General features: G+C 43.8%; 1 long non-coding RNA gene across 1 annotated transcript; it reads right to left on the minus strand.

The window, feature by feature from the left end:
• Positions 1–3,239: 3,239 nt before the first annotated feature.
• On the minus strand, positions 3,240–53,241 carry LOC141058750 (uncharacterized). Its single transcript, XR_012222293.1, has 4 exons — positions 53,126–53,241; positions 47,647–47,732; positions 4,185–4,219; positions 3,240–3,884 (listed from the first exon to the last, which is right to left on the minus strand). It is a non-coding gene; the product is annotated as an uncharacterized lncRNA (long non-coding RNA).
• Positions 53,242–72,089: the final 18,848 nt, after the last annotated feature.

Consider the following 72,089-nt stretch of genomic DNA (forward strand, 5'->3'; position numbering starts at 1 on the left):
TGCTATATGTAAGGTAATAGTCTAATCTTTTTTTTATGTTGCTCTTTTTTTTTGCTCATAATTCCACATAGCAGCATACACTCTGGTATACCTAGTCATGCCTCATCTCCTTGTACCCCTTTATGTTTCAAAACAGAGAACCAGTTACTTCTTTGGCAGATCCAGAACATTTCTGGATGACCTGGACTGGCATTTATTTGAATAGCCATCTTTTAATACTGTGAAATGTATTTTCCCTAAGATGACAAAAGATGATCCCCAGAAGAAACCTGGCCAAAGACGATCAATGGTGATGTGAGATTCATTTTAAAAAGGCATTCTCTTCCTGAGACAATCATATTAGGATTATCTTTAGATCTCTTTATTTAACAGTCTAATTCCGCAGCAACAACAAAAATGATGACAATTTTTGGGCCTCTGTGACCCGGCACGCCTCTCCTGGGCCACTACTAGAGAATAGGGATCAGTGTTCCTTCTCAAAGGGAATCTGTCGATAGGATCAACTCTCCTAAGCCGTCTGTATGGGCATGCAAGTCATAGGAAGTTGAATAAAATGATACTTTGATATCTGAGATCCAATGTCTAATTACAAAAAAATCCACATTTTTCTGATATGCAAATGAGCTGTTCAGGACTATGGGCCGGACACTGATCTTCATGAGAATCTGCCTCCATATGGTTGGTCATGTGACCGGATGGAGGTAATTTCCATACTTGCGGTCATATGGCAACTAGACTCACCTGGCTTCGATCAATAGAAAAGAATTGGGAGAAGCTGGGTGAGTCTAGTCAGCACAAATGCTGGCACCATTTATGGTTAGTGGCTTAAACTATTCCTCCGATGCTCGCATACAGAAACTGCAATAGTGTGAACACAACTTTATTAGACTGAAAAAAGAGAATGGAGAGCATCTTCAAAAAATCATACATTGATCTAAAGCCACTAGGCATAAATATATATAACTGAACATGAGGTTGTTAGTTTAACATTCTGATCTGACTGATCTTGGACCAGCACTCCTCCCATTTGGCACAGGTAATTTTAAATTAGCATGAGACTGTAAAAAGGGAATCCAGCCTACTTTTGCTCTGATTTGAGAGCTTGAGGAAGGTGAGTTTCATGACCCCTTTCACTTGGTGTTGGTGCTGTGTGGCCATTGTCGCTGTGGTTTTATGCTTGTGGGATGGTGCAGTCTGGAGTCATGGGGACTCAGTCTTGCAGCATGGGCGCTGTGAGGCCTTGCCGGTGCATTGTCGCTGCTGCGGTCGTTTGCACATGCCGCCGCTCCTTAAAAGCAATAAAAGTTAGGACTCACTGAGAGGTTCGCCGTGACGTGGCAGTGGGCTTCATACAATCTGATCAGACTGTTAAACTAAGAACCTCTTGTTCAACTATATATATTTTTGTAGAAAAAGACAGCAGGATGGCACTCACCATTCTCTTGAAATGATTCACTTTATTTCATATTGACAAAGCATAGGCACCGGCACGGGAGAGATGTAAAAAGACGGACAACAGCCGTTTCGTGCACAATGCACTTCAACAGGTCCTGTGAATCATTTCAAGAGAACGGTGAGTGCCATCCTGCTGTCTTTTTCTACTATGATATTTCATGTTTTTCTCATATGGATAGAGCACCTGTTCAATAAGGGTTATAGGTGTCACACTGATAGCGGTTACAAGCAGCCTTGTGGGTATTTCTTATCCAGGGACAGTGCCGGATGTTTCTTTCTTTCCTTGATGTTATATATATTTTTGCTTAGCGGCATTAGATCAATGTATGATGTTTTGAAGCTGCGGTTCATGTGCTTTTTTCAGCAAACAACTATAATTGAATTCTTCTACTGTGGGAAAACAGTAAGCGATATCTAAGGTGAATTATACTGTTTCTCAGTGATATTGTTATAGCAGAGAATAATAACTTTCTAAATTTGTATTTAGAAATTTGTATTTTTCTGTAATGGAACTTGGAGCATAAAGTATAAAATAGATTTGTAAAGTAGAAACAAATATGTATGAAGAGTCAAGGGGGAGGTGCTGAGGTGCTGATTTCTTTTGGAGCCATTCATCATGGTTTTAGTAGTCACTCCCAGCTTTATGCTGTGAAGCTGTAAACAGAAAACTGTGACCATCCCGTATAACACTACAGTAGTTGATTATGGACAGTAAATTTGATGATAGAGTTCCTTTAAGATCTTTAGCGACATCATCCCCCAATATATACAACATATGTGTTTTCATGTTCTCTTTTTAGAAAAAGAATACTTCAAGGCTGAATCTTTATTTTCATTTCTTGTAGAAATAACAAACCTTCAATCATGAAGTCAGTGGGATATAGAAAAAAAGCAAAATCACTTATGAAAATGGAATTCATTTTGCCACAAAGTTTTTGCTTTGCACCATTCAGAAAGGAACTGCAACAATTGTTGCTTTTATGATAAAGCCTGAATACTTACCATTTAAAATAAAATCTGAAAGTTAACATGTTATGTTTGTCTTTAGAATTGGTAATGTTTTCTTACATTCTCCACTGCAGCAAAATGAATGTAGCAAAAGTAACTTTTTTCTGGTACAGTATTTGGCAATGAGCACAAGGACTCATACAATGATGTATGGATTTACTTTATGGTCCCTTTCATCTTGCAGTAAAATTATAATAATCAGTTTATAATCTATTCTATTATTTCTAAACACTGCTTTTAAATTGCTTTTATTTCTAAACATACTGCACCCACACACACAAATGATACACCATTTGAAAGGTAAATTTACCCCCTTCAGCAAGAAAATAGCCAAACAAACCACACATTCATGATTTTATCACTAAATACTGTTTAAACATTACTTTTCATAAGCCCTGCAGTAAGGAAAAATGACCTGCAGGTGGCACCACAGTACCCCAAAGCACACTACCAACACATTTGTACACATGCACTGCTTTTTCCGGGATTACTTCGCCCCAAACACACACGATACACCATTTGAAAGGTACACTTGCTCCATTCAGCAAGAAAACAGCCAAACAAGCCACACATTCATGATTTTATCACTAAATACACTTTATGTTTTCATGAAAATGAATGTTTAAAGTCCAGTTTCCTAGTACGTAAGAAAGCCAGGTAGGACAGGTTTAAAACCAGGCACGAGACAGAGGGTCTGATTACGTTCAGCATGCTAGCTATGTCTACAGCCAGGCCTTGTGTTCATTTGTTGCAGAAAAAAATCCAGCACTCCCAAATGCAGAAAAAATCAATTTGAATTTATTCACAGTCAGGTAGTTCACAAAGTTTACATTCCAATGTGTAATGTTTCAGTCACTATCCGGACCAAATAAAAAATTAACAACCAGAAAAGGACATAGCTAATTGCCATAGATCTTCCCAATGTAAAGACTGTGACTCTCTCAATTGTGTGGACTAGTTAAAGATCATAAGGCAGCGCTGCTAGAGAAAGACAACAGGTAGAGCCTATGAGAACTGTGTAATAAAATAGAATATAAACACATGGTGACTAGAAGATCAGCAGTCTTACCATTAACAGCCGTGGTTCCTGAAACGGGTGACAGCTATGCGCTGAAAACAGTATGCAAGCAGGCTGTGGAGAAGGCGCTGAATGTGCCCATGCCAGAACGGGTTTAAATAACCGGTAGATGTGCGCGCTAAAGCGCACATGTGCAGACAAGGCAGGAAGTGCGATTGGCAAGATGGACGCCAGCCGGAAACAGAGGGTGGAATGCTCGATGGAATGCAACCGGAAGTGCGTCATATATATGGTCCGACCGGAAGTGGTCAGTGAATCGCAAGGTGGAATCCACAGCAGCGGTGTTGAAAGGACCCATTGTGTACATATAATCACAGGCGGCATGTAGTTCAATGGCAATGCTCTGAAATAAATAATAAAACAGTATTAGCGTATAATTATACTGTACTGTATCCGTGGGACAACTTATAAACAAAAAGAAAAAATGAGAAAAATCGGAAAATAGGACAAATGGAGAGAAAATAAGAAAAAAAAATAAAAATAAGAAAAATAGGAAAAAATTAGAAAAAATATAAAAAATAAGAAAAATGAGGAAAATGAGGGAAAAAAGAGTAAAAATAGGAAAAATAAAATAAGATAAAAATAAAAATTAAAAATATAAATAAATGGAAAAAATGGGTTATATAATATATAGTATCCATACCCCTCCAAGACTATTCTCTATCTCGATTGTTGTTGCTGTAGAAGACAAAAAGATATCTTAGTAAAAGGATATATGTACATACAATTAAAACAAACTAACAATGTCGTATTCTCTATTTAATCCCTTGGGTTCCATACTCTGTAATGAGTGGATTCAAAAAGCCTCCCTGAGTTTCAGAAATTTTACCTGATTACCTCCTCTCCTACTCTTATGGACTTGCTCGAGAACCAGGAACCTTAATTGAGCTATAGTATGTTCTGCATTATGAAAATGGAGTGGGTTGGGTAAGTGATGGCGTCCACATCGTATGTCCGATTTATGATGAGAAATCCTACCCTTGACACTCTGGGTTGATTCTCCTACATAGATCTTGCCACACGGGCATTTGATAACATAGACTACAAATTTTGAATCACAGTTGTAGATCCCCTTGATAGGGATATCTACACCTGTTTGTGGATGTGAAATGGTGGGCCCCTTCAAAACATTGGCACACTGAGCACATTGTAGGCAAGGGAAAGTGCCTCTCTTTTGTGTCTGAAGAAAACTCTGTTTAGGGATCTTTAGTATGGAACCTATGTCTGCTCGGACAATTTTGTCCCTTAGATTGTTCGGTCTCCTAAAATATGGGAGAAAGGGTGCCTAAAATTTGGGAACCTGTGGAAAGCTGCTCTGAAGAATGGACCAGTGTTTACGGATTTTCCTATGTAGTCTATACATAAAGGGGTGTAAGGTGTGGACGAAGGGAATCCTAGGGCTTGAGGATGACCTCTTTTTGGGACGACTACCGTCCCAACAATTTTTGAGTAAATGACGGGGATAACCCCTCTCTGTGAATTTATCTTCCATGGTATCTAGACATTGGGAACATCTTTGGGGATCACTAACAATTCTCTTAAGTCTCTCAAATTGTGAGATGGGAATGAACCTCTTCACTGCAACCGGATGACAGCTCTGGTAATGGAGTAAGTTGTTGCGGTCTGTCTCCTTTGTAAACAGATGTATGGACAGATGGCCTGAAGAGTTCTGAATCACAGTAGTAGCTAGAAAACTAATCACCGTTGGGTGGCTATTCAGGGTAAAAGTAAGTTCAGACCACACTTCATTGAGATACATATGAAATTCCTCCAATGTGTCTAATGTCCCATGCCAAAGACAGAACACATCATCAATGTACCTGTGCCATAATAGGCAATGTGATTGATAACCCCTGTGTGGATAAATTAACTCCCACTCAAAATAAGCCATATAACAGTTGGCATATGGGGGAAGGGGGCATATGTGACCCCATGGCTGTCCCTTGTACCTGTAGGTAGAACGTATCTTCAAATAGAAAAACAAATTTCCGTCGAGACTAACCTAAGTAAATCCATCAGAAAATCAGTAGCCTCAAGATCCAGCCCAGAACCTTCCAATAATAGCTGGTTGCTCTAATCCCCTTTTCATGTTGTATCTAGGTGTATAAGCTATTCACATTGAAGGTCACCAATAAGGTGCCTTCAGGTAATGGACCCATATTTTTGATAATCTCTCTGGTACCTTCTCCAGTAGCTGGGACAATGGGGACAGCACAGAGTCAATGGAAGCAACTATTGGCCTGCCTGGGGGGGTTGGAAAGTCTCTTATGTATTTTTGGTAACGTATAAAAGACAGGAATAGGATCTGTTTTAGTTAGAAATTCCTGTGTCTTTTTGTCAATAATACGATCTCCCAGTGCACATTCAAAAATGACAGCTATCTTATCTTGAATAGATATTGTGGGATTATGGGATAATGGTAAGTAAACCTCTCTATTCATCAGTTGCAAATGAATCTCATTGCGATAAGAGGAGCGGTCCATAATGACGGTTGCACCCCCCCTTATCTGCTGATTTAATAATTATGTCTCAGTCATTAATTTAAGGTATGCTAAGCATCACGTTCCGCTTGGTCTAGATTAGCCCGGAAGATCAACTCTCCCCTAGTGATCTGTCTTGTATACATAGATACTTCCCACTCTATTACAGATGAAGGTCTCTACCGGTGGACATGTTTTTGGGGGTTAAAGGAACTCCGTAATCTGAGACCCAGGTCAGTTATACTGACTGGTATTTTACTACTCTCTAATGCCCTAGGGGGAATAGGTTCCTGCATACTGAAATGAGCCTTAAGTCTTAGGTTCCTATAGAACCGTTGCAGATCTAAATCCAACTGAAAGGTATTAAATTTTTAAGTTGGGCAAAATGATAGACCTTTCTGGAGTAGACGTAGATGTGAAGAATCAAGAGACTTAGATTAAATATTTATTACCAGGTTTGACTGATTACCTGAGATCTTGTGTTCATTGTATGACGATTGGTGTCTACGGCACTGGCCACACCTCCTCGTCCTCTTCTTTTGATGTACCTCTTGTTTGGTCCTAAAAAAGAAGGTCTGCCTGTACCAGCTCTTTCACTGTCCAAGCTTGAAGCAGAGGATCCGTCTGTATATCTGTAGTTTCGATATCTTGAGCGAGAGTAGCCGGTATAACCCTGCCATTTATATACTCTTTTCTGAAGGTAATCTTGTGTGTCTTGTATGAACTTTTGGCGCTTGCGCTTTTCTGTCTCTTGTCTGAAAGTGTCCAAGTTGTCCTTGGTACGTGTTTTGATGGACTCAAATTCTTCTTTGGTTAATGTATCTTTGTTTAAATATTCAAGGGTTAAGGCCATCAAGTCCAATGAACATTTATTTAAAATCTGCTCAAATTTCTCACAGAACTCAGTGTTACCCTGAAACAGGGTGGGTCGTAATGATACCCTTAGGCCCCTTGGAATTTGCTGTGTACGGATGTACTCAGCAATAGTAGCACTATGTAATTCAAGACCTATAAGATGTCGAGACTCTCTTTCCAGATCACATGTCTTAAATTCACTACCAGGAATCTGTAGAAATTCACGCGACGTGGTGACTTGTGAGACTATATTAGCCACTGCTGTCTCATTATATGAGAAACCAATAGTAGACATCTCACATCAAAAATAGATAAATTAGGAAAGCCAGTAAAAAACGGGTGCTCTTGTGTACGATAGGGTACTGCAAGAACAAAAAAACACGTCACTCCGTAATAGTAGTGTGGGGTGCACAGAATAGGATAACCAGTCCTAATCAAATGCAGAAAAAAATCTGGCACTCCCAAATGCAGAAAAAATTCATTTGAATTTATTCACAATCAGGTAGTTCACAAAGTTTACATTTCAATGTGTAACGTTTCGGTCACTATCCGGAACTTCTTCAGACTACACATAAACAATATAACAGAAAAACAAAAAGACAGAAAAATACAGTCATATGTTTTGATTTATATTTTAAACAACTGGTCACATATAAGTTGAAACATTATCGCCCAAGACAGAAACAAAAAAAGGGGGAGGGGGCTAAGTACAGTGACAAGTGCCACTTTTCATATAGTACCCTGAGGATAGGGAATATAAAAGGGACAGCACAGCGCAGGATCTAAGTGCAATATTAAAAATGTTCCAAATAAAAATACAAAGCTGATGCACTCACCAAATTGAGGTTAAAGGAACAGCGTATTGGCCCTGGGGGAATGTCCCAAACCAAGGTCCTAATTATTCAGTTTGCTGCATGGCGCTTGGTCAACGGGGCAATCCTCAGTCGTCCGCAGGTACAAGATAAAAGAAAAAAAATCCAGTCTGATGCCGGCGCTCCCGAAAAAAGTGAAATTTGAGAGATCGGTTCACTTAAAAAAATTTTTTAAAAGATTTTTATTCTGAAGTAAAGCAGTAAAAACAACAACATGTTTTGGCTTAAAAAAAAGTCTCCATCAAGTAGATTATAAATCTGTACCAAAACCTGCTTGCATACTCTTTTCAGCGCATAGCTGTCACCCGTTTCGGGAACCACGGCTGTTAAAGGTAAGACTGCTGATCTTCTAGTCACCATGTGTTTATATTCTATTTTATTACACAGTTCTCATAGGCTCTACCTGTTGTCTTTCTCTAGCAGCGCTGCCTTATGATCATTAACTAATCCACACATTCGAGAGATTCACAGTCTTTACATTGGTAAGATCTATGGCAATTAGCTATGTCCTTTTCTGGTTGTTAATTTTTTTATATTTTAATTTTAATTTTTTCTTTGAGACACTAGAGTATCCATCTGTGGTATGGTACTAATGAATTATTGCTATATTAAGCCCTTTCCATACCCCTCCTACATTCTTACATTTGAGACATCCCTGGCATTGTCTTTTATAGGGATTCTCTTCCAGATCATGATTTAACTATGCAAGCTATCCCGTATGGAATCTTTATACTAGGATAATCAATGTTCTCTAGTCATGTGATATGTTTTCAATGTTATTTAATATTCTTTTTTCTCTCAGATAATTCTGTATATTTTTGATGCATTTATGTTGGGATTTATATCCCTTAACTATGTGTATAACTTATTCACGTGGCACTTGTCACTGTACTTAGCCCCCTCCCCCTTTTTTTGTTTCTGTCTTGGGCGATAATGTTTCAACTGATATGTGACCAGTTGTTTAAAATATAAATCAAAACATATGACTGTATTTTTCTGACTTTTTGTTTTTCTGTTATATTGTTTATGGTCAGTCTGAAGAAGGTCCGGATAGTGACCGAAACGTTACACATTGGAATGTAAACTTTGTGAACTATCTGATTGTGAATAAATTCAAATGAATTTTTTCTACATTTGGGAGTGCCGGATTTTTTTCTGCATTTGATTTGGACTGGTTATCCTTTTCTGTGCACGCCACACTGCTAATACAGAGTGCCGTGTTTTCTTGTTCTTGTGTTCATTTGTTGGTCGGTTAGCTGGAGGAAGTGAGCAGAATGGGTTGTGTTGGAGCAGGAGACAGACAAGCCAGAATCTCTAAGAGAGGGGAGACTACACAGGCTGAGTGCACCGAACTACAGGTATCACTGGTCGCTATGAACAATAGCTGTTGTGTGTGACCCAACTGGGACTAGCTCAGCCGTGCCTCAGTCACCAGTTAATGTTCTCACACTGAGCCTAAAAGCAGGACCTGAGTAAGGGTTCTTTTACACTTCCTGTGTTTTTTGCGGCCCGTATTGCCGTAATTTTCACGGTCTGCCGCAAAAACGAGCTGCAAAAATCCTCTCGGATCGCCGTTTTTCCCAGTTTTGGCAATTTGGGGGAAAAATACGGCGTTCTGCAAATACAGTGTACCGCAAAAACATGCTTCCGCTGTTTTTGCTGCACCATTGATTTCAAAGTAAGCTCGATATTTTTTCACGGCCGTGAATATGGCCCTTACGGCCATCCTGCGGCCATCCGAGAATTTTTGCTGCCCCATAGAAATCTTTTGGGGTGGCAAAAACGGCCCACAAAAGCATGGCAAGTGTAATAGAAGTTTTACTATCTGGGTGAGGCCATGTTACTGCTTTGCCTTCATTGGAAAATAAATTTGAATTTTATTATAAAGTATGTGCCAGAAGAAGGTTGGTATCATTTAACGAGCTGTGCAAGTTTATGGAGTTCAATGAACCTCACACTGCTTAGACACAAGAATCCGCTGTCTGTGTGAACTCTAGAGCCTACCTGAGAACATGAATCCATACAAGTTATATACACTGATGAGCAAAAGGGTAGCAATATTTTGAACTTTTGACTTTCAGGCTCCATATCTCACCATCCACTACTTCTTGGAAAGTGAGACTACCATCATTTTATGGACAATCATCTTTGCTATCTCATACATAAATTTGACTTGAAACTATTTTGCATATAATTAGTTATGAGCATGTAAAGAGGAGAGGTCCGTTGGATGCAGTGAATAGCCGGAGACAGAGAAGGGGTTAGCAAGGGTTTACTGAACAAGCAATTAACAAGTAATACTCCACGCAGGGAGGCAAGACCAGTAAAGAAGCAGCGGAAATCACATACAAACACAATGCTCAGGAATAAGATATATAGAAACACGGTAACTTATCGCTTGCAGTTCTTGCAGGGGAAAGGCTGGAAAATCTCCTGATGGCATCGCAAATCGTGGAAAAAGTCTCTGGCTCTGCTACGGAGATACGAGAAGCACTGTCTCCCGACGGTGCTGATGGATTCGGTACTGCTTGACTTGAGTGCGCCGTAATGTGGAAACAGTCCTTTAGACGGATTCCTCAGCAATGGCGCCGGATATGAGACATGGGCACGCTTACAGTCCATGGAAACTGGCGGTCTTTCAGAGTAGTCTCTAGGTACTTATCCTCTATCACGGTCAGGGGTATCCGAAAGTACGGGTCCAGACGGTAAATTAATAGCATCAAAGGAAGTTTTTAGGTCAGCACGCTGAAGATTGGGTGACGTGGAGTTGTTAGCAGAGAAGTAGTCAACTGTCTCCTGTTGTCTTCCTGCCAAGTCTGACCGATTCCTGCGCTCAGGTCTCCTTATATACCCTGCACCCCCTGTTGTCCAACAGAAAGGTCTCTCCCTCCTAGAAGAAACCTCCCCCACCAACAGTGGTGACAGTCCCGATAGTTCCAGCCTTAAATGGCACCGAACACCGCTGACTCTGTCTCGGTTCATCTTCTTACACACATACTTGTCATTTCACTGCATTGTTACTGTTTTGCTGGTAAAAAAATCTACATTTCTATTTTTATTATTTTATTAGTATTCTGTAAATCCACTGTTGGCTTTCAACACTGAATCCATCTGGGCATACACTTGGATATGTATTCAGCTTTTTTTCAACTCTACACACAAATTTTTGATTGGGTTGAGGTCTGGGGAATGTGGGAGTCAGTCCAGCACCTCTACTTCATTGTCATTGAACAATTTCTTCGTCAATCCAATTTAGACTAATGCTTCGGGTCCTTGTCCTGCTGAAACAATATGTCATAATTTTTGTACCCATAGTACTCAAGTGTACAAAGTAACTCAACTTGTAGGATACTCACATATAGCTCAGCATTGAGACCACCATCGATTCTGGTCAAGAATCCAATGCCTTTGGCTGTGAAACAACCCTATATCATCAGACTTCTTCCTTCAAACTTGACAGTTCCTTCAGTTTCTCGAACCATTAGCTTCTTTTTCCCTTGATTCTTCCAGACCCATATGCACTCATCACAGCCTAATCTATTGACTTTAGTTTCATCGCTCCAAATCACCTATTTACAATATTCTACTGTCCACTTTTCATACTTTTTTGCAAACTCGAGCCAATGCTTGTAATGAAGATATTGAAGTCAAGGCTTCTTCCCCATTCCAGACTTGTGTAACATGTGTTGCATGGTGCTTGCATGGACTTCTGTGTTCTCACTATTACGAAGCATACAAGCCATCTCCACTGCCATGTTTTTTGCACCTGAACTGATAGACCTTGTGGTGAGCCAACTTATTAACTCCGATTTTGCCTGTTAGTCTACCTCTTAGCTTTTGAATGGATTGACATACTTCATTTTGTATTCTTGCAACTGTCATGGCTCTCACATGATGCAGTTTGGCAATTTTCTTGGCCGAGAGACCTCTATAGATGAGCTGCATTATGCTGTTTCTCTTTCTTTGACTCTTCCTTGATTAGAAACCGTGACCTTTTGCTTGGGAATACACCTAATAACACATTGAGCTATTAAGAAATGTCAAAACAGGTTGTTATTTGCAGCATACAGAAAGAAAAAGATTTTTCCATCACTAGGCGTAAAACAGTAACAATGCAGTGACATGACAAGAATCTGCATAACTGATCATATGCTAAATAATTGCAATCCAAATTTATGTATGAGTCAGCCAAGATGGTAGTCTCGAAGCAGTAGTGGATGTGAGATATGGATTTTCAAACAGGGGGCTAATAAAATAAAGCTCATCCAACAATAAGTCATAAATACCGAAAAACAAAAATTGGACAAAGGAGCAAGTAATAAATTGATATGTTTGAATTTTATTAATAAATATACAGAAGACAACAGAAAAAAATAAAAAAGTTCCTATCATGATAAAGGGATAGCGACACCTAAGTGCCATGTTCAAAGAGGTTAGCATACAGATCCATCAAAACACCAAAGCAGGGTCAAAAAAGATTTTAGGTCTCCACAGAAAAAGTTATACTCAATGAGATAGAATAATAATAGTGCACAATAAAATCAAAAACCCTTATATAGGATAGTCATAATATATAAAGTGATAAGTGCAGCAGCGTGGTCAAAACAGACATACAAATAAATAGAAGTCTATATATAATTTAGAAAAGGAGTTAGTATAGATAAGTGCAAAATAGGGACATTTTAACATTTGGGATCACATTTGGGGTGTTCCACGTTGCGTACTTACATTGGGGTTTCACTTTCAATTTTCAAGTGACGTAGTTCAGATAAAACCACTGAGGGATCCATTTACTATAATGAGGCAGCAGGTTTACTCTGTTCTCTGACTGGCCTCTGTTCAGCGGTGTCCTTTTTTTTTTTTTTAGAGGTACACAAAACTGTGGCCGATGGGATGTTTATGCACTCCTAATAAAAAGACAGACACCACCGGATCATAGGCAAGATGGTGTCTACACCACGTATTCCCGAGATTTACATGGAAATCCCGATGTAAGAGCTCAGCATAGATCTCATGATAAATATGCACCGAACTTTACAGAGATCTTTGGGAGGCAGAATGAACAAATCAACAGCAGCTGAAGAATTGGTTTTATTTATTTTTGTCGTCATTCCTAGTGTGCTATAAGTGATTAGACAACTTTATTCTTTGGGTCGGTGCGATTACAGCGATACCAGATTTATATCTGGTTTTTATTTTTGGCTGCTGTCACACACTAAAAATGCTTTTTTTAAAAAAAAACAACTAATTTTTGTATTAATATTTTTAGATCTATAATTTTTGCATATTTATGGCTACAGAGTAATTTGATGGCTTGTTTTTTGCGAGATGAGTTGACTTTTTATTGGTACCATTTTCGGGTTCATGAGTTGTTTTCATCGCTTTCTATTCCAATTTTTGGGAGGCAGAATAAGCAAGAAACAGCAATTCAGGAACTGTTTTTTGTTTTTTCTTTATCCCGCTCTGCATATGGTAAAATTGATAAGGCAGCTTTATTCTTCGGGTCAGTATGATTATAGTGATACCACATTTATAATAATAATAAATTTTATTTCTATAGCGCTGACATATTCCGCAGCACTTTACATTTCAGAGGGGATTTGTACAGACAATAGACATTACAGCATAGCAATAATCACATAGATTATAACAAATACCAAGAGGAATGAGGGCCCTGCTCGCAAGCTTACAGTCTATGAGGAAAGAGGTAGACACGAAAGGTGGGTGGTAACAGTTGCCGTGATTGTATGGACCAGCCATAATGTTAAGTGCGTAACAGTACAGACACAGAGGGCTAATGGATGCATAAAGCATGTGGGAACATGATGCGGGGAACCTGGTTATGGTGAAACTTTTGACTGTGCCACCCAGGGATAGATTAGGTTAATGTGTTGAGGCGGTAGGCCAGTCTGAATAAATGCGTTTTCAGGGCACGCTTAAAATTGTGGTGATTGGGGACTAATCGGATTGACCTGGGAAGTGCATTCCAAAGAATTGGCGCAACACGTGTAAAGTCTTGGAGACGGGAGTGGGAGGTTCTGATTATTGAGGATGCTAACCTCAGGTCATCAGCAGAACGGAGGGCGCGGGTAGGGTGGTATACTGAAGCAAGGGAGGAGATGTAGGGTGGTGCTGAGCCATGGAGGGCTTTGTTGGTGAGGGTAATAAGTTTATACTGAATTCTGGAGTGGATGGGTAGCCAGTGTAATGACTGGCACAAGGTAGAGGCATCAGTGTAACGGTTGGTGGGGAATATGATCCTGGCTGCAGCATTCAAGATTTTTATGTTTTGCCACTTTTACACAATAAAAACTATTGTATAGAAAAAATAATTATTTTTGTATCGCTTTATTCTGAGAGCTAAAACGCTTGCTTTCAGCTATACCATTTTTATTTACATTTGTAATTTTGATCACACTTTATTCCACTTTTTGTTCAGCAGTATGATGATAAAGCATTGAGAGGCACATGTCAGCTCTCAGAATCAGCTGACACCCGGTGGCAATTGCACGCACACAGCCTCAGTGCCCGCAAAATTGCCAGGACGTATGCATGCATCCAAGGCCGTTAAGTACTAGGCGACCTGGACGTATAGATCTAAGGTCGTAAAGGGATTAAATGCCTCTTTTTCAGCAAATATTACGCATAACTGTATTTGCCTGGTATTATTTTAGTAGGACTGTTTCCTCTATATACATTTTTATGCAGTCTAATTTTGGGGTCTGTCATTTTGGGGTGACAGACTCCCTTTCAGTAAGCTTAAAATTCATTTAATCCAACAAATGAATGTTTTGTACCTGCATTGCGTGATTGACAGTCTGTTTAGATAGATTGATAATCAGTTTTACATTATCAGCTGCAGTGTTAAAGAAGTTGTCTTGTCTAAAACTACAAATCTGCAGTCACTCTACTCTTACTGCAGACTTGTGAATCCCCATATGAGGCACTGCTTGCTGTGAGGATTCTCCACTGTTAGTGTTGAGAACAGTATTCATGTGATGCAAGTATGTGATTTGCATACATCCAGCCACAATCCGAAATTGAAAGTAAATTGAGCAAGGCCGTAACCTTCTAGTCGGATTGTGACTATACGTATCACATACTTGCTGTCACATGACAACCGTTCCCGATGCTGACACCGGAAAATCCTCACAGCAAGCAGTGTGTGCACTGGCTGGATTCACAACCCTGCAGTCACGTAATGACTGCAGATTTGCATTTTTAGACCGGACTACCCCTTTAATGCTTCTTGTGACAATACAGTATTTATTCTTAATTAAGCCAGATGTATATTTTAGCAGGTCAGGGGACCAAAGAGTCAGAATGAGTCTGAACTTTTTGTGAAATGTTGAATTGCTGCTCTTTTATCAGCTCCTAAAATTTATTGTGCTGCTATTGTGGATGATATTGAGACAGGGTCGTTGAACAATTTATGTTTGCTAGTATACTGATTACTCATTATATAAGTCCATGTAGCTTGTTAACCTGCAAACAATGAAGGACAAACTATGCAGATTGATTAAGTACTCAAAGAATGAGAGTTGACCTCATTCCACCTTCCCCCTAACCTGTGAATGATGGGCTGAAGAGCAGGTGTGGTTATAAAAATGGACCTTTATCCTTCTTCAGAGAGACTCTACAGAATAGCAGCCAGAACACCCTGGTTCAAACCAGAGGAATACAGATTTGAGAGATTTCTGCAGGATGCCAAGCTTTAGTGACTGAGCCCATAGCTGGAGGAATATAGATCTGCTCCACTGACCATCGCAGAACCCTCAAAGACTTTCAGAGACGTCAGGTTGGGACAATCATGTCACCTGGCCTCATGGAGACGTTCGGAGAAGCCAGGTTGGGACTATTCGGTCACCTGGCCAAGTACCTCAGTGGACTGTCAGCTTCCAAAGAATCTCTCTAACTTCACTATGGGTACCCGCTAAAAGTGTGATGCCACTGGTGGAAGTCACAGCGGCCCAAATACCATTGAGCAAGTGGAAGGGTGGGAATCTGTAATTTGCACCATCTTGTATATTTGCTGGGAATGTACTATGTGTTATTGTCTGTTAGTGGTTGAATAATGTATTGTCATACATGTTTTACCATGACTTTGCGTTGCTTGAGTAGTAGTCTACCCATGGGAAAAGAGTGCGAGCATTATATTATTATTAATATAATAACCATTTAATATACATAGGCCCAAATAATACCTTGTTGCAGCAATAGGATCATTCATAGTCTGTGTACTGTGAGAATTTTTGTACTTTTGCATATTTAATCATAGAATCGTAGAGTTGGAAGTGACCTCCTGGGCCATCTGGTCCAACCCCCTGCTCAAAGCAGGATTCGCTAAATCATCCCAGTCAGATGTCTGTCCAGCCTCTGTTTGAAGACTTCCAATGAAGGAGAACTCACCACTTCTCGTGGCAGCCTGTTCCACTCATTGATCACTTTAACTGTCAAAAAGTTTTTTCTAATATCTATTCTGTGTCTCCTCCCATTCAGTTTCATCCCATTACTTCTAGTCTTTCCTTGTGCAAATGAGAATAAAGATGATCCTTCTACAATGTGACAGCCCTTTAGATATTTGTAGACAGCTATTAAGTCTCCTCTCAGTCTTCTCTTTTGCAAACTAAACATTCCCAAATCCTGAAACCTTTCCTCATAAGACAGGGTTTGCAGACCGGTCACCATTCTGGTCGCTCTTTTCTGAACTTGCTCCAGTTTGTTGATGTCTTTTTTAAAATGTGGTGCCCAAAACTGGACACAATATTCAAGATGAGGTCTGACCAAATAGGAGTAGAGGGCAATAATGACTTCACGTGATCTAGACTGTATGCTTCTGTTAATACAGCCTAGAATTGCATTTGCCTTTTTTACTGCTGCATCACACTGTTGACTCATATTCAGTCTGTGATCTATTAGTATACCCAAGTCTTTTTCACATGTGCTGTTGCTTAGCCCTATTCCTCCCATTCTGTATATGCTTTTTTCATTTTTATTGCCCAGATGTAGTACTTTGCATTTTTCCCTGTTAAAAACCATTCTGTTAGTTGCTGCCCACTGGTCCAGTTTATTTATATCTTTTTGAATCCTCTCTCTCTCTCCTCTAGTATTAGCTATCCCTCCTAGCTTTGTGTCATCAGCAAATTTAATCAGTTTACCCTCAATTCCTTCATCTAAATCGTTGATAAAGATGTTGAACAATACAGGGCCCAGGACAGAGCCCTGTGGTACCCCACTTGAGACAGTCTTCCAACTGGATGTGCAGCCATTTACGACCACTCTTTGGGTCCAATCACTAAGCCAATTATGAATCCACCTAACAGTTGCCTTGTCCATTCCATACTTAGTCATATTTTCAATAAGGATTGTATGAGATACTTTGTCAAATGCTTTGCTGAAGTCAAGATATACTATATCTACAGCGTTTACAGCATTTGTAATGATGTTGTAATGTGTGTTCATACATTTTAACATTAAATCTTAAAAGTTAGGTTTTACAATTCTACATTTTACTCTAATTGGATTAGACAGTGAATTTTTGGTGATATTTAGTTTATAATCATTCAGTGAATTTACTTGGGAAACCATATTTTCTTTTCAAATGTCACCTTCTTTACTTTTTCCTCTTAACCCCAAATACTTTAACATTAAAGGTGTGAGAAGATCTGTTTTTTCAATCCATTATGTTCATCCTATTTCTATATGTATGCAATGCTGGATTAACCCCTTAAGGAATTATGTAACACAAAACGATCATCTTACTCAACAGTACGGTTGGTGCATGGATCATGAGGCAGAGTGGTGGAAGACAAAATAAAAGAAGTATCCAGCATCAATAATCCAATATAATTTTTACTTGGCTTTATTGAAATATCCACATATTACATCCATACAAGACACAGAGCACAATTACTGATGCGTTTTAGATTTATTATGATCCTTAGTCATAGTGTAGCAAATGTATGGAACAAGCACTTTATATAAAATTCACTCCTGTGGTTTCCAACTGCTTCAGCACCCACCCTATTCCCCTGATTTGGCTCCCTCAGAATATCACCTATTCCCACAAAATGCACGTTGGTGGAAGGTGGAATTGCAGCCATTGCAACAGCCGATGTGTGAACTTTGCCAACTTCTCCATTTCCATATTTCAGCCTTGCGACTAGTGTTGAGCATTCCGATACCGCAAGTATCGGGTATCGGCCGATACTTGCTGTATCGGAATTCCGATACCGACTTCCGATATTTTTTCAATATCGGAAGTCGGCATCGGAATCGGAAGTTCAAAGTTGATTGACAGCCGAAATGACGTCATCATGATGCGCGGTGTGTGCGCATCATGATGCGCCGTCATTTTGGGCCTTCCGGGGGTCTCTGCCGGCCTGCCGGGGGGCTGTGTGGACTGCCCGGGGTCTGTACCGGCCTGCCGGGGGGTTGTGCCGGCCTGCCGGTGGTCTGTGCACCCTGTGGGGGTCTGTACCGGCCTGCCGGGGGGCTGTGCCGGCCTGCCGGTGGTCTGTGCACCCTGTGGGGGTCTGTACCGGCCTGCTGGGGGGCTGTGCCGGCCTGCCGGGGGGCTGTGCTGATGTCCGGGGGTCTGTGCAAGCATCGTCCGATGGGACTATAAGTCCCATCTGGCGATGCCTGCTACCATGACAGTGATTGACACATTAGCCAATGATGGGACAGTAGTAGTCCCATCATCCGGCTAATGTGTTAAATGTTAAAAAAAAAAAAAAAATACTACATACATACTACATACATACTACATGCATGCTACATACATACTACATGCTACATACATACTACATATATACTACATGCATGCTACATACATACTACATGCTACATACATACCACATATATACTACATACATACTACATGCATGCTACATACATACTGCATGCTACATACATACTACATACATACTACATACATACCACATATATACTACATACATACTACATGCATGCTACATACATACTACATACATACCACATATATACTACATACATACTACATGCATGCTACATACATACTACATACATACTACATACATACCACATATATACTACATGCATGCTACATACATACTACATACATACTACATACATACTACATGCATGCTACATACATAACACATATATACTACATGCATGCTACATACATACTACATGCTACATACATACTACATATATACTACATACATACTACATGCATGCTACATACATACTACATACATACCACATATATACTACATACATACTACATACATACTACATACATACCACATATATACTACATACATACTACATGCATGCTACATACATACTACATACATACTACATACATACTACATGCATGCTACATACATAACACATATATACTACATGCATGCTACATACATACTACATGCTACATACATACTACATATATACTACATACATACTACATACATACTACATGCATGCTACATACATACTACATGCTACATACATACTACATATATACTACATGCATGCTACATACATACTACATATATACTACATACATACTACATTCTACATACATACTACATACATACCACATATATACTACATACATACTACATGCATGCTACATACATACCACATACATACTACATACATACTACATGCATGCTACATACATAACACATATATACTACATGCATGCTACATGCTACATACATACCACATACATACTACATACATACTACATACATACTACATGCATGCTACATACATACTACATGCTACATACATACTACATATATACTACATGCATACCACATGCTACATACATACTACATATATACTACATACATACTACATACATACTACATGCATGATACATACTACATGCTACATACATACCACATACATACTACATACATACTACATGCTACATGCTACATACATACTACATATATACTACATGCATGCTACATACATACTGCATGCTACATGCATGCTACATACATACTACATACATACTACATGCTACATACATACCACATATATACTACATACATACTACATACAATACATTCATACAATACATACATAGACATACAGTACATATAACATAGAGTAACATACTTACCAATACTTGTCACATTGTTCCCCGAAGCCATTGTCTTTTACGAAATAAATATTAACATAACAAACCACAAAAATACTCACCCACGATCCGAAGCAGTCCACGAGTGTGTCCCACGACGATCTTGGGTAGAGAACTGCAGCATCAGCTGATGCTGCCGTTCTCTACGGGCTGCAGGAATCCAATGACGGAAGGTAGGTATCCTTCCGCACTGTATTCCTCCGCCACTTAAAAAAAAAAAAGTCCCTAGTCTCACTTTATACCATTGCTGTGTGGGAATTTCCCACGCAGCAATGGCATAAAGTGAGACTAGGGACTTTTTTTTTTTAAGTGGCGGAGGAATACAGTGCGGAAGGATACCTACCTTCCGTCATTGGATTCCTGCAGCCCGTAGAGAACGGCAGCATCAGCTGATGCTGCAGTTCTCTACCCAAGATCGTCGTGGGACACACTCGTGGACTGCTTCGGATCGTGGGTGAGTATTTTTGTGGTTTGTTATGTTAATATTTATTCCGTAAAAGACAATGGCTTCGGGGAACAATGTGACAAGTATTGGTAAGTATGTTACTCTATGTTATATGTACTGTATGTCTATGTATGTATTGTATGAATGTATTGTATGTAGCATGCATGTAGTATGTATGTAGCATGTATGTAGCATGTATGTAGCATGTATGTAGTATGTATGTAGCATGCATGTAGCATGCAGTATGTATGTAGCATGCATGTAGTATATATGTAGTATGTATGTGGTATGTATGTTGTATGTGGTATGTATGTAGCATGTAGTATGTATGTAGCATGCATGTAGTATATATGTAGTATGTATGTAGCATGTAGTATGTATGTAGCATGCATGTAGTATATATGTAGTATGTATGTAGCATGTAGTATGTATGTAGCATGCATGTAGTAGGTATGTAGTATGTATGTAGTATGTATGTGGTATGTATGTAGCATGTAGTATGTATGTAGCATGCATGTAGTATATATGTGTTATGTATGTAGCATGTAGCATGCATGTAGCATGCATGTAGCATGCATGTAGTATGTATGTAGTATGTATGTAGCATGTAGCATGCATGTAGTATGTATGTAGTATGCATGTGGTATGTATGTAGCATGCAGTATGTATGTAGCATGCATGTAGTATATATGTAGTATGTATGTAGCATATATGTAGTATGTAGCATGTAGTATGTATGTAGCATGTAGTATGTATGTAGCATGCAGTATGTATGTAGCATGCAGTATGTATGTAGCATGCATGTAGTATATATGTAGTATGTATGTAGCATATATGTAGTATGTATGTAGCATGTAGTATATATGTAGTATGCATGTTGCATGCATGTAGTATATATGTAGTATGTATGTTGCATGTAGTATATATGTAGTATGCATGTTGCATGCATGTAGTATATATGTAGTATGTATGTTGCATGTAGTATATATGTAGTATGAATGTAGCATGTATGTAGTATGTAGTATGAATGTAGCATGTATGTAGTATGCATGTTGTATGTATGTAGTATGTATGTAGCATGTAATTTTTTTTTTTTTTTTTACATTCAACACATTAGCCGGATGATGGGACTACTACTGTCCCATCATTGGCTAATGTGTCAATCACTGTCATGGTAGCAGGCATCGCCCGATGGGACTTGTAGTCCCATCGGACGATGCCTGCACAGACCCCCGAAGCCTGCACAGACCACCGGCAGGCCGGCACAGCCCCCCGGCAGGCCGGCACAGCCCACCGGAGCCTGCACAGACCACCGGCCGGCCGGCACAGCCCCCCGGCAGGCCGGCACAGCCCACCGGAGCCTGCACAGACCACCGGCAGGCCGGCACAGCCCCCCGGCAGGCCGGCACAGCCCACCGGAGCCTGCAAAGACCACCGGCAGGCCGGCACAGACCACCGGAGCCTGCACAGACCCCCTGGCAGGCCGGCACAGCCCCCCGAAAGGCCCGTACAGACCCCAGAGAGGCTGTACAAGGCAAAAACAGGGTTTTTCTTATTCCGATACCGGAAGTCCCATAGACTTGAATGGGACTTCCGGTATCGGAATTGGCGATACCGATACTTTTTTTTAAGATCGGCCGATCCATTCCGATCCGATACTTTGAAGTATCGGAAGGTATCGCTCAACTCTACTTGCGACCCAACTTTAAAATGCTGTAACGGAAACAAAAAAAATCAAAATAAATCCAGATTGCTCATGAGACCATTCAACTAACTAAATAACATATTGCATTGCAAAACAAGACCATGCAAAAAAGATTTCATGGGTGGGCCTCGAAGTTTTCAGGCGCCCCTCGTATATTAAAAAAAAAATTCCCTAGTAAATTCTATTTTTTGCAAATAAAAAGAACGATAAAAGTACACATATTTAGTGTCGCCGTGGCCGTAACGACCCGCCCTATAAAACTGTCCCACTAGTTAACCCCTTTTGTTAAAGCATTGTTTTTTGCTTTTTTTTAATGGGTTATCATCATACCACCGAACAAAAAGTGCAATAATGCGCAATCAAAAAGACGTATATAAATAACCATGATACCACTGCAAACTTAATCTTATCCCTCAAAAAACGAGCTGCCATACAGCATCATCAGCAAAAAAATGAAAAAGTTATAGCTCGCAGAGTAAAGCGATGCAAAAATAATTATTTTTTAAAATAAAATTGTTTTTTCTGTATAAAAGCGCCAAAACATAAAAAAAATATAAATGAGGTATCGCTGTAATCATACTGACCTGAAGAATAAAACCACTTTATTAATATTACCACATGCAAAACAGTGTAAACGCACCCCCCAAAAGAAATTCATGAAATACTGGTTTTTGCTCATTCGGCGTCTCAAAAATCGGAATAAAAAGCGATCAAAAATTGTAACGTGCCCGAAAATGGTACCAATAAAAACACCAACTCATCCCGCAAAAAATAAGACCTCACATGGGCCAAAATATGGAAAAATTATAGCTCTCAAAATGTGGTGATGCAAAAACTATTTTTACAATAAAAAGAGTCTTTTAGCGTGTGACAGCCGCCAAACATAAAAACCGCCATAAATAGTACCATATATACTCGAATATAAGTCGAGATTTTCAGCCCAAAAAATTGGGCTGAAAGTCCCCCTCTCGACTTATATTCGAGTCATATACAAAGGGGTCGGAGGGGGCGGATGTGTCAGGTCATACTTACCCGTCCTGACGTTGTCTTGAGCCCCCAGCTTCTCCCCGTGCTCTCTCTTCCTGCCTTCAGCGGTCACGTGGTGGCGCTCATTAAAACTCATCAATATGCGCATATTGATGAGTTTTAATGAGCGGCACCACGTGACCGCTGAAGGCAGGAAGAGAGAGCGCGGAGAAGCTGGGGGCTCAAGACAGCGTCAGGACGGGTAAGTACAGCGATACTCACCTGTCCTGCGTCCATGGCTGCTTGCTGCTGTCTGTCATCGGTCAATGACTTCAGACAGCAGAGGGTGCGGTGACGTGGTTAGTGCGTGCCGCGCCCCCTGCAGTCTGAACGTCACTGACTGATGACGTGCAGATAGCGGTGAGCAGCCATGGACACAGGACAGGTGAGAATCTGACACCCAGCGACGGAGAGGTGAGTATGTCATTTTTTTTATTTTTACATGCAGCAGCAGCAGCGGCAGCACATGGGGGAATAATCTAAGGAGCTTCTTATGGGGGCAGCATATGGGGGAACAATATGGAGCTTCTTGTGGGGGCAGCATATGAGGGAACAATATATGGAGCTTCTTGTGGGGGCAGCATATGGGGGAATAATCTGGAGCTTCTTGTGGGGGCAGCATATGGGGGAATAATCTATGGAGCATTTCCCACCCTAGACTTATACTCGAGTCAATAAGTTCTCCCAGTTTTTTGTGGCAAAATTAGGGGGGTCGACTTATACTTGGATCGACTTATACTCGAGTATATACGGTAAATCAAATCCCCCTTTATCACCCCCTTAGTTAGGAAACAATAATAAAATTAAAAAAATGTATTTATTTCCATTTTACCATTAGGGTTAGGGTTAGGGCTAGGATTAGGGTTAGGGGTGTGTTGGAGTTAGGATTGGAGATAGAATTGGGGGGTTTCCACTGTTTAGGCACATCAGGGGCTCACCAAATGCAACATGGTGTCTTATCTCAATTCCAGCCAATTCTGCATTGAAAAAGTCAAACGGTGCTCCTTCCCTTCCAAGCTCTGCCATGTGCCCAAACAAAAAAAAACAAAAAAAATAAAAAAAAACTGGAGTCTGAACTGAGAAAGTAAGTTAATGTGTATGCACAATGTAAGTGCATATTAACACATGACCAATAACCAGAGAAAACAAAAAGCAAAAAGCACAAATATCCTGAACTAAAAAGTAAAAAATAAACTGCAATTAATCCATAAAGGTAATAATAATAAGGGTATTTAGTAAACATGATTTTGATCAAAATAATGTACAAGCCATCCTGCCACGTCACGGCAACCCCTGTGGGACAGTCCCCACTCTAGTATTTAAAACCCTTTCACTTGCCAAGTGACGTGAATGTCAACAAGGATCGAGCGATATTTGTGTTTTTTGCACGTGCCCAAACAGTGGTTTACCCCCACATATGGGGTATCAGCGTACTCAGGACAAATTGCACAACAACTTTTGGGGTCCAATTTCTCCTGTTATCCTTGGAAAAATAAAAAAAAATTGGGGGCAAAAATATCATTTTTGTGGAAAAAAATATGATTTTTTTTATTTTTATGGCTCTACGTTATAAACTTCTGTGAAGCACATGAGGGTTCAAAGTTCTCACCACACATCTAGATAAGTTCCTTGGGTGGGTCTAGTTTCCAAAATGGTGTCATTTGTGGGGGGTTTCCACTGTTTAGGCACATCAAGGGCTCTCCAAATACGATACGATACAATGCGATACACTTTATGGTATCACAGCAGTGTTACAACAGCATTACAAACAAAACATTACAAACAGCATTAATACTGCACCGCTTGACTTTTTCAACGCAGAATTGGCTTGATGCCGAATGCGATGTGGCATCAAGCCAATTCTGCGTTGAAAAAGTCAAACGGTGCTCATTCCCTTCCGAGCTCTGCGATGCACCCAAATAGTGGTTTACCCCTACATATGGGTTATAAGCGTACTCAGGACCAATTGCACAATAACTTTTGGGTCCAATTGCTCCTGTTACCCTTGGTAAAATAAAAAAAATTGGACCTGAGGTAATTTTTTGTGAAAAAAAGTTAAATGATCATTTTTTTTAAACATTCAAAAAATTCCTGTGAAGCACCTGAACGGTTAATGAACTTCTTGAATGTGGTTTTGAATACCGTCAGGGGTGCAGTTTTTAGAATGGCATCACTTTTGGGTGTTTTCTATCATATAGACCCCTCAAAGTGATTTCAAATGTGATGTAGTCCCTAAAAAAAATGGTGTTGTAAAAATGAGAAATCGCTGGTCAGCTATTAACCCTCATAATTTCCTAAGGCCTGTTTCACACTTCAGTTTTCTCAGTTTTCTGGTGTCAGTCAAAATCCGCCGTTTTGACGGAATGACGGATCTGTCGAAATTAGTGGAAAACAGATGCAACTGATCAGTTTTTTCGACTGATCCATCTAGCGGATCCGCCGAAAGAACGGATCCGTTTACTCAGTTGCATCCATTTTTTCCATCCGTTTGTTCGGAGAGAGAGAGATTTTTTGTGCCAGAAAGTCTTTTGGGGTTAAATTAAAGGAACAGAAATGAAAAAAAGGAATCCGACGACGGATCCGTTTTTTGACGTACAGCGATGGATCCGCTGTCCATAGGCGTCCATTATAGCTGAGGACGGACTGCGACGGATCCGTCACTGTCCGCCTTTTTGACTGAGACAAAAAACGTTTCTGGTGACGTTTTTTTTGGCTGACGGACAGCTATTTTGCGACGGATCAGTTGTACGACGGAGGAAACGGAAGGCCATCCGTCACAATCCGTCACTAATACAAGTCTATGGGGAAAAAACGGATCCGCCAGGCAAATCCATCAGATCCGTTTTTTTCTGCTAATGAATGATTGTGACTAGAGTTAAGCGAAACAGGTCGGCCAGATTCATAAGTCGCCGACTTATGGCAAAGTCGGGTTTTGCCAACCGAAACCCCACCACAGCGTGAAGTCGGCCATGTGGTCGTCAAAACGAGCTCCAAAGTCGGATTTCCCAAAATGCTTGCACGTGAGTTTTTTCAGCCACTGAGCAAGGACGTACACTGTGGGCAACGAGATGACATGTGCAGTGTCCGAGAGAGAGAGACTTCATAGAATTGTACATTATATGGTATAGAAAAAGCGATGGGTGTATCATGTCTATCTTAAATATGTACAGATTTTGTTATCTTAGACAATAAGTGGCCTCTATCTATTTTATATTGATGTTGTGTGGCCTCCTAATTTGCCACTTGGGACAGCTTCTTTTCGATAAATGATTTGAAATTCAATCTGTATTTTTTTCAATGCATGATTAGTAGTACATTTCCTCTTGGTCCTTATCATTTCCACTGGCACACTTTAATTATATGTGAAGGATGATTGGAAGTCACATGGAGGGTTGAGTTGAACACCTCGTAAAAATCTCTGAGCTTTTCCTGATTCTGCCAATCTTTTCCATTTAGCGCTTTGTCATCCCATTGCAGAAATTCACATTTGCTGGTTTTGCGCTCAATATGTAAAATTTCTGCTTGCGGTCCAGCTAGTCATTTTTTTACAGTCTTTTCCGAGATTGTGCCCTTTCATCTCCTCCTCCCAAATGCTGCCAATCATGGCTCGGCAGCTCATCTAGAACTCTCAGATGCTGCTGAGCTGTGATTGGCAGCTTCTTCTTTTTTCCCCTCTCCTCTGTTGATGGGGCATCGCTGGCAACGTCATGCTGATTAACAGCTGGCTCCTCACTGCCTGACTGAGTAGAGCTATAATAATAATAATAATAATAATAATAAATTTTATTTCTATAGCGCCAACATATTCCGCAGCACTTTACATTTCAGAGGGGATTTGTACAGACAATAGACATTACAGCATAACAATAATCACATACAGTAGATTATAACAAATACCAAGAGGAGTGAGGGCCCTGCTCGCAAGCTTACAGTCTGAGGAAAGAGGTAGACACGAAAGGTGGGTGGTAACAGTTGCCCTGATTGTATGGACCAGCCATAATGTTAAGTGTGTAACAGTACAAACACAGAGGGCTAATGGATGCATAAAGCATGTGGGAACATGATGCGGGGAATCTGGTTATGGTAAAACTTTTGGCTGTGCCACACAGGGATAGATTAGGTTAATGTGTTGAGGCGATAGGCCAGTATGAATAAATGTGTTTTCAGGGCACGCTTAAAATTGTGGGGATTGGGGACTAATCGGATTGACCTGGGAAGTGCATTCCAAAGAATTGGCGCGGCACGTGTAAAGTCTTGGAGACGGGAGTGGGAGGTTCTGACTATTGAGGATGCTAACCTCAGGTCATCAGCAGAACGGAGGGCGCGGGTAGGGTGGTATACTGAAACAAGGGAGGAGATGTAGGGTGGTGCTGAGCCATGGAGGACTTTGTGGGTGAGGGTGGCCGTCAATCAGCATAACGTCATCAGTGACACCTCGTTAACACAGCAGACTGGTAGAGAAAGCGCTGCTCAGCTGATGGAGGGTCAAAGGAAGCAGCAGAATCATGAGCAGGAGTGGACTACCCTTAGCGGGCAAAGATCGGTGCTAGGTAGAACAGGCAGGTAGTTAACAACTGTAGCATCTTCGCCCTAGTTGGGGGTTGAACATACGTAGGCTGACCCCCTCCTTCACTAACTATTACAACTGAGTACCAAATTGCATAGAAGTATCAGACTTCAATCAAATATGTAGCAGTATCAGCTAACATATTTATTTTAACCAATTTATGCAATTCACAGTCCATAACATTTATTATGCCTCTCTTGTCGGCTTCTCTGATAATAATGACAGGTAAATGAGCAAGCTCTTGCAATGGTTACTTTTCACACAGTGTTAAATTATGGTGATTAATAATTTTATCTTCATTTTTATGCAAAGAACAAGGGCTGATACATGCAAGTCTTAATGAAGGGCTCGTTGGAGTACAATATGCCACATTCATTAAGAGGCGCAGGTCACTTAATGAATTTGGTGCATCTTCTGAGTGGCATGCACCACGCCATAAATGCTACTCCAGTTAAGGTCTGGCGTAAGAAACCCTGGCATTTTTTGCAGAATTGGACGGATGGTCCTAGCCACTCTCCATCCCATAATTACTCTTCTCCAGCTTCGCCTATTTTGGTCAACACTTTTGTGCAACTCTTGCGCTATACTTTTGCAACTTTTCTAAGTGTTTTATGACAGTTTTCTGCCAAAATAACTTTGATGAATTGCTCACTAAGTTTAGATTCTACTAATTACTGAAATCACCAAAGGGAGATGCAATGAGCCTGGACTGAATCTGCATTTGCTGTAGAGAATTCATTAAAATTTTAGTACACAAGAGAACTTGTACATGTGTCAAAGAATTATTAATATTATAGACAGAAATCAAGAAATCACTACTATTATTTTTTTATGGCAAGTTCACTGCTTTCCATGAAGACATGTATTTTTAACTGTAATATTTCTGGCAAAATGATTCACATCAAGAATTGTACAAAATAGATCAAAAGAGCAAGTAGGTGCAAAGGAAAGAGTTTTAGAGAGGATAGATATTTGTGGTTCAGATATTTGTGCTTGACTAAGAACTGTTGCCAACAGATTGAAAGCCTGTTCTGGTTCTACTGTCACATCCTGAGAAGATATCGATGTTGTGTGACAGTGTTTTGAATTTCTTCAATTTTTCTGTGGATTTCTTTAGAACCAGTGTGGACATGAGTTAAAAGGTGAGGCAGAAGCAGAAGATTCAACTTCTGTGAAGCTGACATTAACTCTTTCCTTTGTTATGTTGCTTCTTTAAAATGGAACAAGATGCAAGCTGAAGTGTTAAAAAAACAGCTTTTTAACCTCTTAAAAGGAATCTGCCACCAGGCTTTTGCTACCTCATTTGAGAGCATCATGATGTATGAAAAGAGACCCTGAATCCAATGATATATCACTTAGTTCACTGGGTGCATCAGCTGTGGCACAAGCAGAGTTCTTGGATGCAGAATAAGCAGAGCTGAGAAAACTGTCCCAGTCCACACCAGCTTCTCTATGTACGTAGTCTATTGGCAGAGAGCTGCTAATCACAGGAAGGGGCGTGGTCGGACAACTGTTTACTAGCCAGCTAGTCACAATAGCAATAATATCCTAGCGATAAAACGTTTTCTAGAATTATATGGACACATATATTACCCGCTGTACAGTAGATCACTGTATATTTTTCCAGAATGCAAATTACCAGAGCAGAAAATGAACTAATAAGCAATGCTAGAAGGTTTCAGCACTGAAGCCTACAGAATTGTGAATATAGCTGCAGATGTGCTGTACATTGAACAAAAAGAGGAAAATAGGGCATGTATGGACAAATGTGCTGCTGCAAAGTTCACCTGCAGTGATGATAATAAAAATGTGTGCAAATTAGTAATGCACTGTGTTTATGGTGCTTGCCATTTTCATAAATTGTCTTTACAGACAATGTCACCCCTGTCTCCATTGGGGTTCATATTCTAAATTCCCTTATCAGTATTTCATTCGAGTATGAGATGAAACCCACACAAACATGGGGAGAACATACAATCTTTTAACAAAAGTATTTTATTTTATTATTTCTACAGATGTAGCCTTTATTAAATTGACAAAAATATGCTAAACATATGCAGATGCAGAAAACTATACAAATGCAGTATGTAGTGCCTGCTGCAGAGCAGTAGCACACAAGCTCCACCAGGGGTGCTGGTGAAGGAAAAACAGGTACACTCACAGTGAAACCACAGAGCAGCAGCCAGGAGCCACTAGATGGTGGAAGAGTAGTCAGAAAAGCTGGGTCAGCAACAGAGGGGGAATGAAGTACCAGAGATCACAGCAATACACAAGGTCAGAAACAAGCAAGAGAATAAGCAACTGTCGGAAGCGGATAAGACAAAGACAAAAGACAGAAGCAGGTCAGGATGCAAGCCAAGTCAAAACCAGGGAGTCAGTACACTAAAGGGAAACACTGAGTCAGGATGGGAATAGGGGAGAATAGAGACATGGGATCAGATAGCAAACATAGCAGGACCAATCAGAGTCAGCTATAGCAGCTCTAAACAGGAACTATAACTGACATCGCCTGCAGGAAGCAGGGGTGATAAATAGCAAATCTGAACCCAGACTGAGACTGAGAAAGGTTAACCCCTACATCACCAGACTGGGAAAAAGGGAAAAAAGGACTCCAACCCAGGTTTGGATCATGTCACAGTAGCTTTTGTTGGGTTAGCAGTTAACTTTCTGTGCCGTGATCTCTTTCTTGTGTCTTAGTTTAAGAACATCTACATCTACAGTATATATTATGTGTATTAGCAGCATAATCTGATGAGCGCTCTGTCAGTGCAGAACAATCTACAAGTGTAAATACTTTTTTGTTTATATAAATATGTACTAAGATAACCAAACTACAGAAACTTTATATTTTAGATAACTGTCATTTATTTGTTCTGATGAGAACCAGAACTGGGTATAACTCATAAAAAATATTAACTGGGACTGTAGATAAAAGTCTGATTCTCATCTCTAACTTGTATTATCTCTATGTGCCATAAGCTTATCTAATATATAAAGCTCAAGTGTGTGTATGTATGTATGTATGTGTGTGTGTGTATGTCCAGGATAGGCATCCGCTCCGTCGCAGCTACAGCCATAAAATTTGGCACAGTCACACGTCTGGACCCCGAGAGCGTCCTAAGCTATGTTGTGAGGCGAAATTTTAACCCCGCACGTTCCAATTCACCAAACAATTTTGCCCCTATCTACATACTGGGGAAAAAGTGTGTGTGTGCATCAAGCCCCGCCCCTCAGTATGATGTCATAATGCCCCTATCTACATAATGGGGAAACAGTGTGTGCGTATCAAGCCCCGACCCTCATTATGATGTCATAATGGTTGCCATGGCGACGCTGATGTCATCATAGGTCGCAAGCCCCGCCGCTCATTATGATGTCATAATGGTTGACTATGGAATGGAGGATGTGTGATGGGTATATGGGCACTGGAATATGGGATGGAGGATATATATGACGGGTATATGGGCACGGGACTATGGGATGGCGGATATGTATGATGGGTATATGGGCACTCTACTATGGGATGGAGGATGTGTGATGGGTATATGGGCACTCTACTATGGGATGGAGGATGTGTATGATGGGTATATGGGCACGGGCCTATGGGATGGAGGATGTGTGATGGGTATATGGGCACTCGACTATGGGATGGAGGATATGTATGATGGGTATATGGGCATGGGCCTATGGGATGGTGGATATGTATGATGGGTATATGGGCACGGGACTATGGGATGGAGGATATGTATGACGGGTATATAGGCACGGGACTACGGGATGGCGGATATGTATGATGGGTATATGGGCAGGGGACTATGGGATGGAGGATATGTATGATGGGTATATGGGCATGGGACTATGAGATGAAGGATGTGTGATGGGTATATGGGCACTGGACTATGGGATGGCGAATATGTATGATGGGTATATGAGCATGGGACTATGGGATGGAGAATATGTATGATGGGTATATGGGCATGGGACTATGGGATGGAGGATGTGTGATGGGTATATGGGCACTCGACTATGGGATGGAGGATATGTATGATGGGTATATGGGCACGGGCCTATGGGATGGTGGATATGTATGATGGGTATATGGGCACGGGACTATGGCATGGAGAAAAATTATAATTTACTATAACTAACCACAGTTAGTTACTATGCCTGGGCAGCGCTCTTCAGCTAGTTCTCAGTATAAATGCGGCATATTTTCAGTCTAAATGTCAATGACAGGTACTGATATGACTCTTCTGCCTCTGAAGTGCCACCTAAGTTAATGATGCTGCACTCAGCAGCTATTATTAGTAAATGGCTGTCCTGCTTTAAAAATACTTCATTCAGGCAAAATGCTAGTGGATGCATTACAATTGGAGATGAATCTGTAACTTAGGAGGCATCGTTCCTCCCCGTGAAATGTGTGTGTGGCCAAAAGCCAGACTTTACTGACTGTAGGAGAACAAAAAAAAAACAAAAGCAAAAATAACAAAGTCAATAGACTATTTCAGTACTATATTTCTATTAAAATATTTGCTCTTGTTAATGAGAGGTTACCTATCCTATGTACAGTGGAGAAAATAAGTATTTTATACACTGCCAATTTTGCAAGTTTTCCCACCTGCAAAGAATGGAGAGGTCTGTAATTTTTATCATAGGTACACTTCAACTGTGAGAGACAGAATCTTAAAAAAATCCATAAAATCACATTGTGTGATTTTTACATTATTAATTTGCTTTTTATTGTATGAAATAAGTATTTGATACAATATAAAAACAGAACTTAACCCCTTTCTGACATCAGACGTACTATCCCGTCCATGGGTCCCGGGCCCCTATGCCCATGGACGGGATAGTACGTCTAGCGCGATCAGCTGCGCTCACGGTGGGAGCGCAGCTGATCGCGGCCGGGTGTCAGCTGATTATCACAGCTGACACCCGGCACTATGTGTCAGGGGCAGTCACGGACAGCCCCCGACACGTTAACCCCTTGCACACCGCGATCAAACACGATCGCGGTGTACCGGGGGTTAATGGGAAGCATCGGCAGAGAGGGGGCTCCCTCCGTGCTTCCCTGAGCCCCCCACAGCAGCGCAATGTGCAGCGCTGCTGTGGGGGGCTCCATCCCTGCAGGTCCCCGAATCCAAGATGGCGACGGGGACCTTCGGGGGCCTGCAGGGAGCTGGCTTCCTCAGTGCCTGCAAAGCGCAGGCATGAGGAAGTCTGTGTCTATGCCTGTGACAGATCGCTGATCTGTCACAGTGATCTGTGATGTGACAGATCAGCGATCTGTCACAGGACAGTGATGTCCCCCCTGGGACAACCTAATAAAGTTAAAAAAAAAGTGTAAAAATAATTTTAAAAAAATCACTAAATAAATTAAAAAAAAAAAAAAATACACCCGCAAACCATTCCATCAAAGTCTACTGTACATTCCAAAACGTCACTACTTCCCTTCCGAGCCCCGACGTGTGTCCATACAGTAGTTTTCTCCCACATATGGGGTATCAGGGTACTCAGGACAAATTGGACAACAACTTTTGGGTCCAATTTCTCCTGTTACCCTTGGGAAATTAAAAAAATTGGGGACTAAAAGATCATGTTTGTGGGAAAAAATATGATTTTTTTATTTTCATGCCTGGGCGTTATAAGCTTCTATGAAGCACTGGGGGGTTCAAAGTGCTCACCACACATCTAGATAAGTTTCTTAGGGGGTCTAGTTTCCAAAATGGTGTCATTTGTGGGGGGTTTCCACTGTTTAGGCACATCAGGGGCTTTCCAAACGCGGCATGGCGTCCAATCCCAATTCCAGCCAAAAAAGTCAAATGGTGCTGCTTCCCTTCCGAGCTCTGCCAAGCACCCAAATAGTGGTTTACCCCCACATATGGGGTATCAGCGTACTCAGGACAAATTGCCCAATAACTTTTGGGGTCCTGTTACCCTTGGAAAAATAAAAATTGAGGGTGAAAGATCATTTTTGTGGAAAAAATTTCATTTTTTAATTGTACGGCTGTACGTTATAAACTTCTGTGAAGCCCTTTGGGGTTAAAAATTCTCATCACACATCTAGATAAGTTCCTTGGGGGTCTAGTTTCCAAAATGGTGTCATTTGTGGGGGGTTTTCACTGTTTTGGTACATCAGGGGCTTTCCAAACGTGACATGGTGTCCGATCTTAATTCCAGCCCAAAAAGTCAAATGGCAGTGCTTCCCTTCTGAGCTCTGCCATGCGCCCAAATAGTCGTTTACACCCACATATGGGGTATCAGCGTACTCAGGACAAATTTCGCAATAACTTTTAGGGTCCTGTTACCCTTGGGAAAATAAAAATTGGGGGTGAAAAGATCATTTTTGTGGAAAAAATATGATTTTTTAATTGTACGGCTGTACGTTATAAACTTCTGTGAAGCCCTTGTGAGTTCAAAGTTCTCACCACATATCTAGATAAGTTCCTTGGGGGGTCTAGTTTCCAAAATGGGGTCACTTGTGGGGGGTTTCCACTGTTTAGGTACATCAGGGGCTCTCCAAACGTGACATGGCGTCCGATCTGAATTCCAGCCAATTTTGCATTGAAAAAGTCAAACGGCGCTCCTTCCCTTCTGAGCTCTGCCATGCGCAGAAACAGTGGTTCCCCCCCACATATCAGGTATCAGCGTACTCAGGACAAATTGCACAATAACTTTTGCAGTCTAATTTCTCCTGTTACCCTTGGTAAAATAAAAAAATTGGACCTGAAGTAATTTTTTTGTGAAAAAAACTTAAATGTTCATTTTTTTTTTAAAACATTCAAAAAATTCTTGTGAAGCACGTGAAGGGTTAATAAACTTCTTGAATGTGGTTTTGAGCACCTTGAGGGGTGCAGCTTTTAGAATGGTGTCACTTTTGGGGATTTTCTATCATATAGACCCCTCAAAGTGACTTCAAATGTGATGTGGTCCGTAAAAATAAAATGGTGTTGCAAAAATGAGATATCGCTGGTTAACTTTTAACCCTTATAACTTCCTAACAAAAAAAATTTTGGTTCCAAAATTGTGCTGGTGTAAAGTAAACATGTGGGAAATGTTACTTATTAAGTTTTTTGTGTGCCATATCTCTGTGATTTAAGGGCATAAAAATTCAAATTTGGAAAATTGCAACATTTTTGCCAAATTTCCGTTTTTTTCACAAATAAACACAAGTTATATGAATAAAATTTTAACAATATCATGAAGTACAATATGTCACAAGAAAGCAGTGTCAGAATCACCAGAATCCATGGAAGCGTTTCAGAGTTATTACCTCATAAAGGGACAGTGGTCAGAATTGTAAAAATTGGCCCGGTCATGAACGTGCAAACCACCCTTGGGGGTAAAGGGGTTAATATTTAGTACAGAAACCTTTGTTTGCAATTACACAGCTCAGACATTTCCTGTGGTTCTTGACTAAGTTTGCACACACTGCAGCAGGGATTTTGGCCCACTCCTCCATACAGACAATCTCAAGATCTTTCAGGTTTCGTGGCTGTTGCTGGGCAACATTGAGTTTCAGATTCATCCAAAGATTTTCTATTGGGTTCAGGTCTGCAGACTGGCTAGGCCACTCAAAAACCTTCTTATGGAGCCACTCCTTGGCTGTGTGTTTTTCAGGTCATTGTAAAGCTGGGAGACCAAACCATGACCCATCTTCAATGCTCTTAGTGAGGGAAGGAGGTTGTTGGCCAAAATCTCACGAAATGTGACCCCATCCATCCTCCTTTTAATACGGTGCAGTCATCCTGTCCCCTTTGCAGAAAATTACCCCCAAAGTAAGATGTTTCTCTCACCATGCTTCATGGCTGGGACAGTGTTCTTGGGGTTGTAGTCAGCCTTCTTCTTTCTCCAAACACAGCGAGTGAAGTTGATACCAAAAGTTTTATTTTGGTCTCATCTAACCACATGACCTTCTCCCATGCCTCCTCTGGATCCTCCAGATGATCCTCCAGAACTTCAAATGGGCCTGGACAAGGGATGGCATGAGCAGGAGGACATTGCATGCCCTACAGGATCCATGGTGGCATAGTGTGTTACTAACGTGGCTGTTAGACGCACATGTCAGCTGATCTGATCAGCTGTCATGTGCTGGAAAAAGGTGCGGGCTCAGAGATGGAGCTCGCAACAAAGAAGAGGAGGTGATCAATAACGCACCTGTAAGTCATAAGTCGTAAAAGGGTTAAATAAGATTACTTTTGCTTAGCACCACCGGTCACCATGAATCACATGTGCCTATATTAATTGATGTTCAACAAAAAAATTTCAATTCAGCTTCCAAATTTTAGAAAAATTTATTGGACGTAAAAACAGAAAGCAACGGACAAGCCACACCAATGCCTCAGCGTGACGTGAGACTACACGGAACTCGTGCTTCCACGCACCACTAAGCCAAGGCAGGTGAGCTGGTTTATTCATCCTATTTGCACATGATTGATCTTGACTGTTATTGCATCCAACTAGAATTTATTTTTGGCATTATTGTCTGATACATTGTAGCTTTCCCATTTGTATTTGATCTCTACATTTTTATTAAATAAATATTGCTTTATTTGTTTGGTTACATGGTGTTATTCTATGTGTATCTGCATTTGTAGTTAGGGGGAAGATTTTGGTCATTACACGCAGGGGTCAGTTACACACTAGGTTGCATTTTTTATTGATTTTAACAGGTATTACGTTTGCCGTTTAATTTCCTAAAAGGCTTTATGTATATATACAGGGCTGCCACTAGGAATTTCGGGGCCCCATACTGGCAACATTTTCGGGGCCCCCTTGATACTCCACCCAGGCTCCACCCCAGCCCTGCCCTCCACCCCTCGAACTGTCCACAGTCCCACCGCTCTCTCTTGGAAAAGCTCCACTTCTCACCTATCACACATTAACAGTTCCCATCACCAGATCACACATATAGCCGGCAGCTTTTGTTTTGGCCAAAAGATTTTTTAAGCCACCACCATAACAGGGTAGACACTTTTGGCCGAGCTCTACTCTACTGTATTAAATATTTGTTAAAATATGCAATACAATTTAGATATATTTTTATTTATTTTTCAATATTTAAAATGACCAATAATATCACATACAAGGAACAAATACCACTACACCATGTCCAGACCACATACTACCACCACAAAGTGACCAAATAATAGCACATACAAGGGACAAATACCACCGCACCATGTCCAGACCACATATTACCACCACACCACCACAGTGACAAAATAATATCACATACAAGGAAAAAATACCGCCACACCATGACCAGACCACATTTTACCACCACAGTGATCGAATAATACCACATACAAGGAACAAATACCGCTACACCATGTCCAGACCACATATTACCACCACATGGTGACTGAATACTACAATACTGATCAGTAATAAAATAACACAATACTTTCACCATAAGTGCCATTATACACAGGAGACCTGTACTTAGTATGCAGTGTCTGTGTACAGGTAATACAGGTCTAAGGGGCAAGGTTTCTCCTTGTGGAGAGTGACATGCCAGCTCTGGCTTGTCAAGGTAAGGAGGCTTATTCGCCGTGCAGTGCTCCTCTGGGAAAATAATATACAAATTGCCTCTTCAGCAAAAAAGAGGGCTTGAACTCTATAGCGCCACCTGTTAGTAGTAGCGATCCTACAAGTCACAATCAACCGTTTAACGAGTCTTGTAATATGACTTGGGATTGTTGATTCTGCCGCACTAGGGTGTGGCCCGTCTTAATTGTCTGTGGCCAAATTGGATCTTTGGTAGAGATTTTACGTGCACGGAGAAAAGAATACACAAGACAAGGTGTATCGTGTCAGTATGATTCTTCTCTGTCTTTAATCCAAAAATGAACAGCTTTTATACAGAGTTTGTGTTATTACATCATGGGTACGTTTCCAGGTTACTATTTGTCGTTCCCATACCGCTACACAATCATTATGTACGTTTCCACGTTAATATTTACTGTTCTCATACTGTTCTCATATCGCTACACAATACTTATGTACATAAGTATTGTTTTCTAGCCCGATCCACCCTAATCCACCCAGTTCATTAAATATTAAATGAAGCTTAGGTGGGTGATATCATACAGAAACAATTAACAGAAAATCAGAAATATCTTAGAGAATCAGAAATATCTTAAAGCAGCATGATCAGCAAAGCGTCCATATAGTGGTACAGTTTTGATTCTTGTATATATTCATATGCCATATATTTTCCCCTTAACAGTCCCTCCTTTGGAGATATGCAAAATCAAAATCCTAATCTCGTCGAACCTATCGATCTGTCCTCCCGGCCTACCTATCTCAACAATGCTGGAACCTAACTAACTAATCTTCACCGTATATACGAGACGACCCATCTCTAGTAGATGGACCCCCTCCTAACGGACTTTGCACAGGAGGAAGTCAGATCCTGGACTTTCCCTCGTTGGTTTGCTTCAAGCAGGCATATTCCGGAGGTGGTGCTTGCATGTTTTCATTGGGACATCTTTTTTTATTGTCTGATACATTGTAGCTTTCCCATTTGTATTTGATCTCTACATTTTTATTAAATAAATATTGCTTTATTTGTTTGGTTACATGGTGTTATTCTATGTGTATCTGCATTTGTAGTTAGGGGGAAGATTTTGGTCATTACACGCAGGGGTCAGTTACACACTAGGTTGCATTTTTTATTGATTTTAACAGGTATTACGTTTGCCGTTTAATTTCCTAAAAGGCTTTATGTATATATACAGGGCTGCCACTAGGAATTTCGGGGCCCCATACTGGCAACATTTTCGGGGCCCCCTTGATACTCCACCCAGGCTCCACCCCAGCCCTGCCCTCCACCCCTCGAACTGTCCACAGTCCCACCGCTCTCTCTTGGAAAAGCTCCACTTCTCACCTATCACACATTAACAGTTCCCATCACCAGATCACACATATAGCCGGCAGCTTTTGTTTTGGCCAAAAGATTTTTTAAGCCACCACCATAACAGGGTAGACACTTTTGGCCGAGCTCTACTCTACTGTATTAAATATTTGTTAAAATATGCAATACAATTTAGATATATTTTTATTTATTTTTCAATATTTAAAATGACCAATAATATCACATACAAGGAACAAATACCACTACACCATGTCCAGACCACATATTACCACCACAAAGTGACCAAATAATAGCACATACAAGGGACAAATACCACCGCACCATGTCCAGACCACATATTACCACCACACCACCACAGTGACAAAATAATATCACATACAAGGAAAAAATACCGCCACACCATGACCAGACCACATTTTACCACCACAGTGATCGAATAATACCACATACAAGGAACAAATACCGCTACACCATGTCCAGACCACATATTACCACCACATGGTGACTGAATACTACAATACTGATCAGTAATAAAATAACACAATACTTTCACCATAAGTGCCATTATACACAGGAGACCTGTACTTAGTATGCAGTGTCTGTGTACAGGTAATACAGGTCTAAGGGGCAAGGTTTCTCCTTGTGGAGAGTGACATGCCAGCTCTGGCTTGTCAAGGTAAGGAGGCTTATTCGCCGTGCAGTGCTCCTCTGGGAAAATAATATACAAATTGCCTCTTCAGCAAAAAAGAGGGCTTGAACTCTATAGCGCCACCTGTTAGTAGTAGCGATCCTACAAGTCACAATCAACCGTTTAACGAGTCTTGTAATATGACTTGGGATTGTTGATTCTGCCGCACTAGGGTGTGGCCCGTCTTAATTGTCTGTGGCCAAATTGGATCTTTGGTAGAGATTTTACGTGCACGGAGAAAAGAATACACAAGACAAGGTGTATCGTGTCAGTATGATTCTTCTCTGTCTTTAATCCAAAAATGAACAGCTTTTATACAGAGTTTGTGTTATTACATCATGGGTACGTTTCCAGGTTACTATTTGTCGTTCCCATACCGCTACACAATCATTATGTACGTTTCCACGTTAATATTTACTGTTCTCATACTGTTCTCATATCGCTACACAATACTTATGTACATAAGTATTGTTTTCTAGCCCGATCCACCCTAATCCACCCAGTTCATTAAATATTAAATGAAGCTTAGGTGGGTGATATCATACAGAAACAATTAACAGAAAATCAGAAATATCTTAGAGAATCAGAAATATCTTAAAGCAACATGATCAGCAAAGCGTCCATATAGTGGTACAGTTTTGATTCTTGTATATATTCATATGCCATATATTTTCCCCTTAACAGTCCCTCCTTTGGAGATATGCAAAATCAAAATCCTAATCTCGTCGAACCTATCGATCTGTCCTCCCGGCCTACCTATCTCAACAATGCTGGAACCTAACTAACTAATCTTCACCGTATATACGAGACGACCCATCTCTAGTAGATGGACCCCCTCCTAACGGACTTTGCACAGGAGGAAGTCAGATCCTGGACTTTCCCTCGTTGGTTTGCTTCAAGCAGGCATATTCCGGAGGTGGTGCTTGCATGTTTTCATTGGGACATCTTTTTTTATTGTCTGATACATTGTAGCTTTCCCATTTGTATTTGATCTCTACATTTTTATTAAATAAATATTGCTTTATTTGTTTGGTTACATGGTGTTATTCTATGTGTATCTGCATTTGTAGTTAGGGGGAAGATTTTGGTCATTACACGCAGGGGTCAGTTACACACTAGGTTGCATTTTTTATTGATTTTAACAGGTATTACGTTTGCCGTTTAATTTCCTAAAAGGCTTTATGTATATATACAGGGCTGCCACTAGGAATTTCGGGGCCCCATACTGGCAACATTTTCGGGGCCCCCTTGATACTCCACCCAGGCTCCACCCCAGCCCTGCCCTCCACCCCTCGAACTGTCCACAGTCCCACCGCTCTCTCTTGGAAAAGCTCCACTTCTCACCTATCACACATTAACAGTTCCCATCACCAGATCACACATATAGCCGGCAGCTTTTGTTTTGGCCAAAAGATTTTTTAAGCCACCACCATAACAGGGTAGACACTTTTGGCCGAGCTCTACTCTACTGTATTAAATATTTGTTAAAATATGCAATACAATTTAGATATATTTTTATTTATTTTTCAATATTTAAAATGACCAATAATATCACATACAAGGAACAAATACCACTACACCATGTCCAGACCACATATTACCACCACAAAGTGACCAAATAATAGCACATACAAGGGACAAATACCACCGCACCATGTCCAGACCACATATTACCACCACACCACCACAGTGACAAAATAATATCACATACAAGGAAAAAATACCGCCACACCATGACCAGACCACATTTTACCACCACAGTGATCGAATAATACCACATACAAGGAACAAATACCGCTACACCATGTCCAGACCACATATTACCACCACATGGTGACTGAATACTACAATACTGATCAGTAATAAAATAACACAATACTTTCACCATAAGTGCCATTATACACAGGAGACCTGTACTTAGTATGCAGTGTCTGTGTACAGGTAATACAGGTCTAAGGGGCAAGGTTTCTCCTTGTGGAGAGTGACATGCCAGCTCTGGCTTGTCAAGGTAAGGAGGCTTATTCGCCGTGCAGTGCTCCTCTGGGAAAATAATATACAAATTGCCTCTTCAGCAAAAAAGAGGGCTTGAACTCTATAGCGCCACCTGTTAGTAGTAGCGATCCTACAAGTCACAATCAACCGTTTAACGAGTCTTGTAATATGACTTGGGATTGTTGATTCTGCCGCACTAGGGTGTGGCCCGTCTTAATTGTCTGTGGCCAAATTGGATCTTTGGTAGAGATTTTACGTGCACGGAGAAAAGAATACACAAGACAAGGTGTATCGTGTCAGTATGATTCTTCTCTGTCTTTAATCCAAAAATGAACAGCTTTTATACAGAGTTTGTGTTATTACATCATGGGTACGTTTCCAGGTTACTATTTGTCGTTCCCATACCGCTACACAATCATTATGTACGTTTCCACGTTAATATTTACTGTTCTCATACTGTTCTCATATCGCTACACAATACTTATGTACATAAGTATTGTTTTCTAGCCCGATCCACCCTAATCCACCCAGTTCATTAAATATTAAATGAAGCTTAGGTGGGTGATATCATACAGAAACAATTAACAGAAAATCAGAAATATCTTAGAGAATCAGAAATATCTTAAAGCAGCATGATCAGCAAAGCGTCCATATAGTGGTACAGTTTTGATTCTTGTATATATTCATATGCCATATATTTTCCCCTTAACAGTCCCTCCTTTGGAGATATGCAAAATCAAAATCCTAATCTCGTCGAACCTATCGATCTGTCCTCCCGGCCTACCTATCTCAACAATGCTGGAACCTAACTAACTAATCTTCACCGTATATACGAGACGACCCATCTCTAGTAGATGGACCCCCTCCTAACGGACTTTGCACAGGAGGAAGTCAGATCTTGGACTTTCCCTCGTTGGTTTGCTTCAAGCAGGCATATTCCGGAGGTGGTGCTTGCATGTTTTCATTGGGACATCTTTTTTTATTGTCTGATACATTGTAGCTTTCCCATTTGTATTTGATCTCTACATTTTTATTAAATAAATATTGCTTTATTTGTTTGGTTACATGGTGTTATTCTATGTGTATCTGCATTTGTAGTTAGGGGGAAGATTTTGGTCATTACACGCATGGGTCAGTTACACACTAGGTTGCATTTTTTATTGATTTTAACAGGTATTACGTTTGCCGTTTAATTTCCTAAAAGGCTTTATGTATATATACAGGGCTGCCACTAGGAATTTCGGGGCCCCATACTGGCAACATTTTCGGGGCCCCCTTGATACTCCACCCAGGCTCCACCCCAGCCCTGCCCTCCACCCCTCGAACTGTCCACAGTCCCACCGCTCTCTCTTGGAAAAGCTCCACTTCTCACCTATCACACATTAACAGTTCCCATCACCAGATCACACATATAGCCGGCAGCTTTTGTTTTGGCCAAAAGATTTTTTAAGCCACCACCATAACAGGGTAGACACTTTTGGCCGAGCTCTACTCTACTGTATTAAATATTTGTTAAAATATGCAATACAATTTAGATATATTTTTATTTATTTTTCAATATTTAAAATGACCAATAATATCACATACAAGGAACAAATACCACTACACCATGTCCAGACCACATATTACCACCACAAAGTGACCAAATAATAGCACATACAAGGGACAAATACCACCGCACCATGTCCAGACCACATATTACCACCACACCACCACAGTGACAAAATAATATCACATACAAGGAAAAAATACCGCCACACCATGACCAGACCACATTTTACCACCACAGTGATCGAATAATACCACATACAAGGAACAAATACCGCTACACCATGTCCAGACCACATATTACCACCACATGGTGACTGAATACTACAATACTGATCAGTAATAAAATAACACAATACTTTCACCATAAGTGCCATTATACACAGGAGACCTGTACTTAGTATGCAGTGTCTGTGTACAGGTAATACAGGTCTAAGGGGCAAGGTTTCTCCTTGTGGAGAGTGACATGCCAGCTCTGGCTTGTCAAGGTAAGGAGGCTTATTCGCCGTGCAGTGCTCCTCTGGGAAAATAATATACAAATTGCCTCTTCAGCAAAAAAGAGGGCTTGAACTCTATAGCGCCACCTGTTAGTAGTAGCGATCCTACAAGTCACAATCAACCGTTTAACGAGTCTTGTAATATGACTTGGGATTGTTGATTCTGCCGCACTAGGGTGTGGCCCGTCTTAATTGTCTGTGGCCAAATTGGATCTTTGGTAGAGATTTTACGTGCACGGAGAAAAGAATACACAAGACAAGGTGTATCGTGTCAGTATGATTCTTCTCTGTCTTTAATCCAAAAATGAACAGCTTTTATACAGAGTTTGTGTTATTACATCATGGGTACGTTTCCAGGTTACTATTTGTCGTTCCCATACCGCTACACAATCATTATGTACGTTTCCACGTTAATATTTACTGTTCTCATACTGTTCTCATATCGCTACACAATACTTATGTACATAAGTATTGTTTTCTAGCCCGATCCACCCTAATCCACCCAGTTCATTAAATATTAAATGAAGCTTAGGTGGGTGATATCATACAGAAACAATTAACAGAAAATCAGAAATATCTTAGAGAATCAGAAATATCTTAAAGCAGCATGATCAGCAAAGCGTCCATATAGTGGTACAGTTTTGATTCTTGTATATATTCATATGCCATATATTTTCCCCTTAACAGTCCCTCCTTTGGAGATATGCAAAATCAAAATCCTAATCTCGTCGAACCTATCGATCTGTCCTCCCGGCCTACCTATCTCAACAATGCTGGAACCTAACTAACTAATCTTCACCGTATATACGAGACGACCCATCTCTAGTAGATGGACCCCCTCCTAACGGACTTTGCACAGGAGGAAGTCAGATCCTGGACTTTCCCTCGTTGGTTTGCTTCAAGCAGGCATATTCCGGAGGTGGTGCTTGCATGTTTTCATTGGGACATCTTTTTTTATTGTCTGATACATTGTAGCTTTCCCATTTGTATTTGATCTCTACATTTTTATTAAATAAATATTGCTTTATTTGTTTGGTTACATGGTGTTATTCTATGTGTATCTGCATTTGTAGTTAGGGGGAAGATTTTGGTCATTACACGCAGGGGTCAGTTACACACTAGGTTGCATTTTTTATTGATTTTAACAGGTATTACGTTTGCCGTTTAATTTCCTAAAAGGCTTTATGTATATATACAGGGCTGCCACTAGGAATTTCGGGGCCCCATACTGGCAACATTTTCGGGGCCCCCTTGATACTCCACCCAGGCTCCACCCCAGCCCTGCCCTCCACCCCTCGAACTGTCCACAGTCCCACCGCTCTCTCTTGGAAAAGCTCCACTTCTCACCTATCACACATTAACAGTTCCCATCACCAGATCACACATATAGCCGGCAGCTTTTGTTTTGGCCAAAAGATTTTTTAAGCCACCACCATAACAGGGTAGACACTTTTGGCCGAGCTCTACTCTACTGTATTAAATATTTGTTAAAATATGCAATACAATTTAGATATATTTTTATTTATTTTTCAATATTTAAAATGACCAATAATATCACATACAAGGAACAAATACCACTACACCATGTCCAGACCACATATTACCACCACAAAGTGACCAAATAATAGCACATACAAGGGACAAATACCACCGCACCATGTCCAGACCACATATTACCACCACACCACCACAGTGACAAAATAATATCACATACAAGGAAAAAATACCGCCACACCATGACCAGACCACATTTTACCACCACAGTGATCGACTAATACCACATACAAGGAACAAATACCGCTACACCATGTCCAGACCACATATTACCACCACATGGTGACTGAATACTACAATACTGATCAGTAATAAAATAACACAATACTTTCACCATAAGTGCCATTATACACAGGAGACCTGTACTTAGTATGCAGTGTCTGTGTACAGGTAATACAGGTCTAAGGGGCAAGGTTTCTCCTTGTGGAGAGTGACATGCCAGCTCTGGCTTGTCAAGGTAAGGAGGCTTATTCGCCGTGCAGTGCTCCTCTGGGAAAATAATATACAAATTGCCTCTTCAGCAAAAAAGAGGGCTTGAACTCTATAGCGCCACCTGTTAGTAGTAGCGATCCTACAAGTCACAATCAACCGTTTAACGAGTCTTGTAATATGACTTGGGATTGTTGATTCTGCCGCACTAGGGTGTGGCCCGTCTTAATTGTCTGTGGCCAAATTGGATCTTTGGTAGAGATTTTACGTGCACGGAGAAAAGAATACACAAGACAAGGTGTATCGTGTCAGTATGATTCTTCTCTGTCTTTAATCCAAAAATGAACAGCTTTTATACAGAGTTTGTGTTATTACATCATGGGTACGTTTCCAGGTTACTATTTGTCGTTCCCATACCGCTACACAATCATTATGTACGTTTCCACGTTAATATTTACTGTTCTCATACTGTTCTCATATCGCTACACAATACTTATGTACATAAGTATTGTTTTCTAGCCCGATCCACCCTAATCCACCCAGTTCATTAAATATTAAATGAAGCTTAGGTGGGTGATATCATACAGAAACAATTAACAGAAAATCAGAAATATCTTAGAGAATCAGAAATATCTTAAAGCAACATGATCAGCAAAGCGTCCATATAGTGGTACAGTTTTGATTCTTGTATATATTCATATGCCATATATTTTCCCCTTAACAGTCCCTCCTTTGGAGATATGCAAAATCAAAATCCTAATCTCGTCGAACCTATCGATCTGTCCTCCCGGCCTACCTATCTCAACAATGCTGGAACCTAACTAACTAATCTTCACCGTATATACGAGACGACCCATCTCTAGTAGATGGACCCCCTCCTAACGGACTTTGCACAGGAGGAAGTCAGATCCTGGACTTTCCCTCGTTGGTTTGCTTCAAGCAGGCATATTCCGGAGGTGGTGCTTGCATGTTTTCATTGGGACATCTTTTTTTATTGTCTGATACATTGTAGCTTTCCCATTTGTATTTGATCTCTACATTTTTATTAAATAAATATTGCTTTATTTGTTTGGTTACATGGTGTTATTCTATGTGTATCTGCATTTGTAGTTAGGGGGAAGATTTTGGTCATTACACGCATGGGTCAGTTACACACTAGGTTGCATTTTTTATTGATTTTAACAGGTATTACGTTTGCCGTTTAATTTCCTAAAAGGCTTTATGTATATATACAGGGCTGCCACTAGGAATTTCGGGGCCCCATACTGGCAAAATTTTCGGGGCCCCCTTGATACTCCACCCAGGCTCCACCCCAGCCCTGCCCTCCACCCCTCGAACTGTCCACAGTCCCACCGCTCTCTCTTGGAAAAGCTCCACTTCTCACCTATCACACATTAACAGTTCCCATCACCAGATCACACATATAGCCGGCAGCTTTTGTTTTGGCCAAAAGATTTTTTAAGCCACCACCATAACAGGGTAGACACTTTTGGCCGAGCTCTACTCTACTGTATTAAATATTTGTTAAAATATGCAATACAATTTAGATATATTTTTATTTATTTTTCAATATTTAAAATGACCAATAATATCACATACAAGGAACAAATACCACTACACCATGTCCAGACCACATATTACCACCACAAAGTGACCAAATAATAGCACATACAAGGGACAAATACCACCGCACCATGTCCAGACCACATATTACCACCACACCACCACAGTGACAAAATAATATCACATACAAGGAAAAAATACCGCCACACCATGACCAGACCACATTTTACCACCACAGTGATCGAATAATACCACATACAAGGAACAAATACCGCTACACCATGTCCAGACCACATATTACCACCACATGGTGACTGAATACTACAATACTGATCAGTAATAAAATAACACAATACTTTCACCATAAGTGCCATTATACACAGGAGACCTGTACTTAGTATGCAGTGTCTGTGTACAGGTAATACAGGTCTAAGGGGCAAGGTTTCTCCTTGTGGAGAGTGACATGCCAGCTCTGGCTTGTCAAGGTAAGGAGGCTTATTCGCCGTGCAGTGCTCCTCTGGGAAAATAATATACAAATTGCCTCTTCAGCAAAAAAGAGGGCTTGAACTCTATAGCGCCACCTGTTAGTAGTAGCGATCCTACAAGTCACAATCAACCGTTTAACGAGTCTTGTAATATGACTTGGGATAAGTCATATGACTTATCCTAAGTCATAGTACAAGACTCGTTAAAGGGTTGAATGTGACTTGTAGGATCGCTACTACCAACAGGTGGCGCTATAGAGTTCAAGTCCTCTTTTTCTCTGAAGAGGCAATTTACATACAGGTAATGCAGTGATCCATGACATTATACACAGGAGCTCTGTATATAGTATACAGTATATAGGTAACACACTAACTCACCAGTGACGTCTCTAGGTGAAGTCCTTCATCTTCGCTTTTCATCTTTAATCCAGCACAGATCGCCATCACGTCTTCCAGCCAGGGCTCTGCAGGAAATAACACAGTTATCTAGAGCTCCGCTTGCAGAACACATAACTTATTTTTTTCCCAACTTCTACATTACACCACATGAAGAAAAAAAGGTGACATAGTATCACTCTGCACAGTAACAGGAAAGCCCCCCCATTTAAAACAGTATACTCAAAAAATAAAATAAATACATCACTGCAGTAATAATATTCTTTAATTAGCCCCTATGGTAATAATATCCCCCATCCTGACCCCCGTGTGTCTCATTCCTGGCTTCAGCCATATGTTCTCTCACCCTGCCCTCATGAGTATCCATTCTGCCCCATATGATCTCCCCATCTTGCCCCATCTGTCTCCATCGTATCCATCCTGCCCCATGATCCTGCCCCATCTGTCTCCAACCCTGCCCCATCTGTCTCCAGTCCTGCCCCATCTGTCTCCTATCCTGCCCCCAGTGTATTCAATCCTGCCCCGCATCTCCATTCTTCTGCCCCGTATCTCCATTCTTCTGCCCCATGTCTCCAATCATGCCCCGTATCTCCATTCTTCTGCCCCGTGTCTCCAGTCATGCTCCGTATCTCCATTCTGCCCTGTATCTCCATTCTGCCCCGTGTCTCCAATCATGCCCCGTATCTCCATACTGCCCTGCATCTCCATTTTTCCCCGTGTCTCCAATCATGCCCCGTGTCTCCAATCATGCCCCTTGTCTCCATTTTGCCCCTTGTCTCCAATCATGCCTTGTATCTCCATTCTGCCCTATGTCTCCATTTTGCCCCGTGTCTCCAATCATGTCCCGTATCTCCAATCATGCCCCGCATCTCCATTCTGCCCCATGTCTCTAATCATGCCCCGCATCTCCATTCTGCCCCGTGTCTCCATTCTGCCCCGTGTCTCCAATCATGCCCCGCGTCTCCATTCTGCCCCGTGTCTCCATTCTGCCCCGTGTCTCCATTCTGCCCTGTGTCTCCAATCATGCCCCCCATCTCTATTCTGCCCCGTGTCTCCATTCATGCACCGCATCTCCATTCTGCCCCATGTCTCTAATCATGCCCCGTATCTCCATTTTGCCCCGTGTCTCCAATCATGCCCCGTGTCTCCATTTTGCCCCATGTCTCCAATCATGCCCTGTATCTCCATTCTGCCCTGTGTCTCCATTTTGCCCTGTTTCTCCAATCATGCCCCGTATCTAAATTCTGCCCCGCGTGTCCAATCATGCCCCGTATCTCCATTCTGCCCTGCATCTCCATTCTGCCCTGTGTCTCCAATCATGCCCTGTATCTCCATTCTGCCCTGTGTCTCCATTTTGCCCCGTCTCCAATCATGCCCCGTATCTCCATTCTGCCCCGTGTGTCCAATCATGCCCCGTATCTCCATTCTGCCCTGCATCTTCATTTTGCCCCGTGTCTCCAATCATGCCCCGTGTCTCCATTTTGCCCCGTGTCTCCAATCATGCCCTGTATCTCCATTTTGCCCCGTGTCTCCAATCATGCCCCGTATCTCCATTTTGCCCCGTATTTCCAATCATGCCCCGCATCTCCATTCTGCCCCATGTCTCTAATCATGCCCCGCATCTCCATTCTGCCCTGTGTCTCCATTCTGCCCCCTGTCTCCAATCATGCCCCACATCTCCATTGTGCCCCGTGTCTCCATTCTGCCCCGTGACTCCAATCATGCCCCACATCTCCATTCTGCCCCATGTCTCCAATCATGCCCCGCATCTCCATTCTGCCCTGTGTCTCCAATCATGCCCCCATCTCCTTTCTGCCCCGTGTCTCCAATCATGCCCCATCTCCATTCTGCCCCATGTCTCCAATCATGCCCCGCATTTCCATTCTGCCCTGTGTCTCCAATCATGCCCCCATCTCCTTTCTGCCCCGTGTCTCCAATCATGCCCCATCTCCATTCTGCCCCATGTCTCCAATCATGCCCCGCATCTCCATTCTGCCCCGTGTCTCCATTCTGCCCCGTGTCTCCAATCATGCCCCCCATCTCTATTCTGCCCCGTGTCTCCATTCATGCCCCGCATCTCCATTCTGCCCCATGTCTCTAATCATGCCCCGTATCTCCATTCTGCCCCGTGTGTCCAATCATGCCCTGTATCTCCATTCTGCCCTGCATCTCCATTTTGCCCCGTGTCTCCAATCATGCCCCGTGTCTCCATTTTGCCCCATGTCTCCAATCATGCCCTGTATCTCCATTCTGCCCTGTGTCTCCATTTTGCCCCGTTTCTCCAATCATGCCCCGTATCTAAATTCTGCCCCGTGTGTCCAATCATGCCCCGTATCTCCATTCTGCCCTGCATCTCCATTCTGCCCTGTGTCTCCAATCATGCCCTGTATCTCCATTCTGCCCTGTGTCTCCATTTTGCCCCGTCTCCAATCATGCCCCGTATCTCCATTCTGCCCCGTGTGTCCAATCATGCCCCGTATCTCCATTCTGCCCTGCATCTTCATTTTGCCCCGTGTCTCCAATCATGCCCCGTGTCTCCATTTTGCCCCGTGTCTCCAATCATGCCCTGTATCTCCATACTGCCCTGTGTCTCCATTTTGCCCCGTGTCTCCAATCATGCCCCATATCTCCATTTTGCCCCGTGTTTCCAATCATGCTCCGCATCTCCATTCTGCCCCATGTCTCTAATCATGCCCCGCATCTCCATTCTGCCCTGTGTCTCCATTCTGCCCCGTGTCTCCAATCATGCCCCACATCTCCATTGTGCCCCGTGTCTCCATTCTGCCCCGTGACTCCAATCATGCCCCACATCTCCATTCTGCCCTGTGTCTCCAATCATGCCCCCATCTCCTTTCTGCCCCGTGTCTCCAATCATGCCCCATCTCCATTCTGCCCCATGTCTCCAATTATGCCCCGCATCTCCATTCTGCCCCGTGTCTCCAATCATGCCCCGCATCTCCATTCTGCCCCGTGTCTCCAATTATGCTCCGCATATCCATTCTGCCCCGTGTCTGCATTCTGCCCCACGTCTCCAATCATGCCCCCATCTCCTTTCTGCCCCGTGTCTCCAATCATGCCCCATCTCCATTCTGCCCCATGTCTCCAATTATGCCCCGCATCTCCATTCTGCCCCGTGTCTCCAATCATGCCCCGCATCTCCATTCTGCCCCGTGTCTCCAATTATGCCCCGCATATCCATTCTGCCCCGTGTCTCCAATCATGCCCTGCATCTCCATTCTGCCCCATGTCTCCATTCTGCCCCGCTTCTCCAATCATGCCCCGCATATCCATTCTTCCCCGCATCTCCATTCTGCTCCGTGTCTCCAATCATGCCCCGCATCTCCATTCTGCCCCGCATCTCCATTCTGCCCCATGTCTCTAATCATGCCCCGTATCTCCATTCTGCCCCGTGTGTCCAATCATGCCCCGTATCTCCATTCTGCCCTGCATCTCCATTTTGCCCCGTGTCTCCAATCATGCCCCGTGTCTCCATTTTGCCCCGTGTCTCCAATCATGCCCTGTATCTCCATTCTGCCCTATGTCTCCAATCATGCCCTGTATCTCCATTCTGCCCTGTGTCTCCATTTTGCCCCGTCTCCAATCATGCCCCGTATCTCCATTCTGCCCCGTGTGTCCAATCATGCCCCGTATCTCCATTCAGCCCTGCATCTTCATTTTGCCCTGTGTCTCCAATCATGCCCCGTGTCCCCAATCATGCCCTGTATCTCCATTTTGCCCCGTGTTTCCAATCATGCCCCGCATCTCCATTCTGCCCCATGTCTCTAATCATGCCCCGCATCTCCATTCTGCCCTGTGTCTCCATTCTGCCCCGTGTCTCCAATCATGCCCCACATCTCCATTGTGCCCCGTGTCTCCATTCTGCCCCGTGACTCCAATCATGCCCCGCATCTCCATTGTGCCCCGTGTCTCCAATCATGCCCCGCATCTCCATTCTGCCCTGTGTCTCCAATCATGCCCCCATCTCCATTCTGCCCCATGTCTCCAATCATGCCCCGCATCTCCATTCTGCCCCATGTCTCCAATCATGCCCCGCATCTCCATTCTGCCCCGTGTCTCCAATCATGCCCCGCATCTCCATTCTGCCCCGTGTCTCCAATTATGCCCCTCATATCCATTCTGCCCTGTGTCTCCATTCTGCTCCACATCTCCAATCATGCCCCGCATCTCCATTCTGCCCCGTGTCTCCAATTATGCCCCGCATCTCCATTCTGCCCCATGTATCCATTCTGCCCCGCGTCTCCAATGATGCCCTGTATCTCCATTCTGCCCTGTGTCTCCAATCATGCCCTGTATCTCCATTCTGCCCTGTGTCTCCATTTTGCCCCGTGTCTCCAATCATGCCCCGTATCTCCATTTTGCCCCGTGTCTCTAATCTTGCCCCGCATCTCCATTCTGCCCTGTGTCTCCATTCTGCCCCGTGACTCCAATCATGCCCCACATCTCCATTCTGCCCCGTGTCTCCAATCATGCCCCGCATCTCCATTCTGCCCTGTGTCTCCAATCATGCCCCCATCTCCATTCTGCCCCGTGTCTCCAATCATGCCCCCATCTCCATTCTGCCCCGTGTCTCCAATCATGCCCCCATCTCCATTCTGCCCCGTGTCTCCATTCATGCCCCGCATCTCCATTCTGCCCCATGTCTCCAATCATGCCCGGCATCTCCATTCTGCCCCATGTCTCCAATCATGCCCCGCATCTCAATTCTGCCCCGTGTCTCCAATCATGCCCCGCATCTCCATTCTGCCCCGTGTCTCCAATTATGCCCCGTGTCTCCATTCTGCCCCACGTCTCCAATCATGCCCCGCATCTCCATTCTGCCCCGTGTCTCCAATCATGCCCCGCATCTCTTCTGCCCCATGTCTCCATTCTGCCCCGCGTCTCCAATCATGCCCCGCATCTCCATTCTGCCCCATGTCTCCAATCATGCCCCGCATCTCAATTCTGCCCCGTGTCTCCAATCATGCCCCGCATCTCCATTCTGCCCCGTGTCTCCAATTATGCCCCGCATATCCATTCTGCCCCGTGTCTCCATTCTGCCCCATGTCTCCAATCATGCCACGCATCTCCATTCTGCCCCGCGTCTCCAATCATGCCACGCATCTCCATTCTGCCCCGTGTCTCCAATCATGCCCCGCATCTCCATTCTGCCCCGTGTCTCCATTCTGCCCCGCATCTCCATTCTGCCCTGTGTCTCCATTCTGCCCCGCATCTCCATTCTGCCCCGTGTCTGCAATCATGCCTCGCGTCTCCATTCTGCCCCCTGTATCTCCAATCCTGCCCCGTCTCCATCCTGCCCCCAGTGTCACACTCCAATCTGCCTGTGTGCCTTCAATCTGCCCTGGCAGGATGGAGACACATGGTCCATGTGTCTCCATCCTGCCAGGGAAACATATTGGACGCTTTCAGTATTTAAATAAAAAAAAAACAACTTTCTACTTACTTGACCGCGCTCCTGCAGTGAAGATGCAGCTGCTGCTGTGAGCTGAAGGACCTGTGGTGACGTCATCGTCATGTGATCAGGGGGCGGAGCTGAAGACGTCACCACAGGTCCTTCACCTCTTTCATTTCTGCGCAGCTCTCATCTGACGTCGGCCGCTGTTGCTGCTCTTCAGATGTGTGCGTGCCGCACCACAGGCGCGGCCACAGCGCACAGCACTTAGGGCCCGGCCGCGGCACACATTACTTGGGGCCCAATGACTAGGAACACAGGAGTGGGGCCCCTGACATGCGGGCCCCCCTTCTGTACTGCTGTTCACCGGGCCCCTTATAGCAGTAAGGGCTGTCATGCCCTAATGGCGGCCCTGTGTGTATATATATATATATATATATATATATATATATGTATGCCATCACATCTGATAATATAAAGATAATGTGGCCACCCTGCTATCTCATTCTGCATCCAGCAACGGATAGTGTAATACAGAGGCTATAGAAGGCAAATAGTGAAAAATCTTAGAGACCCAATTACAAAAAAGATTTTAGCCCCAACTGCATGCATTTAAGTAAGAAAAAAAGTTGTGCATAAAAATAGATAAACCGTATAAGTAAAAATCGGATTTTAAACCTTTTCATAACCATATTATATTCTATTTAGTCTTTTTCAAATATAAATATACAGGGGTTGGACAAAATAATGGAAACACCTGGAAACATCAACAAAACTTAATTTAATATGGTGTAGGTCCACCTTTTGCGGCGATTACAGCCTCAATTCTCCGAGGTATGGATTCATACAAGGTGTGAATTGTTTCCAAAGGAATTGTAGCCCATTCTTCAGTTAAAACACCCTCCAGTTCTTTGAGCGACGATGACGGCGGAAATCGACGTCTAACTTGAATCTCTAAAATCGATCATAAATGCTCAATAATGTTGAGGTCTGGGGATTGTGGGGGCCAGATGAGATGCTCAACTTCATTACAATGTTCCTCGTGCCATGCTTTAACGATTCTAGCTGTATGAATTGGTGCATTATCATCCTGAAAGATGGCGTTCCCCTCCGGGAACAGTGCTTGAACCATAGGATGCACTTGGTTGCCCAAAATGCCTAAATAATCTCGGCTGTTAATTCTTCCATGAAGGGATATCATTGGCCCGGCGGATCTCTACGAAATAGCACCCCAAATCATCACAGAACCTCCGTCATGTTTTACGGTAGGGAGAAGGCAGTCTGGATGGAATGCTTTCAGCTGTCTCCAAACGTACACTCGGACGGAGGTCGGAAATAGGGTAAGCGGTGATTCTTCTGAGAATATCGCATGTTTCCACTGCTCGAGGGACCGATTCTGGAGGTTTCTACACCACTCTAAACGCTTGGAAACATTTGTCATTGAGTGCAGCGGTTTTCTAATTGCAGCTCTTCCATGGAATCCAGATTTGTGCAGCTCCCGACGAACAGTTTACATGGAAACTGGGTTCTGTAGGTGTTCATTGAGCTCAGCAGTGATTTTCGGAGCCGTGGTCTTGCGATCCTCTCTCACAATTCGCTTTAGAGTCCGACGGTCTCTCTCAGTCAACTTCAACTTTCGGCCGGACCTGTGCTTTGCTGCGGACGTTTTTCCTTCGCTTTCAAACGCAGTCATTACTTTGGAGACAGTACCTCTTGACACGCCAAGCATTTGGGCACTTTCTGTTACACTAGCGCCTGCCATACGAGCACCAACAATTTGGCCTCTTTGAATATCTGAGCGGTCTGCCATTGGTATCAGGTTCTCATCAATGTTCTTACAATTCTGCAAAACAAACAGTTAATTTACATACACATCACATAACTAGAGTTGAGCGATACCAGCCGATACTTGAAAATATCGGATCGGAATGGATCGGCCGATCTTAAAAAAAAGTATCGGTATCGCCGATTCCGATACCGGGAACCAATGCAAGTCAATGGGGCCAAAATATCGGAATTAAAAAAAAACCTTTCTTTCCTTGTAGGTTAATTCTACATGAAGAAAAACAACTAAGAATAATGTAGAATGTATTGTGGGAGGTGGAGGAGACATTAAAGCCATAGAGGTTTAGCCCAATCAAATGGAATAGCAGGAATTAAACTTTTTTTTTTAAAGATGTTAGGAGTTACAAAGATATTGACTATGTTAGCCTCATTTATATTTTGCCAGACATGTATGTCTTCTTCTTCTACTTCCTTTTTTTACATTCTTCTTCTTCTTCTTCTACTTCCTTTTTTTACATTCTTCTTCTTCTTCTTCTACTTCCTTTTTTTACATTCTTCTTCTTATTCCTTTTTTTACATTCTTCTTCTTCTTCTTCTACTTCCTTTTTTTACATTCTTCTTCTTCTTCTTCTTCTTCTTCTTCTTCTTCTTCTTCTTCTTCTTCTTCCTTTTCTTACATTCTTCATATTCTTCTTATTCAACAATTATTATTCTACATATTCAGCTTCTTCATCTTCTTCCTATTCTTCTTCATCATATTCTTGTTTGTGTCAGGCATTCCTGTAGTTGTTATCTAGAAAAGTTAGAAGTTTACACCTTCCGTTCTGCCTGTCACAAAAGATTTACAACAGGATTTGTCCGCGTTCAGTTTGGCCTGCAGAAGCAGGCCTTTTCCAGGGGCACCACGAGGAGGAACGGACTCACCCCCATACACTGCTTAGTCTTCTTCTGCTTATAAATAAGATAATATCATTTGCTCAGAGTATTAGTCTTATGCTTAATGTTCTTCTGCTTTGTTTTTTTTATGCTTCTTTGTCTTCTCTCTCTTGTTGTTCTGCATCTTGGTGGTTGTCTTCCTGTTCTTTGTCCTCTTGAACCAGCTGACGGTACTGGCACCCGGAGGGGCAGCAGAAGGAACAAGAGCCAATGGCACTACCGAGGACCAGCTGACGGTGCTGGAACCCGGTTACTAAGCAGGAGGTACCTGTGCTACAAAGCACTACCAAGGACCAGCAGACGTTGCCGGAACTCGGATACCGAGATGGAGGCACCTAGGCCAAACGCTCTGACGAGAACCAGCTGACGGTGCTGGAACCCGGAGGGGTAGCATAAGCTGCAAGAGCAAATGGAAATAGCGAGGACCAGCTGACAGTGCTGGCACCCGGAGGGGCAGCAGAAGGAATAAGAGCCAATGGCACAACCGAGGACCAGCTGACGGTGCTGGAACCCGGTTACTAAGCAGGAGGTACCTGTGCTACAAAGCACTACCAAGGACCAGCAGACGTTGCCGGAACTCGGATACCGAGATGGAGGCACCTAGGCCAAAGGCTCTGACGAGAACCAGCTGACGGTGCTGGAACCCGGAGGGGTAGCATAAGCTGCAAGAGCAAATGGAAATAGCGAGGACCAGCTGACAGTGCTGGCACCCGGAGGGGCAGCAGAAGGAATAAGAGCCAATGGCACAACCGAGGACCAGCTGACGGTGCTGGAACCCGGTTACTAAGCAGGAGGTACCTGTGCTACAAAGCACTACCAAGGACCAGCAGACGTTGCTGGAACTCGGATACCGAGATGGAGGCACCTAGGCCAAAGGCTCTGATGAGAACCAGCTGACGGTGCTGGAACCCGGAGGGGTATCAGAAGTTACCCCTGAAAAGCAAAGTTGGCATGCCGCAAGCTGGCCGCAGTTACCGAATCACACAGTCCTACAGGGGGTGCTTGTCCTACTGGCACTATGGAACAAACCTTTCTTACCAGAACCCGCAGTCCACATAGGAAGCACCTAAACTGCTGGCACCCTAGCCTCGGCTAACCCAACCGCAACACGACATGGCAACTTGGGGTGGCAAACTGACATTGACACTTCCCGGAAACAGCAGGCAGGGCTGGAACCAAGCTGGGCAGGAGGGAGTACCCGTGCCAAAGTCAGTTATGAGCAGCAACTGGCGATGTTGGAGCCCAGGACAAGCACTTAGCAGGCTGAGGCCTGATGTGCTGTCAATTGGGAGGCAGCAGGACAGATTGCCATCAAAACAGCAGGGGAACAGCTGACGTTACTGAACCCCACAAACACAGGAGCTAGTGTTTTACTCTGTGAAGACGGCACTTCCGAGCAACAACTGGCTGTGTTGAAGCCCAGGGACAAGCACGGAACAGGCTTAGGCTGCATTGAAGAAATTTTAAGATCGGTTGTAGACTACTAATTTGAACCAAGCTCCACTTAGGCCTGTGGATTCACTGATTTTCGTATTTCCCCTGTCCTCCAACCCCGCCAGTTACAGCTCCGAAGTGGCGTCTGCACAATCCACACTTGTTCCTGTGTTACAGGTGTTCAGTCCGGTCAGTTAATCCCCTGATGTGTGTCCGGCAATGTCGCCTGCTCTGTCCACATTCCGATAATGGGAATGTGGACAGAGCAGGCGACATTGCCGGACACACATCAGGGGATTAACTGATCGGACTGAACACCTGTAACACAGGAACAAGTGTGGATTGTGCAGACGCCACTTCGGAGCTGTAACTGGCAGGGTTGGAGGACAGGGGAAATACGAGAGACAGTGGAGCCACAGGCCTAATTGGAGCACGGTTAAAAATCAGTAGTGGTACGACTGTGTAGGCAGCAGGAGACTTTGCCATCCACACAGCAGGGGATCAGCTGACATTACTGAACCCCACTGAGACACGGGAGCAAGTATCTCTTTCCGTGTGGACGGCACTTCCGAACTACAACTGGCTGTGTTGAAGCCCAGGAAATAGGAGGGTGTAGGCAGAGGCCTACTGTATTTTGAATGAGTTTACAGCAGGAGAGACTGCCATCCACAAAGCAGGGGATCAGCTGACGTTACTGAACCCCACTGAGACACGGGAGCAAGTATCTCTTTCCGTGTGGACGGCACTTCCGAACTACAACTGGCTGTGTTGAAGCCCAGGAAATAGGAGGGTGTAGGCAGAGGCCTACTGTATTTTGAATGAGTTTACAGCAGGAGAGACTGCCATCCACACAGCAGGGGATCAGCTGACGTTACTGAACCCCACTGAGACACGGGAGCAAGTATCTCTTTCCGTGTGGACGGCACTTCCGAACTACAACTGGCTGTGTTGAAGCCCAGGAAATAGGAGGGTGTAGGCAGAGGCCTACTGAATTTTGAATGAGGTGACAGCAGGAGAGACTGCCATCCACACAGCAGGGGATCAGCTGACGTTACTGAACCCCACTGAGACACGGGAGCAAGTGTCTCTTTCCGTGTGGACGGCACTTCCGAACTACAACTGGCTGTGTTGAAGCCCAGGAAATAGGAGGGTGTAGGCAGAGGCCTACTGTATTTTGAATGAGTTTACAGCAGGAGAGACTGCCATCCACACAGCAGGGGATCAGCTGACGTTACTGAACCCCACTGAGACACGGGAGCAAGTATCTCTTTCCGTGTGGACGGCACTTCCGAACTACAACTGGCTGTGTTGAAGCCCAGGAAATAGGAGGGTGTAGGCAGAGGCCTACTGAATTTTGAATGAGGTGACAGCAGGAGAGACTGCCATCCACACAGCAGGGGATCAGCTGACGTTACTGAACCCCACTGAGACACGGGAGCAAGTATCTCTTTCCGTGTGGACGGCACTTCCGAACTACAACTGGCTGTGTTGAAGCCCAGGAAATAGGAGGGTGTAGGCAGAGGCCTACTGTATTTTGAATGAGTTTACAGCAGGAGAGACTGCCATCCACACAGCAGGGGATCAGCTGACGTTACTGAACCCCACTGAGACACGGGAGCAAGTGTCTCTTTCCGTGTGGACGGCACTTCCGAACTACAACTGGCTGTGTTGAAGCCCAGGAAATAGGAGGGTGTAGGCAGAGGCCTACTGTATTTTGAATGAGTTTACAGCAGGAGAGACTGCCATCCACACAGCAGGGGATCAGCTGACGTTACTGAACCCCACTGAGACACGGGAGCAAGTATCTCTTTCCGTGTGGACGGCACTTCCGAACTACAACTGGCTGTGTTGAAGCCCAGGAAATAGGAGGGTGTAGGCAGAGGCCTACTGAATTTTGAATGAGGTGACAGCAGGAGAGACTGCCATCCACACAGCAGGGGATCAGCTGACGTTACTGAACCCCACTGAGACACGGGAGCAAGTATCTCTTTCCGTGTGGACGGCACTTCCGAACTACAACTGGCTGTGTTGAAGCCCAGGAAATAGGAGGGTGTAGGCAGAGGCCTACTGAATTTTGAATGAGGTGACAGCAGGAGAGACTGCCATCCACACAGCAGGGGATCAGCTGACGTTACTGAACCCCACTGAGACACGGGAGCAAGTATCTCTTTCCGTGTGGACGGCACTTCCGAACTACAACTGGCTGTGTTGAAGCCCAGGAAATAGGAGGGTGTAGGCAGAGGCCTACTGTATTTTGAATGAGTTTACAGCAGGAGAGACTGCCATCCACACAGCAGGGGATCAGCTGACGTTACTGAACCCCACTGAGACACGGGAGCAAGTATCTCTTTCCGTGTGGACGGCACTTCCGAACTACAACTGGCTGTGTTGAAGCCCAGGAAATAGGAGGGTGTAGGCAGAGGCCTACTGTCTTTGTAATGCGGAGACAGCAGGAGAGACTGCCATCTCCACAGCAGGGGAACAGCTGGCAGTGCTGAACCCCACTAACACTTGAACGAATGTGTTTGGCTCTGTGGAGACGACACTTCTGAACACCAACTGACGCTGTTGGAGCCCAGGATTAGGCGAGGAGCAGGCTGGGGCCTACTGGATTTTGGCAGGTGAAGGCAGCAGGAGACTTGCCATCTCCACAGCAGGGGAACAGCTGGCAGTGCTGAACCCCACTAACACTTGAACGAACGTGTTTGGCTCTGTGGAGACGACACTTCTGAACACCAACTGACGCTGTTGGAGCCCAGGATTAGGCGAGGAGCAGGCTGGGGCCTACTGGATTTTGGCAGGTGAAGGCAGCAGGAGACTTGCCATCTCCACAGCAGGGGAACAGCTGGCAGTGCTGAACCCCACTAACACTTGAACGAATGTGTTTGGCTCTGTGGAGACGACACTTCTGAACACCAACTGACGCTGTTGGAGCCCAGGATTAGGCGAGGAGCAGGCTGGGGCCTACTGGATTTTGGCAGGTGAAGGCAGCAGGAGACTTGCCATCTCCACAGCAGGGGAACAGCTGGCAGTGCTGAACCCCACTAACACTTGAACGAATGTGTTTGGCTCTGTGGAGACGACACTTCTGAACACCAACTGACGCTGTTGGAGCCCAGGATTAGGCGAGGAGCAGGCTGGGGCCTACTGGATTTTGGCAGGTGAAGGCAGCAGGAGACTTGCCATCTCCACAGCAGGGGAACAGCTGGCAGTGCTGAACCCCACTAACACTTGAACGAATGTGTTTGGCTCTGTGGAGACGACACTTCTGAACACCAACTGACGCTGTTGGAGCCCAGGATTAGGCGAGGAGCAGGCTGGGGCCTACTGGATTTTGGCAGGTGAAGGCAGCAGGAGACTTGCCATCTCCACAGCAGGGGAACAGCTGGCAGTGCTGAACCCCACTAACACTTGAACGAATGTGTTTGGTTCTGTGGAGACGACACTTCTGAACACCAACTGACGCTGTTGGAGCCCAGGATTAGGCGAGGAGCAGGCTGGGGCCTACTGGATTTTGGCAGGTGAAGGCAGCAGGAGACTTGCCATCTCCACAGCAGGGGAACACCTGGCAGTGCTGAACCCCACTAACACTTGAACGAATGTGTTTGGTTCTGTGGAGACGACACTTCTGAACACCAACTGACGCTGTTGGAGCCCAGGATTAGGCGAGGAGCAGGCTGGGGCCTACTGGATTTTGGCAGGTGAAGGCAGCAGGAGACTTGCCATCTCCACAGCAGGGGAACAGCTGGCAGTGCTGAACCCCACTAACACTTGAACGAATGTGTTTGGTTCTGTGGAGACGACACTTCTGAACACCAACTGACGCTGTTGGAGCCCAGGATTAGGCGAGGAGCAGGCTGGGGCCTACTGGATTTTGGCAGGTGAATGCAGCAGGAGACTTGCCATCTCCACAGCAGGGGAACAGCTGGCAGTGCTGAACCCCACTAACACTTGAACGAACGTGTTTGGCTCTGTGGAGACGACACTTCTGAACACCAACTGACGCTGTTGGAGCCCAGGATTAGGCGAGGAGCAGGCTGGGGCCTACTGGATTTTGGCAGGTGAAGGCAGCAGGAGACTTGCCATCTCCACAGCAGGGGAACAGCTGGCAGTGCTGAACCCCACTAACACTTGAACGAATGTGTTTGGCTCTGTGGAGACGACACTTCTGAACACCAACTGACGCTGTTGGAGCCCAGGATTAGGCGAGGAGCAGGCTGGGGCCTACTGGATTTGGGCAGGTGAAGGCAGCAGGAGACTTGCCATCTCCACAGCAGGGGAACAGCTGGCAGTGCTGAACCCCACTAACACTTGAACGAATGTGTTTGGCTCTGTGGAGACGACACTTCTGAACACCAACTGACGCTGTTGGTGCCCAGGATTACGCATGCCGCATGCAGAGGCCAATGGGCAGCGGTTTTTATGGAGGTTGTGGACTACTACTGATTCTAACCATGCTCCACTTAGGCCTCTGGCTCCACTGTCTCTACTATTTACCCTGGCCTCCAACCCCGCCAGCTACATCTCTGAAGTGGCGTCAGCACAATCTACACTTGTTCCTGTGTTACTGGTGCTCAGTCCCATCAGTTGATCCCCTGATGTTTGTCCGGCAAGTTCGCCAGCTCTGTCCTCATTCCCACTACTGGTTATGGGAATGTGGACAGAGCAGGAGACCTTGCCGGACACACATCAGGGGATAAACTGATGGGACTGAGCCACAGGAACACAGGAACAAGTGTAGATTGTGCTGACGCCACTTCAGAGATGTAGATGGCGGGGTTGGAGGTCAGGGGAAATAGTAGAGACAGTGGAGCCAGAGACCTAAGTTGGGCACGGTTAAAAATCAGTAGTGGTTTGAATGTTGATGGAGCTGGTGACTCTGCCGTCCACACAGCAGGGGATCAGCTGGCATTACTGAACCCCAGTAACACAGGAGCTAGTGTGTTTCTCTGTGCAGACGACACATCTGAGCGACAACTGGCTGTGTTGAAGCACAGGGATTATAGTTCAGGTGGTAGAAAAATGAACACACCAGCAGACCTGGATACAGTTGCCAACCACTAATTTAGTCTGTAAGAGGAATGGCAAAGTCTTTGGAGATCCAGGCCTTGTTCATTTTCAGAAAAGTCAGCCGGTCAACATTATCGGAAGATAGTCGCGTGCGACGGTCTGTTAGTACACCACCTGCGGCACTAAAGACACGTTCCGATAATACACTGGCAGCAGGGCAAGCCAGCACCTCCAATGCATACTGGCTAAGCTCTGGCCATGTATCCAGCTTAGAGACCCAAAACTTGAAGGGGGAAGAGCCATCTGGGAGTACAGCGACAGGGCAAGACATGTAGTCTGACACCATCTGACGGAAGCGTTGCCTCCTGCTGACTCGAGGCGTCGCTGATGGTGTAGACAATTGTGGTGGACACACAAAACTTTGCCACATTTGGGCCATAGTGGTCTTGCCTTGTGCTGCGGCACTGCCTCTGCTCCCTCTTTGTGCAGAGTTTCCTCCACTGCCTCGACGCACAGAGCTGCTTTGTAAAGCACTTGCAACAATGCTGTCGGGTGGAATGGAAAACATTATGGACTGCACCAGTGACTCTTCGTACTCCCGCATTTTACGCTCCCGGTTCAACGTTGGTATGAGCCTTTGTACGCTGTCCCGGTAGCGAGGATCTAGGAGGGTGTACACCCAATAATCAGCCGAGATGAGAATGTGGGCGATGCGGCGGTCGTTTCTCAGGCACTGCAGCATGAAATCAACCATGTGCTGCAGACTCCCAACTGCCAAAGAACCGCTGTCCCCTGTTTGAGGCGTGACCTCGACCTGCTCTGCATCACCCCACCCTCGCTGTACATACTGAGTAGAGGTTTGTGTACCTCCCTCCTCTGGAGAGATGTCTTCCTCCTCCATCGACTCCTCCTCATCCTCCTCACAAAGTGTCCCCTGCCTAGGCCTTTGTGAGGAAACACGTAGCGCAGACTGTCCAGAAGCAGATGGCATTTGGGACTCCTCATCCTCCACCTCTTCTGAAACCTCATCCCTTAGTGCTTGCAGTGTTTGTTGAAGCAGGCAGATAAGGGGGACAGTCATGCTGACTAGTGCATCATCTGCACTCGCCATCCGCGTGGATTCATCGAAGGCACGCAAAACGAGGCAGATGTCCTTCATAGAGGCCCACTCAATGGTGCTGAAGTGTGAACGGCGCACAGTGCGACTTGTTTGCGCCTGATGCAGCTGGTACTCCATGACTGCTGCCTGCTGCTCACACAACCGCTCCAACATATGTAACGTTGAATTCCACCGGGTGGGTAGGTCACATATGATGCGATGTTCTGGAAGGCCAAATCGTCGCTGCAGAGCAGCGAGGCGCGATCTTGCCGTGCTGGAACGTCGCAAGTGAGCGCACTCTATGCGGACCTTGTGCAACAGTGCATCAAGATCCGGATAGTCCCTCAGAAAGCTCTGCACGACCAAGTTAAGAACATGTGCCAGACATGGGATGTGTGTGAGGTTGCCTAGGCCAAGAGCTGCCACCAGATTTCGGCCATTGTCACACACTACCAAGCCCGGCTGGAGATTCGCTGGCCCAAACCACACATCGCTCTCCAGCTTGATAGCATTCCAGAGCTCCTGCGCTGTGTGGCTTCGATTCCCCAAAGAAATTAATTTGAGTACAGCCTGTTGACGTTTGGCCACGGCTGTGCTCATATCGGTCGTAACAGGCTCCTGCTCTGCTGTTTCTGAGGAACTTGAGTAGGAGGAGGAGTCTATGTGTACAGACTGGAGTCCTGCAATCCGTGGCGTTGGAAGAACACGTACAGCGCCACTCTCCAGATCCGTACCCGGCTCCACAACATTGACCCAGTGGGCAGTGAGGGAAAGGTATCGTCCCTGTCCATGGTTACTGGTCCACGCATCGGTGGTCAGGTGGACCTTGCTACTAACGGCGTTTAGTAGCGCATGTTTTATTTTGCCCTCAACATGTTTCTGCAGGGCAGGGACGGCTCGCCTGCTGAAATAAAAGCGGCTGGGCACGTTGTATTGGGGGACTGCCAATGCCATTAAGTCCCGGAAGGTGTCAGTGTCCACCAGCCTGAATGACAGCATTTCAACTGCCAGAAGTTTGGCAATGCCAGCATTCAGAGACTGTGCTCGGGGATGGTTTGCCGAGTAAGGGCGCCTTTTATCCCATGCCTGTGCTACCGATGGCTGTGATGGATGGGAACGTGCTGTTATGGGTGGAATCTGACAGGGTCTCCGGACAACAGTGGCAGAGGTTCTTCCTTGGCGATCCTGTGAGGAAGCCGAACCAGCAGTGTGTGAGCTGGAGGAAGAGGGCCCAACACGAACTGAAGAGGTGGTAGGTGGTGCTGTACGTTGGCCTACGTCTTGAGGGTGTCTATGCAACTCCAACTCGTGCTTGGTGCGCACATGTTTCCACATATTTGTGGTATTGAGGTTGCTGACATTTCTCCCTCTTTTGACTCTCTGATGACACAGCTTGCATTTGACAAAGCAAATGTCATCTGCAACTGTGTCAAAAAAGGACCACGCACTGCAACTCTTGTGAGCGCCCGGTTTGCCTTTGGAAGGAGGAATGCTCCTAACGGGTGCCGAAGTGGAGGGTACAGGCAACCAAGTCTTCCCCCTCCCTCTGCCTCCTGTTTTGGCCGGTAGGGGAATCTCTTCCTCCGAGCTGCTCCCACCACCTTCCTGTTGCTCACGCCATGATGGGTCAAGGACCTCATCATCTTCCCTCCCCTCTTCAAACAGCTGCTTCTCCGGGGTTGTCTCGCCAGCACCGTACGCACCAGAAAGTGGCAACTGAGTCTCGTCATCATCTGATGCGTACTGAGGTGTGCTGACCATAGGCACTGGCCCACTCGCCTCTTCAGATTCAGAGGGACAAAGAAGTTGCGCATCACTGCATACTCCCTCTTCTTCACATTCAGGAATGCTGCTTGGCTGGCCCCCTCTTTCCAAGCCAACAGATTCCGAGAACAGAAGTAGAGATTGTGATGGCTCCTGTCCATGTCTCTCTGACTGCCTGGGCACTTTGGCAGGTGGTGAAGAGACAGATGGTTGCTCTTCGGTGCTCTGACCCTGAGAGGATGCGGAAGTAATTGAAGTCGATGCGTTAGCTGCCATCCATCCGACAACGGCTTCAATTTGTTCCTCCCGCAGCAGTGGGGTACGTTGAGGTCCTACAAAGCTGCGCATAAAGGACTGTTGCCTGCTAAAACTGGGGGATGCTGATCCACTGGTGCCCGCAGCAGGCCCAGAATCCCCACGTCCTCTACCTGTAGAATCCCCACGTCCTCTCCCTGCAGAATCCCCACGTCCTCTCCCTGCTGAAACTCCACGCCCACGCCCACGCCCCCGCGCCTTACTCCCTGCCTTCTTCATCTTGCAAGACTGCTTAAGATAGGCAAAAAAGGACAAAGGGGGGCCTTAGTGTGCTTATTCCTGAACAGCTGGTTACAGGTACAAGAAACACTAATTTTATGAAGTGTGTGTGTGTGGACTAGACTTTAATAGGAGCTGATGTGGCCTACACAAGTTCAAAATGTAGTGTTTGGTGAACTTTTTATGTGGTTTCTTTGTTTGAAACAAACTCAAAGTATGAGAACAAAGAATTGAAACTGATAGTATCACCAACTTTTTGGAGCTATTACAATGCAGGCAGGTAACCTACAATGCAAAAGATGAGGCTCCAAAAAAATTGGGTAATACTAATCTGGCTGCGCCGGCAGGGCACAAGCCAGAAAAAAAGGCTCCTCTATCTACTCCTATATAGTGTTTGCAACCAACCAATGTTGATGGATACGGATGGATGCACACTAATAGGAGAAGAAAAAATGAGCTGCACTCAGAGACAAATATGTGTGAGGCAGTGACGCACGTTGAGCGTCCTACAACCAGACGTAGCTGCAGGACACTCTACTCAGCGTGAGCTGCACTCACACACAGTCAGAGACCTCTCAGACAGCCGTCAACAGTGCAGCTAAGTGGGCACTGGCACTGACAGGCTGCAGAAAGGCTCCGCTGTGTACTCCTATATAGTGTTTGCAACCACCGTAGATGGAGACGGATGGATGCACACTAATAGAAGAAAAAATGAGCTGCACTCAAATAAAAATATGTGTGAGGCAGTGACGCACGCTGAGCGTCCTACAGCCAGACGTAGCTGCAGGACACACTACTCAGCATGAGCTGCACTCACACACAGTCAGAGACCTCTCAGACAGCCGTGAACAGTGCAGCAAAGTGGACACTAGCACTGAAAGGCTGCAGAAAGGCTCCGCTGTCTACTACTAGTGTTTGCAACCAACGTATATGGATACGGATGGAAGCACACTAGATTGAAATTATTTAAAAAATGCAGCTCAAAAAATAAAAGATGTATGAGGCAGCAGTGATCACACTGGGTGGCCTACAGCCTGACGTGGCTGCAGGACCCACTCCACAGCGTGAGCTGCACTCACACAGCCCTTGCAGACAGCTGTGAAAACAGCGCTGCTAGGGAAAAGCAAGCTACAGTGGTGGTTTATGTAGCCTGGATAAAGCACAATATTGTTTTTAGAATCGCTATTTCTAACTGTCCCTCACAGTCTTCTACAGCAGCCTGTCCCTAACTGAATTCACAGCAGAGTGACCAGAAATGGCGGCTGCGGTGGCTTTTATAGTGCATCATGACATCATTTCGGCAGCCAATCACAGCCATGCCAATAGTTAACATGCCTACATGCCTAACAGGATGTGCCCACACTTCGGAGGATTCCCATTGGCTTAATCAAAGCAAGCAGGCTCATAGCATGATGGGAACTTCCTATTCCGATTCCGATCCCGGAATCCGATATGAAAAAAGTATCGGAATTAAGTATCGGAATTCCGATACCGCTGATATCGGCCGATACCCGATACTTGCGGTATCGGAATGCTCAACACTACACATAACACAAATAATCAACTACAAAACATTACCATATGTCACGGTTTGCATGTTTATAACACGTTCGAAGATTATGATGCCAAAACGTTAGGTGTTTCCATTATTTTGTCCAACCCCTGTATATATATTTATTATATACTGTATAATATATATATATATATACATATATAAAATGCGTGTGTGTATATATGTATATTGAATTTTTTTACATCTATTGTGTGACTGATGCGTTTTGAAAAAGATTAAATACAATATAATATGGTTATCAAAAGATTTAAAATCCAATTTTTATTTATAGGGATTATCCATCTTTAGGGACAATTTTTTTTTTTTTACTTAAATGCATGCAGTTGGGGCCAAAATCTTTTTTGTAATTGAGTCTCTTTTTTAGATTTTTCACTATTTGTTTTCTATAGAGTTTGTATTACACTGTTTATTGCTGTCTGCAGAATGAGATAACGGGGTTGGCTGCATTATCTTTATATTTATATATTCAGATGTGATGGGGGGGACAGATTCTCCTCCTGTTCTTGTTAGTGCAGCCTTCCTCACAGACTGCACAGCAATCCAGTCTATTCAATAGCTGTTGGTGGAGGAGCATGTGACCAGACCTGACCATCAGCCTCATCAATTTGAAAACCCCACATGAGAAAATTGCTTTTCTATTGGAGGAGACTGAAGCACAGGACTGGTCACATGCTCTTCCATCAGCAACCATTTCATGGACAGGACACATGCGCAGTCTGTGAGGAAAGCTCCACTAAGAAACTGCCTCATTGCTGCAGTCATGGGTATAAATAAATTATTATGAAAATGCCTCCACTAAGTTTTACATGTCCAGTAATTTTACATTAGGCATGCAATGGTGATTTTTCTTCTACTCAGTGCCTTGCACTGATCAGTGTTAAACCTCATACTTTATTTATCTAGTTTTCAAATTCAACTTATCCATAACCATTTTGCTAAAATACTTTCTTCTTGTGTATTAATTATTTTGCAAAGTTAAATATCTAAAAATATATATTTTATTCTCTTGTCTCTACAGTGCCAAACATTAACATGTGAAAAATTGTTACTTTTACTTACGGTACCTTACACTTAGGCTAGGTTCACATTTGTGGTTTAGCCCGCTGCGTTTGATGCGCATACATCCACATACATCCTGCATACCTATCTTTAACATGGGGTACGCAGGGACATGCGTTTGTATGCGGTCGGGTGCGTTTCCGTACGGTTGCGTCTTTTCGCGGTATGCGGCGGGGCGCGCCGAATGCATCTTGTTGCATTTTTTGCGGCGTTAAATGTCCGCAGTCATCCGCATGCACTAGTGAACATTCAAAAATTCGCCGGAAAAGAGCACTTGCCTATCGTCCGCAACAGCATGCATGCGCTTGCATGCGTTTTTGCATGCGCTTGCGGTTTGTGGACGATACGCTGCAGACTCAACTGCAAATGTGAACCTAGCCTTAGTTATACAACAGTCTAAGTTTGGCAAATAAATAATCTTTACAATGCAACTTCATCCAAGATTCATCTGAAATATGAAAAATTGATTCACAATGACAACTTGTTTCCCACTCATGTCTGTATGTGCCAAATAGAAGATATTAATGTAGCACTTCATAACACTGATTTACACAGCAGTGAAGATTGTTCCTACACACCGACTCAAGATGATGTTGTGCACTGGATGGCAGACAATAGCTTTTCAAACATGGACTGCCTTGAACCCATTGAATTAAAGGCTTTCAAAACCTGTTTTGTTCTTCTCTTTTCCTCTGCTTTTGAAAGAATATATGATTATCTTACAGTACTTTCCTATCAGAGTTAATGACTCAGAAGATCTTTACTTTCTAATAGACCTGTTAGTCATCTGGTTGGAGTAGGGACATTTACATAATTTATCTTTATTGTAATTTATGACAACACATTAAATCTCCCACCACTTGTGTTGGAGGAGTGAGGAGCATGGGAGGTGGAGCATGTAAACTGCTGCCATCCTTTTGCAGACTCTGCTGATCAGCTGAGCCTCAGAACTGACCAGAAATACCAGTCAGAATTAGTTGTGATTTCCAGGACATGTCGAACACATAGGAACTAGAAAAGTTAGGTCCTCTTCATGTGTCCTCTTCAAATAATGTATGTAAGAGATAGGCCATTTTACCTATTCATGTGGTGTCTGTTGGGCTTCTGAGGGTGGGAGTGTTACACACAGGATCTATGTATTTCCTTCATTACCAACTAACATTGTGTTGGGTATTCCCTGGTTGGTGAAACACAATCCTTCCAACAATTTGGATAGCCACAAGGTGGGAATTTTTATTTTTTGAATTGTTTGTCTAAATCTCTGCATCCATGAGATCTCTTCTTCCAAATTTGATTTTGAATTTTGAGGATTTTTTTTCTGAGACTGAATGTGAAGTACTTCCCTCGCACAAATCATATGCTTGTGCTATTGAATTTAACCCAGTGACCAAATTGCATTTAGCAGTTCCTCAACACCTTCAACATGTTCTGGAGTTTTTTTTTCCTAAGAAGCTTTTTCCTGATCTCAATTCCTTATTATTTAGAGTTCCTTCAAACGCATCATCTCTCATAAGTTCTCTGATCTGAGGACCAACAAATACCCTTTCCTTCAGTTTTGATGTGAAATGCTGAGGAATTTCTGTGAAATGTACTGGAACGCTTGTGAATTTGTCTTTGCCATGGCTTTCACAAAGTTTTTAATCAATACCAACTTTATATGTAGTGGAGGAAGAAATATTTTTGTTAGAGCTGAACATTGTCTCTACCTGGAGCATAGATGTTTCTCTGTCCCCAAGCACGATGAACATAATGCTCTACTGTATTTCTTCTGTCCCATAATCACAAGATGCAACAATATTTTGTGAAACCTCCTTGCATTCCCATTAGCAGACAAATCACTGATGCTTATATTGTATAGCATCCAAAGCAACTGTCAGATTTTCATAGCTTTCCTTTAGATGACATGAGTGAGCAATAGGGATTGATGGTTTCATATTTCCATTGTGGAGCAACAGTGCTCTCAAACTTCTCTGGGATGAGTCATTAAACAATCGCCAATCTGCAACAAAATACTCTTGATTCAGTTCTTCAAAGAGGACATTCACCTTGTTACAGTACACCATTGGTCCACCAACTGTGATAAATTGTGTTAAAGTGTTACTTCTGCTTTGGTAATAAACACTTTGACATCAATATGAAGAATGTGCTACAGAACAACCAGGGCTGTATTTAGAGTTTATGCTGCACTAGGCACTTTTAGTGCTGCCTCCCCCATTGGTGAGTACGACTAATTCAGACAATTTGGCAAAAATCGCTGATGTGAAAGTAGCCTTTCTCCCTAGTGCAGCCATCTCCCCAGTGCACCCATTTCCCCAGTGCAGCCATCTACCTAGTGCACCCATCTCCTCAGCGCACCCACCTCACTAGTGCACCCATTTCCCAAGTGCAGCTATCACCTCATTGCACCCATTTCGCCAGTGTAGCCATTTCCTCAGTGCACCCATCTCCCCAATGCACCATCTCCCCAATGCACCCATCTCTTCAATGTACCCATCTCCCTAGTGCAGCCATCTCCTCATTGCACCCATTTCCCCAGTGCACCCATCTCCCCAGTGCACCCATCTCCTCAGTGCACCCATCTCCTCAGTGCAGCCATCTCCTCAGTGCAGCCATCTACCCAGTGCAGCCATCTCCTCAGTGCACTCAACTCCCTAGTGCAGCCATCACCTCAGTGTAGCCATCTCCCCAGTGCAGCCATCTCCACAGTGCAGCCATCTCCCTAGTGCAGCCATCTCCTCAGTGCACCCATCTCCCTAGTGCAGCCATCTCCTCAGCGCACTCATCTCCCTAGTGCAGCCATCTCCTCAGAGCACCCATCTCCCTAGTGCAGCCATCTCCTCAATGCACCGATCTTCCCAGTGCACCCATCTCCTCAACGCACCCATCTCCCTAGTGCAGCCATCTACCCAGTGCAGCCATCTCCTCAGTGCACTCAACTCCCTAGTGCAGCCATCTCCTCAGTGCAGCCATCTCCCTAGTGTAGCCATCTACCTAGTGCAGCCATCTCCTCAGTGCACCCATCTCCCTAGTGCAGCCATCTCCTCAGCGCACTCATCTCCCTAGTGCAGCCATCTCCTCAATGCACCGATCTTCCCAGTGCACCCATCTCCTCAATGCACCCATGTCCCTAGTGCAGCCATCTCAGTGCACACAATTCCCCAGTACACCCATCTCCCCAGTGCACCAATCTACTCAGTGCAGCCATCTACCCAGTGCAGCCATCTACCCAGTTCAGCCATCTCTTCAGTGCACCCATCTCCCTAGTGCAGCCATCTCCTCAGTGCAGCCATCTCCTCGGTGCAGCCATCTCCTCACTGCACTCATCTCCCTAGTGCAGCCATCTCCCTAGTGCAGCCATCTACGCAGTGCAGCCATCTCCCCAGTGCAGCCATCTCCCCAGTGCAGCCATCTCCCCAGTGCAGCCATCTCCTTAGTGCAGCCATCTCCCCAGTGCAGCCATCTCCCTAGAGCAGCCATCTCCTCAGTGCACCCGTCTCCTCAGTGCACCCATTTCCCCAGTGCACCCATCTCCCTAGTGCAGCCATATCCTCAGTGCACCCATCTCCCTAGTGCACCCATCTCCCCAGTGTAGCCATCTCCCTAGTGCAGCCATCTCCTCAGTACAGCCATCTCCCTAGTGAAGCCATCTCCTCAGTGCATCCATCTCCCTAGTGCAGCCATCTTCACAGTGCACCCGTTTCCCCAGTGCAGCCATCTCCTCGGTGCACCCATCTCCCTAGTGCACCAATGTCCCTAGTGCAGCCATCTCCCTAGTGCAGCCATCTCCTCAGTGTACCCATCTCCATAGTGCAGCCATCTCC

This window comes from Dendrobates tinctorius, unplaced genomic scaffold, assembly GCF_039654945.1.
Source record: "Dendrobates tinctorius isolate UK_male_01 unplaced genomic scaffold, ASM3965494v1 ptg000003l, whole genome shotgun sequence".
Classification (NCBI taxonomy): Eukaryota; Metazoa; Chordata; class Amphibia; order Anura; family Dendrobatidae; genus Dendrobates; species Dendrobates tinctorius.